The following is a 72,089-nucleotide window of genomic DNA, read 5'->3' as shown; positions in this document are numbered from 1 at the left end:
GGTATTGGGTTGCTTGCGGCCTCAGACGAGGTTCCATTTTGCTTTAAATGCAACTGACAACTTAAACCCACTCCATTTTTAATTTTTTTTTGTTACAAGTTTCAGTTTAAATAGTTGGGTGTGTAAAGGAAAGTCATCTGGATTAGCCACCGAAAGTTTATTTGCAAATAATGCAGAACATGATTCAAAATATTTTGCTGTCTAACAGTTTCTGTAGGCCTCCCACTCTTTAGGTGGCTCCACTAATACAACTCTTGTGAATTTCATTGATGCTTTGAGGATAAGTCTATTATAAATTATGCCTGCTACCAGTAAGTATCATTGTTTTCAGTAAATCCCATTGGACTCAATGGGCCTTACTTCTGAGTAGGCATGCATAGGATTGCATTGTTGACTGATAATATATTTTGAACTTTACAGATTGGAATAACTGCATTCTATATCCTTATTCCATTTATTTATTATTTGTTTTTGTAGCCATGTGCAAATTTGATGAGTCCACTTCCTTGTATACATTATCTGCATCATTTTATGGTTGCTTGTAGCTCAGGTTTCGTGAGTAAATATTGTGCTGTGTATATTATTTAGAGTATGTTATTTATTCGACCTTACTGAGTATGTTACTTATTATTCATACATCATTGTCACTGTCTATGGCATTGTGCAAAGCAATATAAAGGACAAGGCAGGAAACTACAGATTAAAATTAGATATGTGTGAGTTAAGGAAATCAAGGAAAGGACTTTGCTTATTATGGGAGGGCAGGGATAGGATTCACACAGCCCTCCAGAGGTTTGTTGGACTCCAACTCCCATCAGTCCCTAGCAGGATGGGCAATGGTCAGGAATGATGGGAGCTGTAGTCCAGCAACATATGCAGGGTCCCGGGCTCCTCAACCATACAGTGCATAGTATTATTATTACCACACTGCATAGTACACTTAACACCTCAATTAATGTTCCTTCTAAGGAAAATTAGCTGGGTGCCTCTTATTTCCCTTTCCAGGCCAAGTCCCGCCTGTTATTTGATACTGAAGTAGAGTTATTTGGAGTAGCACCCACCTCTGAACTGTCCAGGACATACTGGAATTACAGAAGTCACCCCAGCTTCTGATTGGATCCCACGATGTCCCGTTTTGGGTCCCCCAAGAGTGCAGCCCCCAAAGATTCCTGTTTTTAGGGGCCATGCTCTCGCACAACTCACCTGGCTTCCACAAAAGCATGGCTCCCCAAAAACACCCATTTGAGGGTGACCATGCTCTAGCGGAAGTCACCTGGCTCCCTCAAGAATGTGGCCCCCCAAAACACCCATTTGGGGAGGCTGTATTCTCACACAAATCACATGGCTTGCATGGGAGCACAACCCCGAAAGATGGGAGTCCCGATTTTGCTCTGTTGAATGTTGTAAGTTAACATAACCTCTGAGTAAATACAGATGGTTATTCTAGGTATGATATGTTAAAGTTATAAATTAAATGTACATAATCTGTACATTAAGAAGCCTATTGCAAAAGCCTGGCATTTTTTTCCCAATTAGGCAAGCAGTCTCATGACTTACCTTGTGACTTTCTGCTGTTGCAATTTAAGAAGCTGTATATGTTTACTTAGGGACGCGGGTAGCACTGTGGGCAAAACCTCAGCGCCTAGGACTTGCCGATTGCATGGTCGGCGGTTCGAATCCCCGCGGAGGATGGAGCTCCCGTCGTTAGGTCCCAGCTCCTGCCCACCTAGCAGTTCGAAAGCACCCTTAAGTGCAAGTAGATAAATAGGTACCGCTTTATAGTGGGAAGTTAAATGGCGTTTCCGTGTGCTGCTCTGGTGCCGGTTCACAGCTTCGTCACGCTGGCCACGTGACCCGGAAGTGTCTGCGGACAGCACTGGCTCCCGGCCTCTAGAGTGAGTTGAGCGCACAACCCTAGAGTCTGTCAAGACTGGCCCGTACGGGCAGGGGTACCTTTACCTTTTATATGTTTACTTAAGACCTACTGTGCCTGCCTATGTGAGATGCTGACACACTAAGGAATGAAGCAGATGCAATTTGATTTTAGCACTGAAACTACATTTTAGTGGAGATGCTTAATATCTCTCTCTGGGACCAGAGGCAGGGGAAAGTTTAAGAACTTAAACTCATTGCCAACAATATGTTACTTTGTTGTTTCGTAACATTTGTATTTTTCTACTTAGTATTTAAGACTGTGCAGTAAAGCTTTAAAACTTGTTCTTCTGGTGAAGAGAATTCATTTCTGCACAGGAGTCCAGATCCCAGATCAGGAATCTTGTTGTACAACTCTAACATAGTATAAATAGACAGAGCGCGTTCTTTTCTGTGAAAGCAAACGCTTCAGAATGCAGCAACTTTGTGTTCAAACACTTCCATCACTCTTAAACTTTAGAACATGGGAATACATAACCATGATCACCACCCAGCATGGTTAAAGGCTAGGGACAGTGGGAGTTGTAGTAGAGCCACATTGATTATCCATGTTTTAGAATGTCTCAAGAACTTGGACTACATAAGGCCTTAAATCTTTTGAAGTGTCTTGTAAATGTGAGCTAATGGGCCAAAAATGGAAAGAAGAGGAAGGGGGGGGGAATGAACACAGGTGGATGAAGAAGTGATAAGAATGAAAACAAAGCTGTTCATTTGACATGGCATTGACTGTGCTTGTGGAACCTGCTTAGAAAGGCCTTGCCTCGGGGGTATTGCTCTGTAACAAAGTACATGATTTGTAAGTTTGCAAGTCGAAGGGCCCATCTTTGATCCCTGTTAACTCTGGTTAACAGATGTAGCCAAGACCTATGCACCACACTTTGAAGAGCTTCTGATAGTTAGGATTGATGGGCTAGGGCAGGGGTGGGGAATCTATGGGTCTCCAGATTTTGTTGGACTATGACTGCATCATCCCTGATCATTGACAATGCTAGCTGGGGATGACGGGAGTCTTACAGTATTTGGGAAGGTCGTGGGTTCTCTAATAGCTTGACTAAGTAAAAGGCAATCTCATAAGGAAACAGGATAAAAGTGGTCTAGAGCAGGCTCATCTCTGTCATTCAGGTGCGGAACAATATTCAAAACCATAATCTTGTATTAGGTGATATCATCTAGTCACCCTTGCAATTAGTGATTATCTTATACTCTGATGCACAGAGGCTGATATCATGCATGTTTTCATCCTAGCTAATGCAACCATGGTGGGGGCAGCGGGTATTCTTATTCATAATTTCCAGCCCTTTCATGAATCAGAGGAAAATATAATTGGGTTACTAACCACATGGACTCAATAAGAACATGTGATGGAGAGGTTGAACCTGATACCTTTAGATAATGAAATGTCTCACTACCTTAGTTCACAGTCTAAGGATAAATGCATTAAATAAATGTGATCTTCCATATTATAATTTCGAATAAACATTGATGCAGAATATAGAATAACATACTCATTTACTTCTAGTTTGGGACCCCCCCCCCCAAGAATGAGGAACTTGCTGCTTTAAAAAAAACCTGAGATTGTCCTGATTTGCCATGCATTTGAAGCCATGTTCTGCAACATGCAACCTCAGGCTCATGGGTTTCTCTTACACCATTGATTTTATTTGAAATATTTGACCACAACTGACCTATAAGACACTGTAGGAAAATGACCCAGCTGGTTATTCTCCTCATCCTGGCTGAAATTTGCTTTGTCCACTCTCTTTAGCAAGATCAGCAAAGTGCTTTGCACACATGCTTAGACAAGAGGTACAAGGAAGATTTATACATAAAGGTGTCAGACAGTCAGAAACAGACCATTGAGAAATGAGTGTTTGAGAACCTGTGTCTTTCTTAGAAACCACAGTGTATGATGATGGTTTTGTAAACCCCAGTGCCTTAGTGTTAAAAGTAAGAATTATGACAACCTTGCAGAGAACTATTGCTAACCATGGCATTTACTTAGTATAAAGATCACATATTGAGTCAAACAGCAGGATAATTAATGATCCTACATTTTTTTCAGATCCCGCAGTCCCCAATCCTAATTCCTTGTCTGTGCCATGTACACTCCAATCCTGATCATGTTTATTTGGAAGCTAACTACTCTATTGATTCCAAAGGAACTTTCAGATTAGAAACATTGGATAGCAATCCATTGTACTTTCCTTTAATTAGTTACTTCCCATTTTAATAGCTAAATTTTAGTGCCTTCTTTAAAAAACAACAACAAGCAGGCGATCAATATTAAAACTGCTCTCAGAGCTCTCAATCAAAATAAAATTAAGCACTCGGGTCCTCTTGAAATATAATGTGACTTAAGTGCTTAACCTTGTTTTTAAGTTCTAGTGATTTAATGTTTTTGCATATTCTGTTCACTTTGTCCCATCCAGCAGTCTGTTCTGGATGGAAAAGCTCAGTTGCAGATTTATTGTACACAGCAGTTACCATTTATTTCAATGGAGAGACTTGATCCATATCTTTGCAGATAGGACGAAATATTGGATGATACATCTCCCCTGAGCTGACCCATCACATGGAGGAAATTGAGTTCAGCCAACACCTCCATGTTCACCTGATGTGCCAGCCCAATGTTCAAGTGTGTAAAATAACAACAACAACATCTTCTTTTGTGCTTTAACAGATCCTAAGTTTTAATTGTCCTTGTTGTCTTTGTTCTTTTATCATAGCTGGTATTCATCTTCTGTGAGTTGTTTTGAATATTGTTTTCATAGAAAAGCACCCTATATATGTTCTAAATACATACTTTGTTTGGATTTATGTCATGTTCTTCATTGACTCTTTCTGTCCCATCAAGAAATTAACCTAAATAACAATTTCATTAGCTTTCTGCTTTGGAACAATGACTTAGGCTCTGCATAGCTGTGTAATGTGATCTGATACTTTATTATGTTTTTAACACCACCATTATCTACAGGAAATGCATATTTTTAAACATTTGCCAAACTCTTGGCAGTGCATCCTAGCTGGGGGAAAATGATATTCCTTGTATTCTTTAGTGATTGTGGTGGAAGGTATTTGGAAAACTGGCACACCTTGTTTTTAAGAATGCCAATAAAGGCCAACCTGAAAAAGTGTCCAGAATAAATCAGTCCAAAATTAAACAATTGAACCCAGTTAATAAGTTCTCTTAACAGTTGAAGATCCAAGTGAAAAAAACACCATACATTTGGGTGCCTTACTAGACAGCTGTTGATGTCCACAGCCTAGAGTGATGGGTGCTGATTTGGGAGATTTCACATTCCAGCCCTGTCTTGGTTGTGGGTGGTTGTGAACAACTTACTGTATCTCAGCCTCAGTTTCTCATCTGCAAAATGGGAATATTACTCAACAGGGCCAGACTAGGGAGAAAACGGCTTTTGCATAGCAGTTGTTAAAATAACTTTGTGGGGAGGGTATGAGCAGAGCTTTTCCTTAGACTAAATTATTGTTACATCTCATACAGCCTAAAAGCAGAACTTATGGTTTCACAAAAAAAAAATGGCCTTTCCTGTTTGGTGAAAGTACCGAGAATTCCTATTTACCCTCCCCAACATGGACATTGTCAAAGAGCAAAATAATAATGGCGAAACCTGTCTTGTATTTCTTTGCAGGCCCCCCTCCCACCATTGTGAAAGAGTCTTCTCTTGTTCTGCCTCTTTCTCAACCCATGTCAGAATTTCTGTAGGGTTGTCTAGTTGAGTTAATTTATCTGTTTATCTTTTAATTTTTTAATTGATTTTAACATATAAATTATAAAATGTACCACAAAACTTATCACTTATACAATCTTTTTAGACTTCCCTCAGCACCTCTGATGATCCACCGTTTTAACCACTTATGCATTTCTTAACTTTATATTGCCTTTACATCTCTTAACAAATCATCCTTCCTCTTCTCATTTTTGCAATACTTCCAATAATACTCCTCACAAAACTTCTTGCAAACCTACAAATGTCGTCTGATCATCACAAATACTTTTCAGATAGTCCCTGAATTTACTCCAGTCTTCCGTGAATTTGTGGTCCCGCCGGTTTCAAATCCTTCCTGTCAGTTTATCTAGTTCTGCATAGTCCATTAACTTCACCCTCCATTCTTCAATCGTCGGTAATTATTCTTGCTTCCATTTTTGGGCCAGTAATATTCTTGCTGCTGTTATTGCATATAAAAAGAGCTTAATTTATCTGTTTATGGTGGCCATGTGAAAGGTGTGTAATTTTCTTCCCATTCAACATTTCCTCAGCACTCTGCAGCCTCCTCAGCTGCCAGCACTTCCTTGATCCAAAAGAGCCCCATAGGAGAAGTTCCTCATTATATTTTCCCCTGAGCACTGACTGAAACACTGAAACAGTCAGAAAGGTTGGCTACCAAGCACCTGAAGCAGATTGGGTTGCCGATTTTCTTTTTAAAGTCCTTCCTGAATCTTAAAAAAAGGATTTCCACACTGATTTCTTTCAAAGTAAACGATTCCAGTAAAAACAACAACTAACTGCATGGTACACAGCTTTGCCACATTCCTATGCTTACAGTAAAGACCAGCTGAGTACATCATGGGGTTTTCAAGAAATAAAGGCACCCAGGAAGGCTGGGGAGTGAAAGCCAGTGGAGAAATTATTTGTAAACCTAATGAAAGGACACTCACAAACACCCCTTGGCCACCTTGAAAGTAAGGTAATAACAAGAACCATGCACCCAATTCATAAGAATTTAACTCAATTTTTCTCTTCTATGATTTTTCAGTTGCAATTTCATATTGTCATCAATTGATGGAAAATGGTTTTTAATATTTTTTTTTTGTTAGGAAAGCAGGAGGAATTTTTGGGCACCACACAAGGGGAAAGTGTTGCACCAGTTTGTGTCGAAAGTGTACAAATAGCTACTGGATTAGATGTTAACAGGAAATAAAGAGACAATTTCCCCCTTCAATAGTAGCTCTTCCCTTACAAAACTTTTTAAAGTATTCTTTGTAATATATATGTGTGCGCACTCGTGTGATCTGGTGAATACTTGAAAGCAGAGTTTTGTAGTTACCCTTTGCAGTTAAATGTAGAGCCACAGGAGACTTGAATGAAATTCGAACAATACAGCAGGCAGACCAGCCATTCCTGTGGTTTCTCCCCTTCTTATTTGCTTAATTTGATTTTTGTCAAGCACTCACTAACATTATAAATCTCTCAAGTGAAATAACAATAATTTGCATGTGTTAACACCTTTGATTAAAAAGGGGGAGGGAGAAGGGAGAACATATTCTTTCCTAGTTTTATGGTTTCTTAATCATAAAAACCTGTTTCATCTCAGCACAACTGCATCGCCCTGTTTGTAATTATGGAGACATCACTGTAGAATTTAAACATTAGTGGAGGGAAAACACTTCTGCGATATGTCCTGGTTATTTTGCATCATTTGAAGTTGCATCGTTCAAGTATTCCCCAAGCCTAATGACAACTTATTTATTCATGCTTACCTCTGCTTTGGATAACTTGAGAAGGGATTTCTAGTTGTCTTGCAAACAGGTGAGGGACATTTTTGCTGACACCTTTTAGTTAGCATTATAGGAGGGAGCCCTGATTTATTGCAGAGATCAACTTAGCTTTATGATATACAACCTCGTATTACAACCATGCTTCCAATCTCCCAATTTCCAAAAAGTCAAAGAGGATAAGACAGTATGCAGGTGCAGGACAAAATAAATAAATAAATAATACTCATGTGGTTTTTAATCAAGAGGACCTGACCCCTAATGACTGGTGAAAAATCACTTTTCATTACTTGTGATTTGCAGATGGTGGAAACTCATTCAAACTAATTTGATTTCCTTTTTTAAAAAATAAAAAATTCCAGCCTCCGCCCCTCTGAGCCTTGTGGGCGAGTGTGATTTAAATAGCTGATGAAAAACTTCATTGCAATAAAGCATGCTCAGCTGCTCAGGATTTTCCTATCTTTATAAAAGAATCTGATTGCAAATCTGATGCATTCTGAATGGATCAGAAGAGTTTGAAAAGGAGCAAGATAAAATCAGACAGATGTGTAGGTCTGTGGACTGGGGTGCACATCTCCCTCTCCTTTCCCCCTGCTAAACAGATGTTTGACAGGGGGGCAGAGCTGGCCTGCACTCCCCCTCTCCAATAGGGGGGCTGATGTCAGGAGGGCTCAGTAACCTTTCCCCTAACATGTGGGTTTTGTGCCTGCATGGAAATTTCAGCATGGGTGCATTTAAATGTTGTTTTCCATCTGCAGTATATAAAGTGGTATAGTTTCACAATGATTGTACCATGTGCCTTTGCTTGAAGATCTTCACAAACTGCAGAGAACGTCCTCTTTCATTGATTTCTTTTTATATAGGAAGTATGTGCCAATGATGTTATGGGTTCAAAATGGAATTTGGTCCAAGAGATCTGTGAGTGGAGGCCTTCTCCTGGAGAATGGGGGTCTTGGCTCTGCTCCCACAAATGGAAGAAGCAGGAGGGAAGATTATTTTCATGAACTAACCCTGATGTTCCTTGAATGTCAAAACTCAGTTCTGGAGTACTGGGGGCCTGAAGGATACAGAGATGCTGGAATGTGAGCAGAGGAAGGTGACTAATATGAAAAGGCAACTAACATGAAAATATTATGAGGAACAGTTGATGGTTTGTTGGGTATGCTTATCCTGGAGAAGATAAGATTGAGAGGAGATATGATAGCTATTCTCAAATATTTGAAGGGCTGTCACATGGCCCTTCAAATACAAGAAGGGATATTGCAACTAAACATTAGGAAGAACTTTCTGGTGGTTAGGAGCTGTTCAGCAATGGACAGACTACTTCAGAAGGTGGTGCATTTTAAAAGTGGCTAGATGGCTATCTGTCAGGGATTCTTTAGTTGTGGTTCGAGGACCCGACCCCCGCGAAGTGAAATGAAGACACAAGGACACGTGATATAAGGTTGATGGGCTAGTAAAGGCCACAACTTTATTGATTACAGCAATGAAAAGGTATTGGCTTAGGCATTGGATCGAAACAAGTGGGTTTATTCACCAGTAGGAGGAGCCTGTTGATGCTAATCCAACTATAGGCTCACCCCTGCTGTCACCGAGGGTCGTGCCATGGCCTCCCGCCAAGCAGGCATCGGACGGAATACACGACCCCCAGATTCCTTTAACGGAATACCCCTAAAAATTGAAGGCATAGGCAGTGCCAGCCAGGTGAGCTGGAGGCAGGGAGCCACGTCCCCTGCTGGGCGGTGCTCGGGCTCCCGCCCACAACCACTCCCCTCTCTTTCAGGGAGGAGAGTCTTTGTGTTCATGCACTGCAAAGGGTTGGACTAGGTGACCCTGGAGTCCCTTCCACTTCATATTTCTGTGAAGATCAGCATTTGAGGTGGTGAAGGGGGCTTCAGGGAGAAGTGGGGAACTGGTATAAACAAGACAAACACAAAAACACTTTTCACCCACCAAATCCTTTGCAGGACTGTAGCTCCTTACATCAACAAAAGTGGATCTCTGGATCCAACCCGTGGAATTTATTGAGAAGGAAAGAGGGAAATGTGAGACTATGTGAAAAGGGTCTTGAAACCTGAAGCTGCGATGGCTGTTCAGCTAGAAATGAGGGAGATGAGGATAAATTAACAGGAAGGATTAGAAACCTGTGGGACCAGAGATTCTTAGAAGACTGGAGTAAATATACGAATTATTTGAAAAGTAATTGTAATGAACAGATTATGCTAGTAGGACTGCAAGAAGTTTTGTAAGGAGGACTATCTGAAATATTGCCAGAAAGGCTATGAGTAGAATTATTAGTTAATGATAATTAAGAGTAATAGAGAAATTAAGAAATGCAGAATAAGTGATAAAGAACGGAAAATCATCAGAGGTGTTGATGGAAGTCTAAAACATTGTATAAGCTAAGAAATTATGTTATATGATTGTTGGAAATGATATGTTAAAAAATCAATAAAAATGTTTATAAAAAAAGAAGAAGAAAGAAATGAGGGAGATGAACATAGGCCAGCCCTGAATAGGCTTTTACACATACATACACACACACACACACACACACACACACACACACACACACACCCTTTCCTGTATTGTTATTCCCACAGGTCCCATATCCTTTGGCATACATGCCATACATACATTTAAAGAACACTTAAGCACATCCCCCCTTTCAAAGAATCATGGGAAGTGAGTTTGTATGGGTGCTGGGAATTTTAGTTCTGTAAAAGGTAAACTGCAGTTCACAAGATTCTTGGGAGGTCAGTCAGACATGTGCTTAAACATGGTTTAAATGCATGGGGTGTCAAATCATATTGTGCTGTCTAATTTCTTCCCGTGTTTGAAATGGGGTGTGTGTGGAATTTCCCCACATATCAAATTGTCCAGTTCCCTTTTTTTGTTGTTTCTTCTCTTTCCTGTTTTGTTTTCTGCCTGGAATCTTTGGAAGAAAATGTGCAGCCTCCTTCTCGCTAATGAACATGTGGAGCTGCATCACACGCAGGGGAACAGACGTGCATCAGTTTTGCCACTGAGTAATCTGTATTATAATTTGTTGTGACATGATGTGGCCAGACATAAAGACTACACTTAATTTATGTTTATTCATTTTACATCTTGACATCGCACCCAGAAGCCTGCTGTATTATCAGCTAATCTTGGTGGAGCACTTTAATTGCTCGGCTGCTTTTCATGTTTGAAGTAGCCTGTGCATTTCAGGCATAGCCAGCACAGACCCCAGGAATCTGATTTTAATTTATGGAATGAAGAACGTTTTTTTAAGTATGCTTATATGCTAACTCCTAAGGCCTCACAAGCCACATGCTATACTCACATTGGAGCAAAAATAACAGAATGGTCCAAAGTAGCATTGCCATTAAATACTGTAAGAGGCAGCATACACACACATTCTAGTTATTGGTATTGCAAGGCAGAGGTTGCCAATGGGGTGCCTGTGGGCATATAGGCATATCCAGAGGTATTCCAGGATGCCCACAGAATCCCTTTCAACTTACAGAAGAAGAGGGGAATCTAAAAATCTACAATTTTTTCTTAAAAAACCAAATGTCCTCATCCCTCTGTGTTCAGCCTGGGGGTTATTTCCCCCTCTCCTCTTAAAGGAAAGAAGATCAAGGGGACAGAAGTGAAGGAAAGGAGGCTCAATGGCTGCTTTATGTTTCCTGTAAGACCTATTGCAATCGTTAAGAGTCGTCAACAGGCTCATCTCAGCCATCTGCCAATCTCCCATTCCCACCACCCTTCTGAGTAATACCCCTCCCCACCTTCTCACTATATAGAAGGATCTGGCAACTTCTGTTTCAGTGTATCTGAAGAAGTGTGCATGCACACGAAAGCTCATACCAAGAACTAACTTAGTTGGTCTTTAAGGTGCTACTGGAAGGAATTTTTTTATTTTGACTATGGCAGACCAACACGGCTACCTATCTGTAACTGCTTTATGTGGCAGTTGCTGCTTCTTCTCCCTCAGCATTATTTGGAGCAACAGCAGTCTGGCCCACGGCACATTGCAACCTGAAGTGAAAGCAAGATGGCACCAACTTGCCTGGCTGTTGAATTTTACCTCAATACTGGCTGACTACGAACACTGCAACCAATAGTTGACCTCAGCTAGATCATTGCATTGTTTGCGTGTTTCCTAGGTGTCTAGCTCTTTGTGTACAATTGTGTTGTTGTTTTGTATATTTATGGTTCCAACTAAAGACCATTGTTCAATTTAAATATTTGTGAGCTTCATTCCACCTAAGCCCTGTAGGATGCAGAGGCAGAGGTTCCCCTTGCTTTTGCAAACACCTTTTCATGCATACTTTGCATCACCTCTAATAACAAGCAATCAATTTATGTTTAACATAACACAGGAGAGACTGCCGTTCGCCTCATTTAAATTCCGTGGGGGGGGGGTCGGCTTTAAACAATTAAACAAGTGTATGGCAGCCACCCACACCTTCCTCCTTCCCACTAGGCAATTCCCCACCCAGGTTTAGCCATAAAAGTTCAATGATGTGTAAAGTGAGCCTTGAGCAACATTATTAGATGCTATCAGCCTCTGAAAGTGTGTGTGACAAGATCTGATAATATGTTGAGGATCAATGCTTCTTTCTTGCTTTTCGGCTCCCTTGAAGAAAAAGCAACTGTCAGACCTAGTGAAGAGATCACAGTTGCTGAGCAACAAGAGCAACATAAATATGCTTTTGCATCAACTTGGAAAAAGGAAAATATATGCTTTAAAAAAAAAGCCTGGCAGAAATGAGACCCATTGATTGGAGGGCAGGAGGAGAGTGGGAAAATATTTGAACCTGAGCGCTGTTAACACAAAGATATTAGTGACACCTTTCAGCAGAAACATAAGATGGGCTGCACAGCTGTAGCATTCCCTCCACTTCTCTGCTGTTTATTGTGGCACAGCAAGTGGAAAATAACCGTGTTGCCCATACAGTTTCTATGACCCATAAGAGCAGACCCTGTTTTTTGTATTTGAATGTCCTGGATTCTTGTTTCATGTGCTTTTATTTGGCTGTTTTTTTAGTTGCGTGTTGAGTCCCACAAAGCCACCCCCCACCAAGAAATTCACACTTCACGCATCATTTTTGTTTAAGGTTTTTGGCATAATTTTGGCCACAACTTTATTCAAATACAAAATATGTGAGTGGTTGCTTAGGCATTGGTTATGACTATCTGTCCATGCCCAGGGACAGTGCTGACTTCCGGATTCCAGCGGAAGCCAGCGTGGGAAACAAGTATTGGGTGAGAAAATATGAAGCTGGGTATCAGTCCCTCACTTCTCACCCTCATGTTCCTGTGGGGCTTACCCGGCCCAAGTCCGACTCCGGGGACAAGGACGAAAGGATGGTAAGCCCCTGGATTCCTTTAACGGAATTCCCTTTCCGCACCACCATTGGAGGGGTAGGCACTTACCCCTCCATCCACCATTTTTAACCAATGCCTAACCGCCAACCTTACAAGTTGTGACGATTTGCTACGCAGTAGGCGAAACCCAAATGGCACCAGCCAATCCGCCATATGGTAAATTCCTACCAGGCCCCCGCACCAAGGCGGACGACCCCTAGACAGGCATAGCAAGGTCAAGCGAACCAACAGAAACCCCCCCTTCATTAAAGGGAGGGTGGGCGGGTGATCCGTTGCAGAAGCCGAGAGGACGCTCTAGCTTAGGCATCCTGTATTTATACCCTCGGCTCCCTCCTCCAAGATTTGCAACATCCAAAACTCCCCAGTAACCAGATTAACCCCTTATGGGCTTGGTTTCCCAAATCTGCCCAGCAACGACAGGGTGGCTTATATTTCCCCAACCGCAACACGTGCTCTCATTTTCAAGGAGAACACGATTTGCGTGTTGAGTCCCACAAAGCCACCCCCCACCAAGAAATTCACACTTCACGCATCATTTTTGTTTAAGGTTTTTGGCATAATTTTGGCCACAACTTTATTCAAATACAAAATATGTGAGTGGTTGCTTAGGCATTGGTTATGACTATCTGTCCATGCCCAGGGACAGTGCTGACTTCCGGATTCCAGCGGAAGCCAGCGTGGGAAACAAGTATTGGGTGAGAAAATATGAAGCTGGGTATCAGTCCCTCACTTCTCACCCTCATGTTCCTGTGGGGCTTACCCGGCCCAAGTCCGACTCCGGGGACAAGGACGAAAGGATGGTAAGCCCCTGGATTCCTTTAACGGAATTCCCTTTCCGCACCACCATTGGAGGGGTAGGCACTTACCCCTCCATCCACCATTTTTAACCAATGCCTAACCGCCATGGAGCCCTAAGCTCTCCGCCAAACCACTCACAAACCCAGCCAAGACTTTAGCTTGGCTATCACTGCACCCAGCCACACCTTATTTCCCAAGGCCGAAAGGTGCACCCCATCATCCCTAAACAGAGATGCCTCCTGAAAGCGAATCTCCGGATGTGCAATCACATCACCTCCCAGCTCAAAAACCTTTTTTGAGACAGCAGAATTAATCCGCTTTCTGACCCTTTCAGTGGCATCCGGGCAACGACTGCCCCTCCAAACACGGCGTTGCAAAAACTTTGACCAGAATATCTTTGCTGCCGGCACCATTGCTCGCAGCACCTCCAGGTCACTTAAAATCGCAGCACGCAAGGAAAAACAGTCCATGGAGACCAGGTCGTTCTCACCCAGCTGAATCACAATGGCCGCGGGCGGCCGTTCCACGCCCAACTGCCTCCTCACCAGTGGCAGAAACTCTGGCCAAGACATTCCCCTTCTGGTCAGCCAAGAGACGTGCACGTGTGGAGGAAGACCGAGACCTGGTCCCAATCCAAATCGCTGGGCCTCAACGCCGGCCCAATGCACGATGCTGTGCCCCACCATCCAGATGCGGACAGCCGCTAAACCTGAGGTGAATAAACAAAACAAATGTAAGAATATGAAATATTAACGAACATAGACCCTGAACGCGTCGGATTTCCAGCGGCCCAAATCCTTTATTCTGCTGGCTGACAATCCCCAGTGCGCCGCTGTTGTGGCAGCACCAATCCTAAAAGAGTGGGGGGCAAAACCATGCGCAGCGCCACCGCAAGCCTTAATGGCCTTCCGCATCACCAACGCAAACTGGCGTCTGGACAGAGGCAAACCATTCTCGTGCCTCAACAGGGGGCCATCCCCTGGAGCCCGGACAGCCAGGTACCTCCTTACGTCCTTGACCGGGCAAGGACCCGCCTCCCCTGTAGCCGGAAGCCGAATAAGGGCTCCCCTACCCTTTTGATCAGTTTTTGAATTCCTAATCACAAGTCTCAGCTCCATTGGGGATAGCTGTACATCTTGTAGCAATAAACCCCTGGAACGGCCGTCCCTGTGAGCCTCCAACACAAGTTCACCAACCCTTAGGGCCCCAAAAAAGGCGATGGAAAAGGCTGCGGAAAAAAGGCGAGCCTCATACCCAGACCAGCAAAGCTTCCTCAATTCCTTGCGCATCTTACGCAGCAGGTCGAAGGATATCGGGTGCCGTGCGGCTGGTTGGGGAGGACAAAGCCTACCCCACCCTTCAAGGGCCTTGCGCACCACAAACTTCGCGCAAGGATCTTTGTCAAATAAAGATTTACAGAAAAAGGCAATGGCGGCTGCCTGGATCCTTATCGTCTTGACTGCACGTCCCAACTGAAACAAGTGCGTCAAATATCTTAGCACTTGAGAAGATGAGGGAGAAGCCCTCATCTCCTCCCCTACCAACTGATATGTAAAGGCCAGAAAATCAGTCCAAGCTTTTGTGTATGATCTGAGGGTAGAAGAGGAAACAGAAGCAGCTACTCCCTGAAAAACTAATTCCTGCCAAGGCTCCAGAGATGATCCGGGAAATATTCCGGACGTAACCGAGCCTCTGGAACCAGAAGTCTGAACCGCTCCATCTGAAAACGGGACAGAGCATCAGCAATTTCATTAGACACTCCAGGGACGAAACGTGCAAAAAACACGATATTATAGCGTAAGCAATGTAATACAAAAACGCGCAAAAGGGCCGACACCCTAGGAGAGCGGGACGACAGCTTGGCCAGCACGTTCACCACCGCCAGGTTATCGGTCCAGAAGCAAACACGTCGGTCCCTGAACTCATCGACCCACAAGTGCACTGCCACTGCAATGGGAAAGAACTCAAGAAAAGTTAGGTCCCGCGTAATGTCTGTCCCTTGCCACTCCAGTGGCCAACGCATGGCACACCATCTTCCTTTCCAATAAAGACCAAAACCTAGGGAACCTGCGGCATCCGAATGCACCTGAAAGTCATTATGCAAGTTCAACGTGTCTTGCCATAACGACACCCCATTGAATTCCTCCAAGAATTCAAGCCAAATGCTGAGATCGGCCCGCACTTCTCTAGATAAACGAACCCGATGATGTGGGGCCTTCAAACCCACGGTAAGCCGGGCCAGGCGTGAACAAAAGGGGCGTCCAGGGGCCACCACCCTGCATGCGAAATTCAGGTGACCCAGCAGCGATTGAATCTGCCTAAGGGACACTTTCTCCAAAGGGAACAATTCCTCAATGACCGTCTTCAAAGCCACCAGCTTATCCTTTGGCAAGCTGGAAGTTTGGGACACTGTATCCAATAGGATACCCAGGTAAGTAAGTTGGGTCGCGGGACCCTCTGTCTTGTCCGCTGCCAGCGGAACCCCCAGTTCCTGCGTAAGGTCAGCGAAGGCATGCAGCAACACCGAGCAATTGCCGGAGTCACAATCTGAGGCCAATAAAAAATCATCCAAATAATGAGTGACCCCGCCCAGCCCAGTTTTCTGCTTGATGGCCCACTCCAAGAAGGTGCTGAACGACTCAAAGGCGGCACATGCTATCGAGCAGCCCATAGGCATGGCCTTGTCAAAATAAAATTTGCCCTCGAACCGAAAGCCTAGGAGCCAAAAATCCTCCGGGTGAATAGGCAATAATCGAAAAGCCGATTCAATATCGCATTTTGCCAATAAAGCAGCCCGTCCAAATTTCCGAATCATCTTGATCGCATGATCAAGGGAGGCATACTTTACTGAGCAAAGTTCCGGAGGGATCACATCATTGACCGAAGTGCCCCTCGGATGCGATAGATTGTGAATTAGACGAAATTCGCCGGGGGCCTTCTTTGGCACAACACCCAAAGGGGATATGTGCAAATTATGAAAAGGCGGGGCACAAAAGGGGCCCGCCATCCGATGCATGGACACCTCCTTTGCAATCTTTTTCCGGGCGATTTCAGGTAATTCACGAACTGACTTTTGGTTAGGAGGATTCCGTGCCACGGGAGGCATGGCTACCGGGATCCGAAAACCTACAGAAAAACCATCACTTAAGAAACGTGCAGCAGCCCTATTGGGGTAAGATTGCAGCCAAATATTAAGAGCCGGCAATCGCACCGGGGTATGGGCCAACGATGTCAATGTACTATTTCCCTGCTCCTGAGGTTGAAGGGAGGGGAGGGGCCGCTTTGGGGGGTTGCTGAGAACCCCCTCTACCTCCACGAAAGGGCCGCCTCCCACCAAAGCAAGAGGAGGCAGGATGCGATCCATTACACTTCTCGCAATTGTGCATGAACCTACAGGCTGGACGCTGACAAGAACCCTTATTAAAGTCCCAGCATAGCAGGCGACGGCCAGATCTAAAAGCAGAAAACTTTGACTTCTGCTGTTCCGGCACTTTCTTATCAATAAGTGGGGCTACGTGGGTAGTCCACACATCGAGATCTTTTCGATCCCAGCGGGCTGAGGGGATCTTAGCAGCGCGGCGCCTGAAATTCTCATCATACTTTATCGCTGCCTTCTCTCCAGCCTTGGAGAATGCGGAGCGCACAATGGATAGATAAACAAACAGATGTAGAGACCTCCGTGGATAGGCTGCCACAACCACGCCAGCGAAGACCTGGAAACAGTCGAGCCAGTGCTCGAACGTCCTATCTACTGTAGAGGCCCCTGTGCGTTTTTTGGATGAAGAACTTTCCTTTTCCGGCTCCTCTGAAGGTGGGAGCAACCTGAACATATCTACGTAGCGACCATTTAAGATTCTGGACCGCAATTTTGACGACAAATGAGAACCTGGAATGATGTCTCTGGCAGAATTGGTTGAGACTTTAACGTCAGGAACCAACATGCCATCCTTACACTCCTGGACCGCTCCATACTGTGCTCTATGCGTATTGGACCTTCGTTCCCAAGCCCACCTTGGAAGCCCAGAAGCCGATTCGCCAAAACCCCAGTAAAGTTGCATATTACTACCTTCATCATCGGAACTGGACGAAGACGTACCAGAGTGCGAGGAAGAAGTGTCGTCCCTCTTCCTCTTAGCGCGCTTCCGAGATGACCTCTTCTGGCGACGCTTCCCTCCCAATGACTTCCTGGCCGGAACTGGGAGACTGTCTTCAATAGACGACTCAGAGTCAGGCTCCAGCTGGGACGGAACTGAAATAGACTGCACAGAGACAGCACGTGAGATGCCAGAACTCGAGGCCACCGCAGCCGTATACCGAGCAGACGAACGCCTGCGAGACGACTCCACCAAAGGGGCACCTCTGCCTGCCGCCCTCCCCGTGGAACGGCCTGACCTCCGAGGCTGACCCCGGCCTACAGGTAAGACCGGGGACTGGGATGACTGGGGGTTCGTGATCAAACCACCAGATGATGAGCCTTCTTCCCCATCTTCACTAGACGACGGTGAAGCCGGAGACGACGCCAACGCCACAGGAGGCTGCCTCCCAGACGTGGACGGCTGGGTGGAGCAGCGCTGGAGAAAACCGTCCATGTCGGCTGCAAAGCGAGACAGTGCTGTAGGGTCACCCGCCATACTTGCCACCAATGATTGTACCCGTCCCACTGGCTGGCTTGCAGGGGGTGAGCGGAGCGCCTGGGATGGGCCTCTAATCGGCCGTTTTGAAGTGGCAGCTGAGCAAGAACGATTGGCGACTTTCTTGGGAGCCATACCTGCTAGCCAGAAACACAATCACAAGCAGTTAAATTTCGGAATCACTGGAACCAATCCGAATCAATAAAGAACTACTTAAGCAAAGTATAATTTATTTATCTAGTCTACCTGTGTTATTTATTTTATTCTGAAAAATTAACCAGGACCCCCAATTCCTGGGCCAGGCTATGCAGGACGCGGCTGGCCCAGCCCAGAAACCAGGCACAATATCAGGCAACTGCAATAAATCAGCCTATCTCAGCCTAAATATTAGTTAAATTAAGGGTGCAGTAGCCAATTTTGGCCAGCAGGGGGAGGCGGACCAGGCCAATCCACTCAGCAGAGTAGATGCAGAACAAGGCCAGACCACCGGAGGGAGCTCCCGCCGCCAAGGCGCAATAACCGACCACAGCCACAAGAGGGCCAGTCGAAGCCAAGGCAGACAGCAAGCACCCTACCCGCCCACTACGCGCGGCCAAAATGGCGAGCGTGAATTATACAGCAAAAATTTTCTTTTTCTGCCCCGTCGAGAAGGCCCCAGCCGCGCAGGGAGATTCCCTTCGTCTGCGCCGGCCTGCACCCGCTGCCGCCAGGCAGGCAGGCCGTGCAGGCACCCAGTCGGGCCTGCCGCAGCCCAAGCGGCAGGCGGCCTGCGTCGGCTCCGCGCCTCCGCGGACTAGGCCGCAAAGGAGGAAAGCACCGGAGCCACAGCCCTCCAATTAAACTGGGGCCCGAGGAGACCACCAACCGCCCCCGGAGCCAGGTACGCGCCGCCGTTACCGGCGGGAAGGAAGGGGCCCTCCGCCGGCTATCCGCGGCTTCGGCGCCGCCGAGTATTATTTAAAGAGGGGAGGGGGCCGCCGCGGCCCAAGCAGAGGGGCAGGCCTCCCCAACGCGGTATCGGGGCCTCCGGCCCAACCGCGAGTCGCAGGCCCCGGACCCAGGCTCGCTCGTGAGGAGGGGGGGGACGGTCTCAACAGTCGCGGGCGGGCGGGTTAAACGGGAGCGGAGCCGCCCCGGCTCACCAGGTGAGCAGCGGCCTGGGTTGGACCGGGGAAGCTAGGCCTCCCCGGGCTGGGGGGGGGTCCCCACCCTCAGCCGAACTTTATTTTAAATTAAGAGCAAAAGTCTACCTAAGGAAAGAAGAAATGAATCAGTTGGGAAGGAGAACGAGAAAGGGAAAAAAGAGGGATGGGGGTAAATAGAGGAGGGTAAAGGGAGGAGGCTCAGGAAAGAAGGAAAATGAGGCTTAGAATTAATTAATAGCTGAAATACAACCGACTCCCGACTTGAACTGCTCCGTGATCCGTTGCAGAAGCCGAGAGGACGCTCTAGCTTAGGCATCCTGTATTTATACCCTCGGCTCCCTCCTCCAAGATTTGCAACATCCAAAACTCCCCAGTAACCAGATTAACCCCTTATGGGCTTGGTTTCCCAAATCTGCCCAGCAACGACAGGGTGGCTTATATTTCCCCAACCGCAACACGTGCTCTCATTTTCAAGGAGAACACGATTTTTAGGTTGTACTTTTGTTTTAACAATACTGTTTGTTTCTATGTTGTACAACACAAAATATTAAGCAGTTTATAGATGCTTGTAAACAAACAAACAAATCATAGCCTCACATTCTTGGTCCATCTAGGATAACACTTAACCAAGTTAACATGCAGGAATACAGAAATGGGCTGGCTTCACTGGCTTCTGTACATAGAAAGAAGTGAGAAAAAGAGTGGAGATGAAAGTCCTTGAAATAGACACAAACTCCCTTTGTCCCTTTCTGATTTGTATACCACTTCATATTTCAACAGGAATCTTGAAGCAGTTTACAGCCCCAGCCAGCCTAGTGAATGTACAGGGATATTGGGAGTTGTAGTCCAGAACATCTGGAAGGCCACATGGTCATTACTCTGGATTTAATTAATACTATTCACTTGCTTTGCACTGAGTAATTGCCTCTTTTCTGCCTAATTCATGAAAGAAGAATGAAGAGCGTTTTGCAGAGAGAAGTGAATGAATTCAATGACCAAAACCTATTTATTTATGGAGACGTATCCACAGCGGGTGGCGCTGTGGTTTAAACCACTGTGCCACTTGGGCTTGCCAATCGGAAGGTCGGCGGTTTGAATGGGGTGAACTCCCGTTGTTCGATCCCTGCTCCTGCCCACCTAGCAGTTCGAAAGCACGTCAAATTGCAAGTAGATAAATATGTACCGCTCCAGCGGGAAGGTAAACGGCGTTTCTGTGCACCGCTCTCGTTCGCCAGAAGCAGCTTAGTCATGCTGGCCACATGGCCAAGAAGCTGTCTGCAGACAAATGCCGGCTTCCTTGGCCTATAAAGCAAGCTGAGCGCTGCAACCCCAGAGTCGTTCGCGACTGGACCTAACGGTCAGGGGTACCTTTACCTTTATCTTTAACCAAAAATAAAGCATGGAAACTGAGTGCTTTGATGTAATAAAAGAAAAAAATTCTGAAACAATTTCCGGAATGATTCTCTTCATTTTTATATATCACAATAATATTTTGGGTAAACATAAAGCAAACGTCATAATGATATACCTTTTAAATTTAGTAATTAGTGTCTATTGCTGCTTTGCTACTGCTATGAATGTCTTAATATAACATTTACCAGCTTCAGCAGCTTCTAGCATGCTTACTGAAGGAAGAGGCCTAAATGACGTTGATGCGACTTGAAGCCCCACCTTAAATGCCGCTTTAGTGGGAAGTTTTGCAACGAATCCTTAAAAGCATAAACAAGGGGGGAAATAGTGGTGGGAGGTTAAGGGGAGGGGAAAAAAATCAAACAGCTCCATCTTGCACCTAATTCAATCCATTTAGAAGCTCTCTGCCTAAGCCAAGGATTACTGGTGATACCATCTACTTCAGGTTGCAGTGCCTAAAGAAAGCATCCCTCTTATTAAAAAATGGAAAAAGACAAAGTTTAAAGCCAAATAATTCAGGCTTGCATAAATCTTTAATAGGACCTGCCCTCTCAGGATTGGCTGTGTGTTCTTTTCTCTGCCCAAGGGAAACACAATATGTCTTAGAAGAGAATAATAGTAACTCCATCTTGTGTGTTATATGATATCTTCAGGTAATCCAGAGGATTTTGCCTTTGTCTGCCATAAACACAAGGCCACCCGTGCATACAGTGTCCAGGCTTTTCCAGACTCCTCACCTTAGCAGGTGACACCCCAGAAGATGGACGTGGAAGAGTTAGGTAGCTCATTGCTAGAGGCAAGTTTCCTCTCAAGGCTTTGGGGAAATATGAAACAAATCAGGCAAATTCTGCCTTTGCAAGAACAAAGTGTGACAAGCTGTCCTTCCAGTTTGCCAGAGCTTTGCAGACATGATTCCTTGCCATTGTTTCTTATAGTAAATTAACGAAGTCTGTTGCATATAAAAAGTAGAGCGTGTTGGAAGTAGCAAACAGGCCAGTGTTAATATATTGAAATTGGCACAGCCCTGAATTTTTAAACTGGGAAAGTGTGATTAAGGCTGGAATCCAAATTTACATCTACTGAAAGTAAGTCCCATTGAATTCAATAGGGCTTACTCCCAGGTGAGTGGGGTTAGGAATGCAGGCTAAAATTCTAATTCCAATAATAATGCTAATGACAATTTCTGTTCTAAAATCTCATAAAAGATTTCATGTACTGAAATTTTTAGATGTATATCACCAAGGCAAACTGGCTTGAAATTCCTACTCAGCCACAAAGCTCTTAGGATGACCTTGGGCCTGTCATAATTTATTGGCCTTACCAATCTTACTAGGTTGTTGTAAGAATGAAACTAGACAATCCATTCATGTTTTCTAGAAGTTTTTTTCTCCCCTTCAATGGGATGGTAATAAATAAATGAATGCCATAAACAAATGCAAACAAATTAAAAGGGAGGGGGGAACTCAACTCAGTACATCGCTACAGAGGAATTTGGCCTCAGAATCAAATAGCAATTTCTGTTTTCTTTTCTGAATAGTTTCAAACATCCTTCTGTGATTTTTTTTTGGGGGGAGAAATAAAAATGCTATTCAGTCACAATCTCACCTGTTGATATTCGCCACAGAAAACATGCCTTGGGGTTCTTCGGCATTTGCTTCCAAGTTACGCACCTATTGATGGCGGGGAAATGCAAAACATGCCCGTGGCTTTGAGATTTGGAGGCTAATTCTCGAGTTTGTTCACAAATCTGGTTTAGAGATTTGTGTCTTTCTGGCTTCTCGTAGATGATTTCTGTGACCTTCTGTCAAGGCTGAGCTGTGGGCAGCTGTCAGAGCCAAGCCAACAGCTGGGAGCCAGGAGCCAGGAGCTGAGCCAGGAGGTCAGCGCTGAGTAATAAGCCAGAACGTACATCAGACCACATCAGACCTTGTTGGTTAGGGAAAGTCCCAGCCAAACCAGTGCTGTGCTGAACATGTCTGCTGCATTTTTATTTCTTATCATTCTCCATCAATAAATGGGAAAAACAAACTGCATTCAGAAATTATTTGGGAGGGAGAGGAAATTTCAGTGAAAAGTCTCACAGGTAGGGAGTAGGGTTAAGATAATGAGAAAGCCTGCTGGATCAGGCCAGTGGCGCATCTAATGCAACATCCTGTTGTCACAGGGGCCAGCCAGATGCCTATGGAAAGCTCACAAGCAGGATCTGACGGCAGGAGCACTCTCCCTTGTATCCATGTATCCCTCATGAACAGAGGCCTTGACAGGTGACATTTTCCCCTACTCAGTCTTTCTTGGGGATCCATTGTCTTCCCCTATCTACCCTCCTTGATGCAAGCCCATGGAGATTGAGCTCTCTCCCAGGGAGAAAATGTTGAAGCCTCCAAAATCTGTTGGCAGGGAGAAAAAACCCACCCCACCCCCAGTAATGACCCTTGGGGTAACAGGATCATTGCTGGGGAGTGACATTTAACACACCCCAGTTTTTTTCTGGGGAGTTTTCACTACCCCTTTAACCTCTGCAAGTCAGTGGATAGATCCCTCTTACAGGGATTCACCCCCCCCCCAAAAAAAAACCAGGAGAGGGGAGAAGCCCAACTCTGGGGGTGACATTTTTACCACCACAGCCCACAGTCTTTCCTGGGGGTCTTTGCTCTCCCCCCCCCATCTGCCCTTCTATGATTACTATTGTAAAATGATCAAGTCAGCCCTTGTGGGAGAACCATTGAAACTACCGTTCTAAATTTTGGAAGGATTCATCCCATCAGAAGTGGTGACCATTCCTGAAAAAATGAATCCAATTATAGCAGAAAATGAAAATGCTATATACTTCGTTTTCTTCTTTAGAACAGAACTTTAAAGATGCCTTGCATGAAAATGCCTAGATACATTTACCTATGATTTGATAGGTTTAATCAACCCTGGAAGGACTTCTGTGCCTGTAAATATCGTCCACTTTGGCCAAAAGAGGGAAAGGTTAAATGTTCATTATAGTGAATGGGAAACACAGAACTTCATTTTATTCATAGCAGGTTGGAATTCACACTACAGAATGAAGCAGAGAGAGTACAGAGTGACTCAGAAACAGACTGGAATTTTTAAAAACCAAAGTGAATCTTGGGCCATGTGCATAACACTAGGACCAAAGTTCCCTTCTTCTGGTGACAGGACTTAGTCTGTTAATGTTCAGAGTCCTTCTGATGGTGGAAGGTCCTTCAATCAGTGGCAGGGAGTCTTTGGTTCCAGTCCATCCCGATGAGGGTTATCCCAAAACATTATGCTGTCTGAATTGGAGGACAAGGTCGGCCCCTTCCACTATGCCAGAAGCCAATGAACTAGCAGCTGAATTGTACTTTCACACTGGTGATGAGAAAGCATCAACCACAACATCCACCACTGATGGACAAACAGCTCTGCACCTCAACAGAGATGAATGGCCATGGCCCTCCACATCTCCAAGGATCTGGTTCCCATGAACCAATTCACAAATCTTCTAAAACTGTGTACTTGCTATAGTGCAAGATAAACTACCTTCTTTTAATAGAAAAGGGGCTATTAATTAATTAATGTGTCACTGCTGTATGAGACACCCATAGTAATAACTGCATGGCAGCTGATTCCTAAATGAGTCAAGTCTTAAAAATAAGATCCTTATGTTTGTGGTGACACAATCAATAAAACAACAATGGTGACCCACTTTATGATATATTAATTTTATGATTTATTTATTGACCACTGGCAATTCATCTTTGTGTGTGTGTGTGTGTGTGTGTGATTTTTCTTTTTTCTTTTAATTTTAAAGAAGCCTTCAGCTTCAGTTCAGCTGCACCAGGCAAGCTGAGGAAACTGTGATCCTGAGTCACTAAAGCGTTAATGGAGCTCATTATCTCTGAGAATATTCACCATTCTCTGCTTTGAAGCAGACAACTCTATCATTCGTTTAATAGAACTCTGCTGGAAATCAAACACATTTTTTATTCAGGGGAATGATTACTGTGTCTTGTTTAATTCTCGCCTAACAAATGTCAACACTAATGTATTACAGATTATTCAGTCAATTTGATGGTTCCAGGTGAAAGAAAGGAACACAAATCTCTTTCTTTAGTGTAAAAAGGGTCAGCTGGATGACTTTCCACTGCATGAGCTGAGATGAGGCTTGACATGAATCAATCAATCAGGCTCAGTTTTACAGTTATAGTGCCTAATGCCTAAACATGAGCATATGGGTGGAAATTAGCACCCGATTATGGGCATACATGATCTTCCCCTGGAAGACAATAATATTGGCATTAAGCTCCTCAAGAGAGAAGATGCTGCTGGTTTTTAATATGTCTTAAATTATGTCAGGAAAAACACTGGAACATCACACAAAAGCCACAGTCGGTGTATATTGCTATCTCATAGAGCTGGAGATCTTTACAACAATATTGACACAAGAGCAGGCAAGCAAATGTCAGCCAATATAACATATGAAATACTTAACGTAACCAATTTTCAGCTGTCAATCAGCAGGGAATAATGACTGATGCAAGGAATCAATACACCACAATTGAATTCCAGCTCACAAACTTGTTTCGTTCGGCGCTATAAAAGACTGTCAAATGTCACACCCCAAGAGATGCAACAGGATTCCAAAGATTTATTTATTTCAAGCTCCGAAGTCTATTAGCAATAGTGCTCCTCGTGCAAGTGGAAAAGGAGTTTTTGATGGCACTACGTTTTTAGCAATGACAATTCATTCTTTCTGGAGCCAGTTAATAATGATGCCAGCACTAAGTTCTATTTTCCTTAGCCATTTGCTGCAATGAGAAATCATATGCAATCACATGTGATTAAATATGGATTTCAAAACCTAACTGATTACCTACTTAGCATTAAGTAATCTTCTCGGAATTTTTAAAATGTAAACACTGATAGAAATGAATGGGCCACAGAAGCAGGTGTCATTTATGAAATAATATTGCTTGCTTAGCAATTCTGTCTAATACAATATTACTCCCATTCGTACTATAGGACAAATTTGGGGTGGAAGGGGAGAGAGAAGAAACTAAAACAGGCAAACTAGATAGATGGGTTATTCCCTGCAAAGAGACCTCCCACCTTCACCACACCCTACCCAGAATGAAGGACTAATTTTTAAAAAGAGATTTTCATTCCAAATGCTGAAAATCCACCTCTGGAAGTCTGTTCTTTCCCCCTCAAACTCCACTTTAGCCAGAAAGAAATACATGTATTTCAACAGTGCTGCTTTTGTTTTGTTGCATTCAATATGTTCATCAGAGAGGAGTCCTGATAATAGCCCATAGGATTGTTCCTATACTAACATTTGCTTCACAAGGAGATATATGCTTAAAGTAGAATGGGAGACACTTCCTGCTCAGCTGGAGTGTGATTAAACTAATATCACATGAATGGTGGTCGGAGGTGTAATATCCATCTCATATGTAGTTCTGATGATGCAAAAGCTTAGGATATCGGCATGAATGTGGTCAAATCGGGGTCCTTTATCATAAGAGGGATGTGGATTGGCTCATTTTCTGAAAATATAAGCTGCATACAAATGTTGTATAGATCCCTCCCCCAATCCTTGCTTATTACTGTGTAATGTTTTATTTCATAAGTCTTCCCAGTAATATCAGTGAAAAAAGAGGCTGCTCAATAAGCTTAAGGATATGACCAGTGCTGGATTTAGGGTGGTGCAGGCAGTTCCCCCGAAGAGGGTGTTGAGCTGAGGGGGTGCTTGAGTTGCTGCAACTATGATGTAGTGCAAATATTATTATTATTATTTATTATTATTATTATTATTATTATTATTATTATTATTATTATTATTATTAATACCCCGCCCATCTGGCTGGGTTTCCCCAGCCACTCTGGGTGGCTCCCAACAGAATATTATAATTAATAATAAGAGCACTTGAGAACATGCGCAGAACAGAAGGCAAGATGGGTGCCAAATTTTGTCCTTGCTCAGGGTGCCGTATTACCAAAGTCTGCCCCGATATGACTCACACTTATTGTTATGTAAGGCAAGTTGAATTAGCAAATAATTGGGGTGAAATTTACTATACAGAAGGTGACTGTGGCAATATTTTTTTTTCCTTTTAAAAAATAATGCCTATTAAACAATCTAAGAGGGACTTGTTCCTATTGTTAAGGGTGCTTTTTAAAGGCAAGCAAGGAAGGGTGGGGGGAGAGACAGAAGCCAAACTATTGTCCTTCTCCTAGATTCTCTTCACCAGGAGCGAAATAGGCAAACCACAAAAGTTTATATAGGAAGACCACTAGTGTGTTGTCTAATTTCAACCACTGAAACGGCTGTGCACTCTGTGACTTTATGAGGGAATAGGATTACAGGTCACTAGAGCGTCTTTATTTCCCACCTGTAGCTTCTGACAACATTTTATTAAGGATTTTCCCATCTTCAGTCTCTGACCTACAGGGACAACATTCTAACAGCTGTTGCCGGACCCTTCCCCAAATGGCATAATGACAGATTAGCAGGTTCGGAAAAGCAGTATCATTTCATAAGGACTATCATTTATGACAGCCCACTAATATTTTTACAAGGCCTGTAAGATAAGCACAGTGCATCATTTGCTAAACAGAAGAAAGGAGCCTTAATGCACTTAAACATTTAATATATCTTAGCTGTTACCTTTTTAAAACAACAACAACAACTTGATGCACTCTTGGTCCTCTAATGCTTTCTTGTTCTACAAAATAAATCCCTTCATCCTCAGCATTCATAGTATATTGTAGTAGTATTGCTGGTACTGTTGATAGTAGTAGTAGTTGCATTTAAATACATGAATTGCCATCATCATATATTAAAGTCAGGTGGATGCAGAAAATATAAAAATGCAAGTAACTTTTTAAGCATAAAAATTGCAATTGCAATTAAATTAAAATTTTAAAGTCTGCTGTAAAAAGACACCCGTGAATAGGGAAAGTGTTTAGGAAATAGGTAATAATACTATGGGGATATTGTTTTACTGTATTTTTGTCTTACTATATTGCAAACCACACTGTGATCTTTGGGTGAAGGGCAGTATAGAAATTTAACACATGATAATAAATAAAATAATGAATGAAATTAGGTCTAATGCCCTCATTACAGAACAAAGTGAATTGAATGAATTGAATGAATTGAATGCAATGGCTCCCTATTATTCACAGAAGGGCATCTGATCTAGTGGCCCCTCTACTTGATGGAAGGGGAGAAGAGGGGTGATGTTCTCTGTTCTGGGGAACCTCCAGAACAGCATGGAAGGGAACACAGGGAGTTGCAGGCAGGGGCAGAACAGAATCTGCAAAAAAATCCCTCTTCTTTCCCCATGTTGTAGACCTTTTTGGTGACTGTGGAAGAGTACCAACTTTTCCCAGAGTCTTTTGAATTAGTGTTGCCAACTGCATTGTCTCCTCTTTTTTTGATCATTCTGCATCATAATGAGAAAAGAAATTGCATTAGAAAATTATCAAAGGAGACAAAGGCTGGATCTACATCAATCTTTTAAATGTTATTCGATATAACGTTCTATAACATTTAACACAGTTTCCCTTTGCTGGTGGATCACTGCAGTGCCCTCTGGTGTCACATTTTAATAACACATTTTAACGTTATAAACCACAAGTGTAGATCCGCCCAGAAACTGTTGTTGAAACTCTCATGGGTGCGGTGCAGAGTTTCTACTGTGATTATCATACATCTGAGCTGTCCGAGGAGTGTTTGTGAGTATCCTTTATATTATTCTATAAATCATTGCTTCAGTAGTCTAGCCTTCCAGAGGCAGCCCATCCCATTTTGCCCCTTGAGGCAAAATGCGAATGTGCCATCTCCTGCCCTCCCCACTCAGCTGCCTCTGCATCCTTCCGACCCCACCACTTCTGCTGCCACTGGAATGCCCTCCTGTTGCAGAAAGTCAATGAGAAGTAGATGTTCTGCAATGCCTTGCCACTTGCTGCCCAGGAATAGGGAAGATGACCAGCAATTCCGAGCACCAGAAGTGCTGGGGCAAGCAGGATGTGACCTTTTGTCCTTCCACGATTTGAGGCCACTGCTTCACTGTACCTAATGGTTGGGTTGGCTCTGTACTCTACACGCTGAAGCCTTCCTAGGTGCCCAGGGAAATAATAGTTGAGGTAAACAATAGGATGAATAAAGACTGGTGATTTTGAAAAGTCTTTACATGGGCTTTGATGGCTAATGTTTCAAGTGCTCTGGCTGGAGGGCTCACCTGATAATTTTCCTTGTTACCTTCATGGATTTCACACACACATGATCTATATTTTGTGATGTTCTTGTAATTAGACTGCTGTTGTCTTGTTCTTTGTTTTGTTTTTGTTTTTTAATTATAAAAGCTATATAAGTCTTTCCTTACCACAATGTGCATTGGCGCCAAATGGTGACATCATATAAATCTTTTAAAACAAGTAAATTATCTTTCCAATATCTCCATTCAGTTGTGTTTCTGAGACTCTGGAAGTGAAAACTGTGGAGGACTCATAGAAACTTGGTGGTGGGATATGGATTGGGGGCATAGCACAGGGGAACGGGCAAGTATTAGGCACCCTCTTCATCTGGGACTCATGGTGCTTTTTCAGAAATAAAAATGTCAGGAGCCTCAACACAAAACCCCTATGTCATGTCTAATTTCACCCTTAAATATCTCCCCCCGCCCCACTAATGAATAAGACAAAATCTCCTAAGGTAAAATCTGATTTCCAGTTCTTTGCTTTCTATATTTTTTCAGTTGAAGAGACAAAGAAAAAAAGAGAGAGAGAGAGATCATGGCCCTGAAGCCTAGGTGGGCCTAAGCTTAATAATACCATGCATTGCCAATGTCACCGTCATGTCATCATTGTTATGTGCATATTATGTGACAGATCTGTAATGGAAGATTATGGATAACTCCAAAAAAATAGTAGTTAATACAACAGTTTTATGCACTTACTGTGGATAAAGGCAAGGACTGTATCACTTTATTATTTGTGGGGTGGTGGTAAGGATATGTTCTTAAAGTCTGAAATTCAGATGATCTGCTTTCTATTGCCGTAACTGTGGTTTTCATTATAATAAGAGGTTCTTGAAATTATGTCATCATAATTGTAGCACAGCAGACACTGTTATGTCAACAGCTTTAATATTGTTCCATTCAGTTTAAACCAGTCACAGTATTATTTTCAGTGTAGGTAAAGTACAATTACACACACACACACACACACACACACACACACACTTAACCTGAAACCATTTGTTGTTGGGCTTAATGTGTTTAAGGACACTTCTTAATAGGAAGGGACACTAGAAGCTGCCTTATACCAAGTTAGATCATTTATACCAAGTTAGGTCCGTTTAGTTCAATGTTGTCTGTAGCCACTGGCAAGTTCAGGCAGGGTTGTATTCCAGCCCTGTCTGGAGACTAAATCCATGGACTTTCATATAAAAAGAATGTGTTCTGCTATTAAACTACATCTGCTTGATCTCAGTACCTCAAAATACTGGTACTTTTAAAAAAGTATTATTTTAAACAACTATTGAATTATCGCTCTTTTTCCCCACTACACATTTGATCTTTCCTAAAGTTAAATATTTCATGCAATGTGCAATATCTAAGCCATGTTGTCCACTGTCTGAAATTCATTTATGTTATTTCATCTATTTAATAAAATTTACATATTACTTTATTACATATTACTGCTCATGGCAGTTTTAGAAATTCAGAGATTGATATATTTTATTTATTTACTGCATGTTTTTCTAGAGATGGTTCAGCAGTCTCTGAGCTCCAGCTTTATATGTCCGTAATCTGGAGAACCGGGTTCGTGTCACCACTCCTCCACATGCAGCTGCTGGGTGACCTTGGGCTAGTCACACTTCTTTGAAGTCTCTCGGCCTCACTCACCTCACAGAGTGTTTGTTGTGGGGGAGGAAGGGAAAGGAGGCTGTTAGCCACTTTGAGACTCCTTAGGGTAGTGATAAAGCGGGATATCAAATCCAAACTACTACTACTACTACTACTACTACTACTACTACTCTTCTTCTTCTTCTTCTTCTTCTTCTTCTTCTTCTTCTTCTTCCATTTTGCAAGAATCTATGTGATGGAACCAGACTGAGGTCACATTCACATTTAAAGCTCCGTTATACCACTTTAAACAGGCATGGCTTTCCTCTAAGAATTATGGGAGATGTAGTTTGTTAAGGGTGTTGAGAGTTGTTAGAAGAACCCAATTCCCCTCAGAGCCTACATTTGCCAGAATAGGGATTGATGAACCACTCTTGGAATTGTAACTTAATGAGGGGAATAGAGGGTCTCTCGGGATGCTTAACAAGCTACAGCTCCCAGAATTCTCTGGGGAAACCACAACTGTAGGACTTCAATTAATCATAAGTCAGATTGTTTTCATGAGCCTACTCTAAGCACCCTACACCCAATGTAATTTGAAAAATGCTGAACTGTTAGGATATTTCCGTTCTACCTTAAAAGGGAGCAGGCTTTGTGAGTCACAGAGTCTGCGTATTTCCTGTACACAGGATGTTTATGTTTTCTATTGCTTTCGTTTTTCTCTCTCTGTGTCAGAGACACTGAAGCAGGCAGTCATGTTTTCTTTGTTCTGACTAACGCTGAATAAACTTGTAAATATGCTCTCCTGCGTGCATCTTTCACTGTGCATTATCTGCTGATAGAGTGTGCATTAGTTCTGGAATGTGGCAAGCTATTTCTGGAGCTCGTGTCACTAATTGCTGATACTGCGTGTCTACGGGAGATCGATGGACGTCCGGAGATGACGTGGGGCCATGATGGACTTTGTCTCCCTGGCAGTATCCCAACTGCGTTCTCAATAGCAGGATTTCTTTGTTAGTAATAAGTGGAGCAGAAAAGTACTGTTTTCATAATGCACCTAAAATATAATGTACACAAACATTTTAAAACCAATGCTTGAATGAAATATAATATTGAATATGATGAAGAACATGACAACACTGTTAGAAGACTGAAATCAGAAATCTCAGAAATCTGTCCTTTTCTATGCAGACACAATCTTGTGAAAAATATATGTATAACATCATCCCCAAAGGCCTACCATATACTCTCCAACATTCCTCAGATGAAAATAGGGACATTGCCCCCCCACAACTGACCCTCCTTGACCCCTCCCCCATTTTTTGTCCCCTGACTGCAGAGCATTTCCTGTCAGAAGAAGGGGGAGTGCTACCATCACTACAGCAAAGGGGCACAACAAACACATTCTTCACCATCCTGAGGAAAACCCCTTAATCCCAATTTTATTTTATTTTCCTCCTTGGTAGATTTACAAAAAGAAAAAAAACCCACACCTAAATAAATTACAGAAAGGGGTAAGATCAGACACAGAAACACAAAGCATTTTTTAAAATAAAAAATGTAGAGGAGAAATATACCAGCAGAAGTGTCCATAATGATATGTGGTTATTTGTGTGAGCAAATCATCGCTAGCAATCAACACCCATTTCCAAGAATGTGCAAGATGAGACATCATCTATTTCACATGGCAGAATCCATAAAATGACCTCCTGTGGAAGAGCTTGAGATGTCTGAACTTATCCTCTATTCCTTCACGTGCCACTGTGTCACCAAGCCTAATTGTAGCCACAAACTTACCTCATCTCCTATAATGTCTTCAGTTTCTCTCACTTAATATGCCCAACAAATCACCTAGAATGGATGAGCAAGTGCCAGACAAGCTCTTGCTGAGGGTCATGTCTGTGGTGTCCACTTACAGTATGAAGAGTTCATCCTATTCTATGAGATGGCTTTTGTTAGGAGAGCTTGCAGCTTGGGTGAGTTACTCTGAATCACTTACAATTGGGTGAGTTACTCTGATCACTTACAATTTCTGGAGTTCAAAGGCTTTATTCATGCAGGAGCAGATTTATCTTGGCAGGAAGTATTATAGGATGAGGAGACTTAAGAAAGAGAGAGAAAATAGCAGATAACATATCTCAACCTGTTGTGAGAGAACAACAAAATGGCTCAGCTTTTAGGAATTAACTTAGACAAAGAAGCTACAGAAGCAGTGCTCTCATGTGGTTTAAAGTAACACATGCATTAGCTAGAAGTTCAGTGAAAAGTAAATGTATTTGCTTTTCTCCAACAGTTTTGCCCAGTCCTGTATCAGAAGCAAGTCGCCATTCCATGGCATGATGACTGAATAATCTTTGCCCTGAAGTGCTGTCCTGAAGTAGCACCATTAAGCAATCTGGCAGTGGTAGTATATGTCAAAAAGCACAACAATGTTCTCTTTGTGTGCATTGGGAACTCTGTGAATTGTGGCTCATGTGTGTGCAAGTATTTGGAAGGGCTCAGCCACCCACATTTCAGATTATCATGAGTACTCTGCTACCATTTAGGCACCAAAGTGAGTGGCAAGATCAATTCCGCATGTTGTGCTCATTTAAGCAAAGAATATGGACATAAATAATGATGGGGCTTATGAGAACATTTGAAAATCTGGCTCTCTGCATGCATTTTGAAAAGAAAAAGAAAGCACAAAGTTATGTGGCCAGATTTGGCTAACAGAAATAGCATGCTGAACTGAAGCAGCATTACAAATGACTTTAACGTGAAGAGATAAGAAGTTATTTGCTCTTAAATAATTAACCACACCTCCCTCTCTCCCTTCACATCTCTGTTCAGCTGTCAGGCAACCTGGAGGCCATGTTGCTGAAAGAACTTGTTTCACTAACAGCATCTGGATGCTTGGCAGATGCTACAGCCAGGGCTGAGGGTTTCTTTGGATTCATTTCCACACATCTGTCAGCGGTCAGACAATTTCTGATAGACTGTCTAGTCTGGTTTGTCCTCTTCAGTGCAATTTCCCTGTCAATCACCTACTGTTTATGCTCTTCATTTCACTTATAAAAGTTGCATGGCATCAAATGTCTTCACAATGAGTGGTTGTTGTAGCAAAACAAAACAGATAAACCTGTATTTTTCTTCATGTGCTTTATCCATTCTTGCCTGCTTCTCCACTATCACCTGAAATATCATTCTAAGAGCTTGAGTTGTGTGCCCAATTTCAAATCCCTGCTCATTTATGAAACTCTTTGGTGGCTTTGAATGACACCATGGAAATTACCAGAAATGGAAGGAGCTGGAACTCCAGAGGAAGGCTTTACTTAGTCCATTCATGCCAGGACTGCCCATTGCTTAAGATGATGGTTCTCCCAGACATGAACTGTGAATAGGAGTACCAGACTGAAGTAACCGTCATTTGCACCTGCATGACTGTAGCCAATAAAGCATTCTTTTTAGAAATCTGAGTTTTGTGGCCTGTATGAGAACATGAGAATATGGATCCCCGTGATGTAGATCTCTCCCCAGCCAGCCACATTCTGATAATGGGTGCAGGTGTGTGTGTGATAAATGAATTTGAATTAAAGGTCCTGACCTGTGTTGCTTTCCTGTTTTAGATATATGCAAAAACCTTTGAAGGAATTGCATGTTTCCAGTTCCAGTTCCTGATCTTCAGCAGCAAAGTTGTTCAGAATGCAAGTTTTATTTGCTTATGTTTGTGCTGATATTCCCATGAGAATATCCAGATGAGAAAAATTAATCTGGATGTTATCACTCACAGTCAGATTGCCTTATGGGTTTTGTAGTTTAAGGTCACATAAACAGTAAGTTACTTGTGAATTTGTTTTAATTATAGACCGCTGCATCATGGGCTTTGCAGTACTTTGACTACATAAATTGATACAAACTATGTTTTGCTTCAAGTCATACAGCATCAGATTTCATAGTCTTGTATGTGAATAAGCACACTGTCATTTTCTCAGATGAAATGAGAAATTGGCAATAAAAATAAAAATAAAATAAAATACCCCCAAAATAGCTACCCCCTTCCACCAGTGGTAGGTAGAGTTTCATGGGCAGAATTCCACCCATAGGGTCCAATTCTTAGAATACATACATTTTAGGTTTGAACTACACCCTGTTGTTTCTGTTTTTTGTTTTGCTGAAAGCACTCTCCCACCCAATATGGATGGTTTTATTCACGCATCTTCAACAGCACATTGAATGTGCTTCTCAGATCTAGGTGCCCTGGGTGAAGCCGTAAATTGATTCCACATTGACAGCCAGTATAAAAGCAATGGGGCTTTTTCTTGTGCCACAGTTATGCGAGATTATTCTTTTCCTGAACCACATCCAGAATTCAATAGAATGTGTTAGGTATTATTTCTGAGCATATTTTGAAAGAAGCAAGTAGTGGCTTCTCTAACACTCTTCACTAATCTGTTTTAGAAAGGCAAAATGACGTGGAATGCATTTATGATCGATTATGCTTTCAAAGTGAGGTATTTATTCAGCTATTTGTTTTTCCAGACTCTGCATGCCAGTTTGAACTGTGTGGTGCTCATGGAAGCCATGTAGCTAGGAGCTCAATGCACTACGAGGAGCAAGAAAACTCATTTTAAGAATATCACTACAATTCATTCTTTCCTCTATTGATCAAATCAAAGCGTGAGTGCAATTTGCTGTTTTGTATTTTGATTACTGTAATGCTCTTTTTGGCTGCAATCCTTTCTACATTTACCTGGGGATAAATCCCATCGAACCCTCAATTTCCCTCTTGTTTTTTGTAGCCTTTTTTTATCAGTTGCAAGGGATTGTAGACAGCAAGTGAATTGCGTTGCCTACCTCCCCAGTCACCTCACATTCCCCATGCTCACTATGAAAGCCTAAATCCCTTCTCCACTGCCACCTTCACTTCTCCCACACTTATGAGGCAGCAGCAAAGTTTATCTTTGCCCCATCCTTCTTCTCTCACTCCATGCCTCCCTCATATTCTTAACTCCTCAATGTAAATCTCACCTCCATCACAAATAGGGATATAAGAAAGCATCGATTTCCAGTCTGGCATGTGTTCACTGCATACAGCAATGTTTCCATTTTGCTGCAGTTCAGCTCCTGGCAAAAATACAATGCAAAGGGGGAGATGGGAACAGAGTTGACTGGGCTGATTTCCATTCCTGAAATGGTACAAATAAACAAACACCCACTGTCAGGGAACTGACATAGGAGCGAGAGGCGAAGGGGAGGCTCCCAGATGATGCTGGCGAAGGACCCAGCAGCAGGGGGAGAAACAGCTCAGTAGAGGGGGAAGCCAATCAGTGCAACACCAGGGATAAAGGGGGGCAGATGGGGGAATTGGAGAGAGGGCTCCAGGACTCTTCACTGGACATCAGTGAGGAGAGCCCAGGTCCTCCGCTACCCACGCCTTCCCTGCGCAGAAGACTCCCGCGCAGTGAGAGGAGGAGGAGACTGGGTGTCAAACAACTTTTATGCTAGAAGAGGTTCAAGAAACGCCCACTGACGGACTCTGCCAGTGACTGAGGCAGCCACGATGAGAAGGGGCTGTGCAGTCAGAAAGGTTTAACAAGGCAAATTAACCGAGAAAGGCACCAGTTTACGCACGAGTAACTCATACCTATACCTATTACACCCACAATTTATGCTTCCATTCCCATTTCATGGAATTCTCCAACATTCCCTAATCATCCACACACGGCCCTTTTGTGACTTTTCTTCTCTCTGATCTCATCAACTTCTTTCACCATCTTGCTTTAAGAGCGCAATCATATGTGCATTTACTCAGAAGTCAATCCACTGGTTTCAATAGGGCTTCATGCCAGTCACTTCAGCATGCATGGGATTCCAGCCTTTGCCTTTCTTCTCACCCTTCTTTGCCTTTTCAGCAAACTGCACCTACTGAACTGCAGTGCCCTTCAACCTCTGTAGTGGCTCTGCTTATTTCTGTAAGTTACTCTTGGCTGGTGGATTGTGTTATGAGAGCCGCGCACCTACATTCACTTTTGTGATGACAATAAATGAGATACACAGAGACTTTTCTGTTTATTTCTCCAGCTGTTCGTTTATAGCAAATTTCTACTCAAACTTGTGAAATAGGGTTCATTTCATTCTATATGCCAAGAGAGTGAGGGAGCGCATTGAGGAGCTTTGACACAAAGAGAGAAAGGAAGAACAATAACGTGCCAAAAATGTGTTGTTATGATCTTTCGCATGGGGCACTGTCACTGGGAGGGGTCTGCACTTCAGAGTCAGCCTGAACATGATAAAGTACAAAAAGTACAGCTGCAGAGTCCCTTTGGATAGTGTGGCAAGACATATGGAAAACGTTTCCTGACTTATGAAAAATAATATTGGGGCAGAGCGTAGAAAAGAATTTGGGTCAAGAAGGTGGGGGGAAAAATGGCATTTGAGCAAGCTCTTATACACAATCTTCCTGATAAGATGTAGGGGTATAAATCTAGTGCCTCCATGTAGAATCACACAATAATTAATATATATTCAGAATTAGATGGAGTAAGAACCGTGGATTTGGTTGTTCCACAAGCTCCATCCCAAGTAGATTGTATCTATAATGTTCGTAGGAACAATGGATGGAGGAGAGCAGCCTTGCTTGGGGCAGAAAACACACCATCCATTTCAAAAGAGGAACAAAACTGTCAACCGGCAAGCCACCTGCACAACAAAATACAAATACATAGATCAATAACAAGCATAGGTTCCAAAAATGGATGTGAGAAAGGACAATCTTGCTAGCATTGGGCCTTTTGAACATTAAGGACCATCTTCAGGTGGTATAGCAGGGGAATATGTTCATCCCTAAGCAACTAGAACTGGGGGACAAATTCAATTCAGTTTTCATTTAAAGACCTACTTAATTATAAGTTTCTGAAATAACACGAAAACTGAAACACACCCATCCTTTGAAATCTGCTCTTCTCTGAATTTTGCAAAGCAGTTCTCCAGCCGAGCAATGTGTAAAAATTGTGCACTATACTAGCATTAAAAAAATTACTGATTATATATATTTTTAAGAAACTTGTTTTTAATGAATATTTTAGACAATTTTGTCAACTTCTTAGAGATCTTTTGTTTTAGTAAGCTCTATATAAATTAGATTAAATAAAATAAAGTGCCCATAAAAATGCACGTATTAGTGAAAAGAATGCTTTATTCTAGGGCAGGCATCCCCAAACTCAGCCCTCCAGATGTTTTGGGACTAGAATTCCCATCATCCCTGACCACTGGTCCTGTTAGCTAATGATGATGGGAGTTGTAGTCCCAAAACATCTGGGGGCCGAGTTTGGCGGTGCCTGTTTAAGGGGAAATTGATTTGTGAAAATGTGATTAGGCCAAATTAGCTACAAATGTGTATATTAGGAGAAATTCTCACTAAAATGCTGGTTAATTTTAAGCACTTAAAAAAAAATATCGCAAACTGATGTGGAAACAGAAAACTAAACTTAAGATTTGAAAGAAATGAGAAACTGGGAGAAATGGGAATTGACGGATTTACCCATCCCTACCTGCAACACAAGTGTTTGTTTTGGGAAAGGTATGTGACAGAAAAAAATAATCTGTCTCTAAGAAATTAAAAGAACTAAAAAAGGGAAAAGGGTTACAAGAGAGTACTAAGAACAAGGCATCTTTTTAAAATCAGAAAACAACACCAATTTAAATGACAGTATATTTTGTCATAGAAAGGAGAATCCTCTTATTCCATTAACTGAACAATCGCAGTCATCTAATGGTCAACTGTTGTAACCAGTTTTGACACTGTATAATTACATGTGGAAAACAGTGATTGATTCAACTTGCTAATTTAATGACTCAAATGGAGCATTTCAGAGTAAGCTGCAACTTTATGCTAGTTAATCTTTGTGGTGTGAATACTAGTGGGCAGCACCTAATTGCTGGCTACACAAGGGAGCCTGCTAGACTATTCATTAGATATTTGCTAGAAAAAACATTGTTGTTCAGACACAAGCAGCCATTTCCCTTGGAACACCATTTCAATTGTGTTGCTGTTCCCCCATATACTAAACTGAACGATGGCGGTGATGCTTTGTTCCTAGTCTGCCTACAACTACGGGTGATAGTCAATTAAGTTTTACACAGAGTAGACTCATTGAAATTAATGCAGACAACTTAGTCATATTCATTAATTGAAATGGGATGACTCTGAGTAAAGTGTAGTTGAATGCCACCATATGCTCTTTCTCGATCACATGTAACTTAACTGCTAAATTCCATCCACAATATATGAGTTTGCATCATGGAATGCCATCGCAGATACATGGCTTGTGATCTCACATAGGAAGAGGTCATTCCAGAGACTTGTGGTAACAGTGATGAAAGCCCCACCCTTACTGTACTTTTCCGTGTACAGTAGTACCTCAGGTTAAGAACTTAATTCAATCTGGAGGTCCATTGTTAACATGAAACTGTTCTTAACCTGAAGCACCAATTTAGCTAATGGGGCCTCCCACTGCTGCTGCGCCACCAGAGCACGATTTCTGTTCTCATCCTGAAGCAAAGTTATTAACCCAAGGTACTATTTCTGGGTTAGTGGAGTCTGTAACCTGCAGTGTCTGTAACCTGAAGCGTATGTAACCCGAGGTACCACTGTATAAGATGAGGACTTTTCCCATTAAAATAATGTTAAAAACTTGGAGTCGTCTTATGCATGGGTAGTTCAGAGTGGGAACGGGTGATTGGTTGCTGCCGCGAGTAGGAGATTGTCAGTAGCAATTGTTCTGGTGATTGTTGGCTGTGTCAAGGGCTGCTGTTGATTGGCTGCTGTTGCATTAATTGGGTGGGCGACTGGCGGCTTCTGTGATGTGTGCTACTGGCAGCGTTGGCCATGCAGGTGAGTGAGCTCAACAGCTATGGGCAATCTCCCCCCATTTTTTAAAAATTTGAGTCCCCCCAAATAGGGGACGTCTTATACACAGGGGCATGTTATACACGAAAAAGCAAGGTATATAGATTCTGTGGCACAGGTGAAATTGAGCCTATTTGAGGTTTGGACGACCTGCTACTACATTTTGAACTTTCCTTGGTCCTGAACTATATCTTGTTGGGTTTCTATTCCTCTCACTGTGCAGAAATGTGGGATTGGTTCATCACATGTCTATGCATTCCAGCACCGACTGTTGGAATCACGGGAGCGGATGTTTACTGTACTCTGTTTCCATTTGTTTTTGCTTTCACTTCTGATTCCTCTCCGAGGAAGACCAGAGAAAGGAGACATGTTTTGTTTTGCCTTATTCTTAATAAAGTACAGTGGTGCCTCGCAAGACGAAAAGAATCCGTTCTGTGATTCTCTTCGTCTAGCGGTTTTATCGTCTTGTGAAGCAAGTCCATTGACGGATTAGCGGATTAGCGCTATTAGCGGCTTTTAGCGGCTTTTAGCGGCTTATCTGCTGATCGGATCAGCTGATAAGCGGCTTAGCGGCTTAGAAAAAGGGGGGGGGGAGGAAAAAAACCAGCAGGAACTTGCAAGACATTGTCGTCTTGCGAAGCAAGCCCATAGGAAATTCGTTTTGCGAAGCACCTCCAAAACGGAAAACTCTTTCGTCTAGCGAGTTTTCCGTCTTGCGAGGCATTCGTCTTGCGGGGCACCACTGTAGTTTAGTGCTTACAACCCCGCCTAGCTCTGACTACGTTTATCTCTGCTGGACTCTGAATGTGTGCTCAAGGTCTCCAAGGCATGAGTCCCTATAAATTATTGGGGAAGGTGGTTTGGAACTCCCTAGACCTGCACGCTGATGGGAGACACAGGCTGTAAACGTTCCTGTCGTATGCCTGAGCGGTTGTCCTAGCCCCCGGCCGACCCGACATATCTATGAATGTGTCACAATTGATGTGGTCCATGAGTGTGGCCCATGTTGGTCACAGGCAGTGCTTTTTTCAGGGGGTGCACAGTACCGGCACCTCTTTTTTCTTGTTGTTGTTAAAAAGTGTGGCACTTACTGTAACAACCTCATGGTGAGTACCAGCACCTATTTTTCTAGAGAACAAAGCAGGGGTAACAGTAAAATCTGCCAACAAAGGTCCATATAGTTAAAGCCATGGTTTTCCCAGTAGTGATGTATGGAAGTGAGAGCTGGACCATAAAGCAGGCTGATTGCCGAAGAATTAATGCTTTTGAATTATGGTGCTGGAGGAGACTCTTGAGAGTCCCATGGACTGCAAGAAGATCAAATGCATCCATTCTTAAGGAAATCAGCCCTGAGTGCTCACTGGAAGGACAGATCGTGAAGCTGAGGCTCCCATACTTTGGCCACCTCATGAGAAGAGAAGACTCCCTGGAAAAGACCCTGATGCTGGGAAAGATTGAGGGCACAAGGCGAAGGGGATGACAGAGGACGAGATGGTTGGACAGTGTTCTTGAAGCTACAAACATGAGTCTGACCAAACTGCGGGAGGGAGTGGAAGACAGGAGTGCCTGGCGTGCTCTGGTCCATGGGGTCACGAAGAGTCGGACATGACTAAATGACTAAACAACAACAACAACAGCAAAATCATATGGGATAGGCAAATTATACCTCCTTGGGGACAGCAGCATTGGCAGATGAATGATATGTGACCCCTCACAGTAGGAATGGGATCTGGTAATAGAAAAGCAAGAAGCATATTGCACAGTAACATATGAACTGGCTTTGTTTTCTGAAGCTCCTTTTTCCTCTGAAGGTGGGAAGGATGGCATTTGTGAGACATGCATCATAATCCTATGCATTTTTACTCTGAAGTGAATCCCACTGATATCCATGGAGTTTAGCCTCAAATAAACATGCATAGGATTGCAGTGTAAGGGGATGTCTCTTTTCTCCTCTGCCCATTTATGCTTTTATGGAGGCTGATGGCTGTCCAATGCCATGTGCTCACAATCAGAATGCAAGGATTTGCATTTAAAATGAGAATCTGCAGATTTCTGCTCCTTAATCTAGGCAACCAAATGCAAGTATATCACTGTATATATTGCACTGTGCCTACTCACTGCGAAACACCCGAGAAGGGATAGAATGGTGAGTTTCTCCTGATAGCTGTGATGAGATAGACTGATGTTAATCTGGACTGACAGTAATTTATGAATTCAGCATCACTTGTATATTGCCTGGTGTCAAGTATGTGGCCATGCATTTGGAATATGTGCACCCTAGCCACCGAACAGCTGGCTCTCTGCTTTCATCACTGAAGGCACACATGCTGCCTGTAACGACAGCCTGTTCTGTGATACCTGTATTGTGCAAAGTTTGGAGAAGGACCAGCTGTTTGCCTGTAGACTGTATGCATTTGGGGGCATTGTTAGCATGGTAACACTTTTGGCTCTTCATCAAAAGTCATTTGGTCTTGTTAATAATATGCAGGCCGCAAAGCTGACAACTAAACTGGTGCTAGTGAATCCAATACATCTTTCTTAAGTAGAAAAGGAAAGATTGCATTAGAAGGTCTTAGATGCTGATGAGTAGAGAAGAGGCTATTCCTATCACACCAAAAAGTGGAAGAGGAAGCTGTGCAAGGATGTTAAATGAAAACAACAACAACAGAGTTCCGTTTCATTATCTGCCTTGCGGATGGAAGTGTTAGCTTTTACATATTTCATACATTTAATTTTATACCACCAACACCACACAAACAGAAATGCTTGCTGCTTCTATACTTACCACCCTAAACTGAGAAAATCTGGTACAATACCTAGTGTCAGGGCAACAGCAGCTGTGTAACAAGCTCATAGAATCATATAATTGTTGTATTGGAAGGGACCACACGGGTGGCCGTTTTTAGTTAGTTAGTTTATTACTTTGACAACAAATTAGTCCCAAAATGATTTACAGCAAAAAATAAAATATGGGAATAAAAATACTTAAGGATAATTACACAAATCAGAGTAAAAACACAGAATCACTGGTGTTTCCAAAATTCCATCAGCAAGCAAAAAGTCTTTGCCTGGCACTGAAACAATGACATAGGTGGTAGCAGGTGGGCCTCGCTGGGAAGAGCTTTTCCTAGGTGCGGAGCAAATACAGAAAAACCCTGTTCTCTCATTACCACCCTCTAGACCTCTCCTATACACACAGAGGGTCTCAGATGATGCTCTCACAACCTGGGAAAGTTCGTACAGAGAGAGGCAGTCCTTTAGGTATAGGAGTCCCTGGCTGTATAATGCTTTAAATGTCAACATCAGCTTTCTGTATTATTACCATTATTCCCCCACCAGAGTTAACAGTTTCTTACCTGCTGTTCACCACAAGGTCCCAGGGTGACTTACAGCAATTTTTTTAAAAAAACAAATAGCCAGCATGTGAGCAGTTCTAAAAATATTCACATCAAGTCTCAAAGGGTTAGCGCAAAGGGGTGTGACTTCAGAATGTGATGAAAACTACACAATGAAAGTGTCAGGTGCACCTCTGTAGGGATGGACTTTCACAATTTGGTGTCATGCTTCAGGGGATTGGCTTCCTCCCCCCCCCCGGCAGTAGATATGAGATCAAACGAAAGGAAAGCCTTACTAGTTAGAATCTTTAATAATCACAGTGAGAGAACGAAGAACACATCTCCTAGAAATGGTGGTGCTCCCGATTAAGGCTTACCCCCTCCACTTCCATCCCTATTAATCTACGTCACTTCTACATCTTGCAATCTGAGCTTGTATCCTCTGTGCTTTCTGTTCTGACACTTTCTGAGCTCTCTGTGACTTTGGAGAAGGGGGTGGATGCTATCCAGAGACTGTGAATCTGTTAACTTTCTTCTAGTGTTTCTTCTGCTAGTATTTCCCAGCTTCTGCCTTCTGGACTATGCCCCTCTGCAAACCATTCTTCTAAATCTGTGCTGTCTTACTGCTCCTGGGAAGATTCAGGATCAGGATCAGGATTGGGGGAGGGGGAGGGGGTGTCTCCAATCATTCTTCCTCAGTGCAGCCCTCCTCAGCACGGTCCCTGACATTTGGGGGCTGCCACAGAAAATGCCCTCTACCAGCCCACCAACCCTGAATTTCTGTGTGCTGGCACTACCAAGAGCTGCTCTTAACAATCAAGAGGGTCTGTAGTGGTCCTGATAGTGGAAGTATGCACAGGAACTTTTGATAGTGTGACAGGGATCCCCTGTTCTCCTCCCCCTGATCCCTCACAAAATTATTGGGGGGGGGGGAGAACCCCCAGAACAACATTCAGGGGAGGAAGAGGGGAGAGTTCTCCATCAGGCAAGCAAAACTGAGGTCTCCTCCCTATATGATCAGGAAATATATAGGAATGTCTCATTTTTGTTTTTTCCTGTTCTGAAAAACCAATCCCACATTTTAACAATACAGTGGTGCCTCGGGTTAAGTACTTAATTCGTTCTGGAGGTCCATTTTTAACCTGAAACTGTTCTTAACCTGAAGCACTTTAGCTAACGGGGCCTCCTGCTGCTGCCGCGCCGCCGGAGCACGATTTCTGTTCTTATCCTGAAGCAAAGTTCTTTACCTGAAGCACTATTTCTGGGTTAGCAGAGTCTGTAACCTGAAGCGTATGTAACCTGAAGCGTATGTAACCCGAGGTACCACTGTACTTGTGCAAAATGTGTGTGCACATGGGGGTGAGCTATTCTCTGAACATCCTCTGCCTGTTAACTCTGGTGGCACATTTATTTGCTCTAACAAATGAACATTATGCTCCGATATGCCAGAGCAGAAGCCTGGCTAATACTCACCTTGCCAATCCCATTTGCTGATTTGCCACACGGCAGAGACTTCTACCCACCTAACGAATTCTCCTTGCTCCTTTCCAGAGATGGATTGCTTTATCCAAAGAAGGCGTGAAGCCATTTGCTGTGAAATATTTCTGTTCAGCACTGCCTAGACTCTTTAAAAAAAACAACCCCTGCATAAATGATAATTGTACTAGTAACATGTTCTTCATTGTTCTCTTCCTGCTTATATTTCAGTTAAGGAAACTCAGAGACAGATGCAACAGCTGCTGCAACTGCTGGAAACTAAGCCTTTTTCATTTTTTAAAAGAACCCCACTCCGACCGACCATCCATGCGCTCTCCTACAGTTACAACACGTTCAGAGAGCACCGAGTTCAAAGGCATACTGAAAGGTCCAACGTTAAGGAGAGGATATTTGAGTCCTTGCGTCCAGACTTTGTGCCTTTGCAGAACTCAGGTCAACTGTACGCTTCAAATAACAATCAGAAATAGCACCTAAAAGCATTCTTTAGACACTTTCTTTGCTTGTTCTTTGCTTTTTCTCCAGGGTTGCGCACCTGCCATGGAAAATGTCAGCTATGAACCCTGCATTGAGCTTTCAAAAAATTATTTCCCACAAATAAACAGCGGTGCATATGCCTGACACCAGGAGGAAGAGGGAAATAAAGGTATTTTCCCTCTTTTGGGGAGGATTCTTTATTTGCTTGATGTGCAAATAGCTGAAGAATAACAAAAAGTTATATAAAAGTTCCCTGGGGAAAGTTGCATTTCTCAGGTGCAGATATATCTATATCTATCTGTCTATCTATCTACCCATCTATCTATCATAATATATAATATGAAGGCCAACATTTTGTATCTATAGCTATGTAGAGATTATCTACAGCTATATTTCTGATCTAGACAAGACAGAGCAGGGTTGGGCAAGATTCAATTTTTAAAGGTCTCTCTGTGCTGAAGGCTGGATTAATTTTTCTATCTTATATGTGGCACAGCCACATGCTATTACATTGTGCATGCAATTTATATATGCATTTATGCCTCCCTAAATAAATAAATAAATGAGAGTGTGATTTCTCCCTGTCCCAGTGTCCATACTTTTCTCAGAAACCAATATGGGAGGGACGTCAGCCTCTTAGTGCTATCGCATTATGATCTAGTGACCCTGAAAATAGGGTCAGAAGGAGGTCTACCTGCTAACTGGAAAACTAATCAATATAATTCCACCACGGAGTTGGCACACACAGAGCGACGTAAACCTTCACTCCCCCCCTCCTTCTCCAGCCCAGTCTATGTGCCTCCTTCAACTGAATATAAATGTTAAATTTCAGTACTCAAATAAAATATTGTTATTTTTCCTGCACAAGGAGCTGAAGTTAAGTTTTGTATTTCGAATGGCGATTATTCTTTCAGTAGATGATCTGGATTTGAGATGGCTTAGCCAAGTACTAGGACTTGACTTTTTCGTTTGTAAAAGGCATACAAACATTTTTTTTTAAAAAACAACAACACTTTAATGCTGAAAATGGGAGCAGCATTACAATGGTGAGTCTAACTGCGTAAACTAGAGAAACTCCATCAAATAAACCTGGAGCTTCATTTGCATTTACTGTGGGGGGAGAGCAAGACAAAGGGTAAAAGGTCACTGGTGACTAATTTTCTGAAAACTAGCAGCTTGTGTAAGTAATAGAACATTTATTGCATTTCTCTGTCATCCTAGCAATGAGCTAGAAAATCCATAAGAATTCCCAGCTCTAGCCTTTATTAAGGTATAGCCCTGGATTAGTTTAATGTCCAATTTAAAGTCACTACTTTGCTTACTTCTCTATACATGAATCATTTTCTCGTCCTGTTATTTCCCACAGTAAAAGTTACTAAAAATAAGTGTTTAAAAATTTAAAAGACAGTTGCTTTTTTTTAAAAAAAGTGTTCTCTCTGTGGGTGTAGAGTGTGTCCTCTACTGAGATGTAAAAAAAGCAGCATAAAAATATTTTGTTGTTAAAAAAAGAAATCAAAACAGAAGAATGTGTTTTCCCTGGTGTGCATAACTCCTTCCGCTTGGCTTTGGCAAATATTATAATTGGAGTGTGGTCAGTAAAAACCAGGCAGAAGTGATTCTTGAATATTCAGTGCAGGAATCCTTGGACTAGCAATTTGTCCACCTTCAGAGACTTGGCATCAGGGCAAATAATTAGACTTTCGGCAACTGCAAACTCTTATTTATTTGCTTGACAGGATGAAGGATGCTGAGGAAAAATGAAACGAGGAAGGGCAGAATCATATAAATTCCTAATCTGACACTCCTCTCCCTAAGCCCTCAAGCTCACTCCCCTCCCCCACATGTGGGTCACTTGGAAATTGCTGGGCATCTTGCAAGACAATATAATAAACTTTTTATCTTCAACACCAGTCTCACTGGTCACATTCACAGCATGCATTTAAAACACTATGGTACCACTTTAAGCAGTCATGGCTTCCCCCAAAGAATTCTGGGAGTTGTAGTTTATTCCATATGCTGAGATGTGATAGGAGACCCTTATTCCCCAGAGTGCTTTAGCATTCAATCTCTATTCACTGGGAACTCTGAGAATTGTAGCTCTGTACGGAAGTCTCCTACAATTCTCATCACCTTTAACAAACTTCAGCTCCCATAATTCATGACTGTTCAAAGTGGTATGATAGTGCTTAAAGTTTATGGTATGAATGTAGCCATTGTCAAAGCTAGTACTGTTATGAAAATCCCAGGCTCTAGGCCAGGCTGCTGCCAAGGGCCATTTTAGACCATCCCAGCACCATATTATGAAAACCATGGACCCTGGAATAGGGCCTTGTGTTAGACAGTCAAAATGGCCTTGATCTCCATTGTTGGTTGGTGGACTCTCTCTCTCAAGTGCAGGGCAAAATACAGAGTTTCTTGACTATTCCACAACCTCTTTGTGGACCACCTAAATGGAGGTTGATGTTTATTGTTTGAAAACCTCCAGGGTCTCAAAGGCTGCTGTTGCTTGCACATCAAATGCCATATATGAATCCTGGAGACAGGGAAGGACTTTGGTCTTCCAAATTTCAGTGCTGCCCTGTGTGAGGCCCAAATTTTCTTTCCATTCTGCTCAATTCAATATGTCGTACTTGTGGCACCCCTCAGCTCAGTGCCCAGTGTGGTGGAATCAGTCACACTGCCCTAAATCTGCCTTTGCTAGAGATCATTTTAATATTTCCTAAAACCTGCACTGTAGCTGACTGTAGCTCAGCTCCTCTTTTTTCCTAGCATCATACACAGAAGGAAAAGACAATAAACCTGTGAGAAAATCAATTCATCTTATTAATATTCACCAAACACTTCAAGCTTCACCATCTAGGCTAGCCCCCAGGAGAAAGTTCTGCATGGAACATATAGCTCCTACTGGCTTCTTTTCTTTTACTAATCTCTTCCCCCACCTCCATTTTTGCTTCTTTTTTTCATTTTTCATCCTCCTCCTTCTGCTTTCAAAGAGTAGTTCACCCTACAGATGACATCAGAACCAAGACTCAAACTCTTTGTTCTCTGGAAACATTAAGTGGCATGTGAAAATAGGAATACTTTCCCTGTACTGCTTGTAAGTTAATTAGATAGAATACTTGTATTACAGTTATTAACTGCATCTAAAATAAACATTCGGATTTGTAATTCACCGACTTCTGAGTTAGTGAAATTGTGTGACTGCAGATAACCTGTAATTTCTCCTGCCCATGAAGTCAATTCAAGTTTTTATATAGATTGATTTTCTTCCTTTGCTTTTTTTATTTTTTATTTTGAAGAAGCAGATCAGCAGCAGGGATGCCAACTTGAATAAAAAATTGTGGGGCCCAGGTAAGCCCCACCATCTGTAATAAATCACATGATGCGGTGCACACAAACTATGGGAATGGGAGTGCCCATCAACTTTGCGGGGGCCCGTTCCCCTCAAATATTTTATTCTGAAGTCCCCACAGTCCCTAGGAATTGGCTCCTATGCCTAATGTGCTCTTATTGCAAACCACAACAGACAAGGTCCTTGCGATAATCTGGCCAGCAACATGTCTCCTTGCCCCTTGCCCCACTCAGATTATAAAAATTTGCAGAGGGGCTACGAACAAGCAGATTCAGGGGGTGTTCAATGCATCCTTGTAGAAGGGAGTGATCCTGGCTCTCTTGAAGGATGTACACCACCATTTGCCAGCAATGATGATGCAAGACAGCAGGGTGCAGGTGAACGCACATGCTGCTGTCATCTTCTGCGACTACTAAGTAATGTGTTCGCACCTTGCTGGGCAGAAATGTCTTTCTGTGAAGTGCATTGACTAAAAGAGATGGAAGCTAGGATTTCCAGACTCCAGGAAACATGCCTATATATTCAGGGGGAAATGTTGATGTTGGCCTGCATACCTGAATTGGGTTATTTTTGGATTTCGGCAGCATTCCCAGCATTCCGAACAACAGCATTCCGAACATTGTCCAGCAGCTATGGGAGAAAGGAAACCACAGTCATCAGGCATGCAGCTACTGGAGGATGAATAGGCTTTGCTAATTTGCAGCACAAAATAGAGAGCACATTCATTTACTCTGTGTCCTTAATGGCTGAGGCTGCTATCGTAACCATGTTTACTCAGAAGTTGTGCAATAATTTTTAGGTTGTTATTAATGTTTCTAGTTCAGCAGCATGTTTTGAGGAAGCTCTCTCAAACCATTCATGAGCTATGCAACAATATCACTGCTAAGAAATATAGCTTATTTCAGCTGGGGATGCGGGGAGAAAGCATACCGTATCCTGAACACTGGACCTTCTTTTTGCAAAGCAAATGAAAAGAAGTCGTCTCGGATTAAGAAGTGTTGAGTATCAACACCTCCATTTGAACTCAATAGCAGCTACAGTTGCCCAGCATCTCTGAAAACTAAACCAATATTATTTAAAACAACCATTGATTTTGGATGGCCTTCTTAAAATGCTGTTACAGAGCTTGTTTTCTCAGATTGTAAGCACTCAGCAGTTTTTGAAAGACAGACCCTAATTCAGTGTCTCAGGCTTGGCAGCCAGAAACAGAGCAGTTACTTTTCCAAAGGTTGACCCATCCGCCACCAATTGCAAAGTTTGAGCTGGCACTCAGCAGAGTTTAATTTTGGTTTACTGTCTGCGTAAATTGAGCATTCTGATTTTAGTGCATCTTTGTCCTTAAACTGGTGGCACTGAGGGTGCAATTGAGATCCATTGCTCCATGGTGGAGTCTCCTTCTTTAGAGGTCTTTAAGCAAGGCTTGACAACCCTATGTCAGGAGTGCTCTGATGGTGTTTCCTGCTTGGCAGGGGGTTGGACTCGATGGCCCTTGTGATCTCTTCCAACTCTATGATTCTATGATTCTATGATTCTATGAGATTGGATACCCTGTGGGTTTTAAAGGGTCAATACAGAACCAATCCAGATCTCTCCTGGAGCTGTTATAGGCATCATGGGTACCAATATGTTTTGCCATGGGGCAAACTGCAACTCATCGGGATCCAGAGATGCTCAGCCTTGTTGCAGGTTCTCTGTGCAATTGCGGGTCGGGGGCAGAATCTGCAGTGGTTGTTCCTGACATTGGGCAATTGGGACAGACTAGGTTTGCTGCCTGCCTCACTGCCCAGCAGTCTCTCTGCCTGAGCTGAGAGAGCTGGTCTCAGAGGCTGCGTTGAGCTTCCTGCAGGGCGTGTTGACATCACTGGCATATGCCATGGGGCGTGCTGATGTGTCGTGCAGATGCTCCACAGCTAGTGCATGTTCAATCATTCATTTCCAGAAATGCCGTCTGCTTCTGTGCACAGAGAGCTAAGATTCTGCTGCTTGTTTCTTGAAGGTGGACTTTTGCTCAGAAACTTGAAGCTCATTAACCAGGAATATAACTGGAAGCTGGGTATTAGGAAGGAAAAATGTTCTCTAAAAATGTTTGGGAATTGTATCCTAAATATAAACATCCTACATTAACCAGACTACTCAAAATAAAACGTGAGGATGAGATTAATATCATACCCTAATTGGAGCTGGGGTCTAAATACAGCGTTTTCAAATGCATTACCTTGCACTAAGTTGTCCCAGCATGAAAGACAAAAATAGAAGTTATTCAAAATAAGTCTTCATTGGCTGATACTATGATGTGGTCATCAGCGTCATTTGATGTCAAACCATAATTTACTATGAAATATGGGGTCTAATCCCCTCCCTCATGATTCCACAAGATTTGTCAAAGGACTAAATAAGAAAGCCAATGTACTATGGTGGATTGAATTGGATTTGGCCAGGACCATGTGGATTTAAACTTCCCTCCATCAGTGAAGCACCCTGGATAATTTTGGACAAATCACCCATCTCCCAGCATAACTTCCCTCCTGGGATGGCTTGAGAATAAGTGAAGCAACCTCATCAATTTCATAAGAATGCAAAATGGCACCCAAACCTTTAAAAGTTAAACCACAAATCTAAATGCATGCATTAGAATCAACCTTAATCCATACTGTTTGACAAAATACATTTCTGATTTCTCTCTTTTTTTAAAAAAAGAAGGATTAAAATATTAAAATGATGTTTTAATTATGCCTTTTGTCGAGGGTCATGCTTGTTTTACCCAATACTTATTGTTAAAAATTCTTTTATTCCTAAATCCCCCAGGATGCAGTCACCAAGTGGCAGTGTTATGAACTCCTGACCAGAAGAACAAAGGCAATCACACAGTGCCTGCGTATTTATGATCTGTTTTCACAGCATGGAACTTATTTCAAAACCACCTCTCTCGTTGAGTTGTGCAGTGAAGTTTTCCTTCCCCTGGGCACAAGTCTTCTGTCTCACTGGCTTCAATAAGTAACTTTTTATTGTGTCTAATCATGTGCAAATGTGTTAAAATTGGTAGTTTTTAGCAAACAGTTATGGAACATATTACCGTAAGGCATTTGTTCATGGCGTGACAATTATTGGCCCCCGGCCATTTAAATGTTTTATTTAATAATGTGGGAATTTCAGTGTGTTTTCCTTTCATTATTTTTAACTTGAAAACAGAAACAGAAAGCTCCTTCTTTAAAGTTAAAACTTTACCGCCGAGAGTCTGTCAAAAGCAATATAAGCATCTGGATTTTAAAAAGGGAGCTTTTTGCAGGATGTTAATTTAATATACTGGCATATTTCATGCATACTTTTTATATTTTGTATGCTTGAAGCTACCTCGACAGTGACCACCCAGAAATAAGAGACGTCTTTTCAAGATCCCGAACTTAGGAGCACAAAAAAGCTGTCCATGAAATGTCGTGACTCTAATCTAAGGTGATACTTGCCAACCTAAGGGGCTGAATTACAGTATAATGTTTCAGCTGACCCCACAACGTATCTATGTATACCATAAAAACAGAAGAGAGAGAGAGAGACAGACAGACAGACAGACAGACGGGGGGGGGGGCAGGCATGACAAACACTCTAAGCTTAGATTTCCTATGAAATAGACTTCCATGACAATCCCATTTTCAATAGGCAACTTGGGCTTCTGTCTTGAATTGCATACAACTCTGTGGAACAATTTCTAGTTGTTGGGTTTTGTTTTGTTTTTTGAAGCGAAGGGACCCGTTTTATCCAAAAAGAGCCTCCAGCTCCACTTTGTATACCGTGGGTCACATTGCCATGAAAACTCTAATGGACTTGGATTATATCACATATTTACACTGCATTTTGCAGATTTGGACCAACATTTCTCCCAATGTAATTTTGATTTACCCTTCTTGTATGTTGCCAGACAGAATGAAGGTCATTCTCCTTCCCTTATCAAGATCTTTATTCACTACTGCCAGGTTTGCAGATGCTCTCAGCTGCACCACTATGGGGTGGCCACCACAGGAGGCCCAGCTGACAGCATTCTCAAACCTGGCAGTAGTGAATAAAGATCTTGATAAGAAATAGTATAAAATATAATGGGAATGCTGCTTTACCTCAAAGCATCTGTTCAACGAAGGCACTAGTCACACTTTTTTGTCAAAATGTTAAATAAATGGTGTCCTTACCTTTGCGAACATTCATTTTGTTTGTTTTTTCAAAAAGCTGAAGAGTTTAAGGGATATTCCCAGCAAAATGTGATGTGTTTGATATGACACACAGACACACACACAAAGTTGAGGCATAGCTAGAAAGATGCAAGCAAATTAGATCAAAGCAACAATAATCCTAACAGCAAAATAAAAAGATATATTTCTTCTGGGCAGCTTTGTGTCAGTGGGATCTGTGACTTCCTGTCCTTGAGAACATTGGCTGCTTTGAAAGATCTGCCTGTCTTTCTGCCATTTTTATGGACTGAGAAGGGAGAGAAAGAACATTTCCCCCTTTCCCATTTCACGCAATCAGGTGCCAGCCCACCCATGAGACGGGGTGAAGCAGCTATTTCGGGTGCCTTGTCTGCTATGTCACCTCAACTGCTGGTGGCGAAAAAGCACCAGTGGAGAAGCAGCACTGACATAAGCACCAAATTCTGGCAAGATCTGCTTGAGATCTTGTTGGAACCTGCACCACCACATAACCTAGATATGGGAGTCTTCGGTGGGGCTGGTAATAATAATAATTTAATAATTTATTATTTATACCCCACCCATCTGGCTAGGTTTCCCCAGCCACTCTGGGCGGCTTCCAACTGAATATTAAAAACAATACAGCGTCAGACATTAAAAACTTCTCTAAACAGGGCCGCCTTCTGTTGTCTTTTAAAAGTAAAATAGTTTATTTCCTTGACATCTGATGGGAGGGCGTTCCACAGGGCAGGTGCCACTACCGAGAAGGCCCTTTGCCTGGTTCCCTGTAACCTCACTTCTCACAGCAAGGGAACTGCCAGAAGGTCTTCGGCACTGGACCTCATGGTCTGAGCTGGATGATGGAGGTGGAGACGCTCCTTCAGGTATAGAGGACTGAGGCCGTTTAGGGCTTTAAAGGTCAGCACCAACACTTTGAATTGGTGTGGCATGGCAGTGGCGCGGGGGGGGGGAACAGTACTTCCTGATTCACCTCAGGTGACAAAAGACGAAGCACTACCCCTGTGCCCAGTTATCACCCAATTGCTGCATCATCACAAATAGATAGATAGATAGATAGATCTTTATTGCCATTGTCCCATGCAATTCTAAGCACACATTTACTGTGTTTCCACTAGCATTTCTTTGTATCCACTCCCATTTTTTCCCCACTTTTCAGGTCACACACACAAAAATTACACCTTAAGGAGAATCAGGCATAAGTAGCCATCCTACTCACTGCTGTAGTGTGGGCATATGAAGGCTAAGTTGGAAGTGAGTCCAAGATGTAGGGAATGTTTAAAGTCTGCACGGCACAAAAGTTAAGATGGGAACCTTAATCTACAATTTCTAGACTTTTCAATGCATGAGCGACTCTTTAAATGCCTTACCCCTTCAATCACACCAAAGGGTTTTTTGATCCTAGAACATACATTCTTCAGAGAGGTACAATGGCCTCACTTGTTCCTACTCCTCCCCGTGCCAAATCTCTCATCTGCAGTGCAACCCACTTCTTATTACGTTACCATGCAAGTTTCAAACAAGGGCTGTTCCAAAATTGAAAATCTTACAGTAGGCCAAAACAGAGAGAAAGGGGATGAATGGGAGAAACTCACATAGTTTGTCTTTCAAAATGCTCCCTGAGTGGTGGGGAAGGACCCTCCATTTATGTTTCTTTTAAATAAACACAGATATAACGAAATATATATTGGCAGCAGTATTTATAGACTCGGGATATCCAATATTTCTGGAGGAACAACTTGCCAGGAGCGCAACAGCTGCATCTAATTTCCATAAAATGGAGCAGATTGTTTCAGCTGCCCTTTAATATGAAGGCAAGGCCCACTGAGTATATCCAGTATTTGATGGTCTCTTCTGATCCAAGTATTTTGTTCTGTGCAAGGTAGCTGGTCCCTCTATCTTGCCATTCTCTCTCACACACACTTCCCATTCCATGGGCTGGAAGCACAAGTGAGCAGCATGGCGAGGTCCAGGGGGCATGGCCAAATTCTGAGGGGATGCAACAAGGTGTCCCCACACAGGTGCTAGCTTCTGCGAGGATCCCCACCCCACCCTGGTGAAGGTCCATTGGTGGGCTGCGTCACGAGTGCGTGCAGGAGCCAGGCTCTGTGACCAGTAGGACCTTGCAGGACTGGGGCCTTCCTAAGTTGAGGAGAGGTGAGGCCAACTGGTAACTCACAGCACCTGGTGGCAAGAGCCAGGAAGGGATATAAGGGATATAAGGTCAGCATTTCCCTTCAGCTCTTTGCCACAGCAATACGTTCCCTGCCTTGCTGTGTTTGGCTCCTTGCTTCTTGATCCTCAGACCCCTGACTTCGTGATTCCTTGCTTCCTGACCCTCGGACCCTTAGCTTCCTGACTCCCGGCTCTCTGACCCTCGGACCCTTGAACTGTGTCCAGTTCTGGGCACCACAATTCAAGAAGGACACTGACAAACTAGAACGTGTCCAGAGGAGGGCAACCAAAATGGTCAAAGGCCTGGAAACGATGCCTTATGAGGAACGGCTAAGGGAGCTGGGCATGTTTAGCCTGGAGAAGAGGAGGTTAAGGGGTGATATGATAGCCATGTTCAAATATATAAAAGGATGTCACATAGAGGAGGGAGAAAGGTTGTTTTCTGCTGCTCCAGAGAAGCGGACACGGAGCAATGGATCCAAACTACAACAGAGAAGATTCCACCTAAACATTAGGAAGAACTTCCTGACAGTAAGAGCTGTTCGACAGTGGAATTTGCTGCCAAGGAGTGTGGTGGAGTCTCCTACTTTGGAGGTCTTTAAGCAGAGGCTTGACAACCATATGTCAGGAGTGCTCTGATGGTGTTTCCTGCTTGGCAGGGGGTTGGACTCGATGGCCCTTGTGGTCTCTTCCAACCCTATGATTCTATGATTCTATGACTCTTGGCCTCCTGACTCCTGGCTTCTGGACTCCCATTCCTGCTCCCACCCTGCCATCTTGCCCCCGGACCCGTCGTCCCCAGCTGGGACTTTGATCGCCTGTGAACCAGACTGTGACAGGCTGCCACTGCCCAGGCACATCCTGGCGGTTCCCATCTTCTGCTCCCCAAACTTGCCTGCCTGCCTGCCTCTGGGGGTCTCTGTGCCCTGGAGCCCAGTGTGGCCTTGCTGCCACTTCCCCAGCAGAGGTTGGAAACTGCGGAGGCTCTGTGCAGGCCAAGCAGAGGGCTCCATCTACCTTCCTTGTGCTCGTAAGGACAAATTATTGAGGCCAGGCTTCTCTTCAGTGTACAGGCTAGTATGACAGTACTCCGGCAGCATTAGTGGCTCCCGCTACAACCTACACTACACTGCTGCAACTGAGACTATTTGGAAAGCAGCAGATCTGAGTATCAGCTGTTTATACACAGAAATATTTTGGAAAGATTCTCTTTGCTATGCATATGCACCAGACACATGGAGAAGCTTTGAAGGATCATAGAATTGTAGAGTTGGAAAGGCACTCAGGGGTCATCTAGTCCAACCCCCTGCAAAGCAGGAAGCTCGTCTAGATGGTACATGACAGATAGCCATCCACAATGTTTCCTGGGGTGGTACCTGATATCAAGGAGCAGGTTTGGCTACAATTAGATACCACAGTGAATCAAAACGATGGCATGAACTTTTCAAAACTGCTCTGATTATTTTTAGCTTCTTAGAATTCCCAAGCAACTCCGGGTACCAGTCACAAATGAAGCTGATCAGCATGCCAAAAACAATACATTAAAAGGGAAGTGACAGAGGTGAGGCAGTCTCTATATGCACACAGACTTTCCCGAGTCCAGGAATTCACCATGATCAGTAATGTGTGGGTGGCCAATGTGATTGGAGCTGTCCTCCATGAGACCTAATGAGACTGGGCCACAAGACCTAAAACTGCATGAAACACATTCCATTTAAAACAAATCTTTCTCCTATCCAACTGAAAACTGATTTCTCAGCTGTCTCTGGATAAAATAGAAGTGCATGCTTGGTTTGCCCTGTTGTTGCAACACCTTTGGTTCTTCACAAAGAACAAATTCCCAAGGCTTCCTTACTCAAAGGCCCACCTTTTCCATGAAGCCTTTGGTACAACTATTTTACCCCACGTGAGTAAGCCCAGGTAAATGGATCTGTCATGAAGTATATTCTTCCCTAGATATTGCTTCCTAGTTCTCCTCCCTCCCATTGCTGTTGTTTCCTCTGGGTCGGGCTTCAGAGGGTAAGTTCCCCAGGCCAGGGGCTATTCCCTTTAACACTCTGTAAAGTGTCATGCATATCAATGGTGTGATATATTTTTTATTTATTTACTGGACTTAGATGCTGCCCTTTTCTCCAAGAAGCTCAAGGTGGCAGGCAGAGTTCTCTTCTCTCTCCATTTAATCCCCACCACAACCCTGGGAGGAAGGTTAGGCTGAGAGACAGTGACAGGCCACCCAGTGATATACATAGAGGTCTGGGCTGTAGCATCTTCTTGCCATGTGCTGCCAGGTCTGGCTGGCCTTCAGTTCCAGGGTTCTACAAGTCATCACTGTTGTTGTGAAAGGCTTGTTGGGTTTCCTTCCTTCCTTCCTTCCTTCCTTCCTTCCTTCCTTCCTTCCTTCCTTCCTTCCTTCCTTGTATAGGGAAGTTTTCAATGTTTGATTTGTGTGTGTGTGTGTGTGTGTGTGTGTGTGGCTTTCTAATTTGTTGGAAGCCACCGAGAGTGGCTGGGGCAACCCAGTTAGATGGAAATCATCATTCATCATCATCCTCTAAATCCCTTCCCCACTGAGTTCAATAAAACTTACCCCCAAGTATGTATGCATATGGTCACACTCAGCAATATAGTTTACCCCTCACAGAGCTACAATTCCAAGCACGCTTAATGAACTACAGTTCCTATGATTGTTTCATGGAAGCAAAGATGGGATAAAGAAAGAACAACAATAACAAAACAACAACAATAATAATTTTATTATTTATACCCTGCCCATCTGGCTGGGTTGCCCCAGCCACTCTGGGCAGCTTACAGCATATCTAAAAACGTAATAAGAACACCAAACATTAAAAACCTCCCAATACAGCACTGCCTTCAGATGTCTTCTAAACGTTGTGTAATTCTTTATCTCCTTGACACCTGAAGGGAGGGCATTCCACAAAGAGGGAGCCACTACCAAGAATGTCCTCCACCTGGTTCCCTGCAACTTCACTTCTCACAGTGAGGGAACCAGCAGAAGACCCTCAGAGGAGGACCTCAGTGTCCAGGCTAAGCAATGGAGGGGGAGATGCTCCTTCAGGTATACTGGGACGAGGGTGTTTAGGGCTTTAAAGATCAGCACCAACACTTTGAATTGTGCTCAGAAACGTACTGAGAGCCAGTGAAGATCCTAAAAGATAGAGTTGTGCTTTCGTTTTGGAGCTCTGTTAAATGCTTTCGTTTTGGAGCTCTGTTATTTGGTTAAAAATAAATAAATCCACTGAAGTGCAAGATTTGCTGCCAAAGATATTAATGGAATGAATCAGGGTGGAAAACCTTTGACCCTCCAGATGTTGCTTGACTACAGCTCCCATCATCCCTGACTGCTGGCCACGCCTATGTTTAACTCTCCTAATAAAACTTGGGTTGTGATCATGCCATAGATAGGTAGATGATAGATAGATAGACAGAGACATTTTATTCTTGGGACAAAAGGGGAGCTAGCTTTTTCTGAGCTTCATCCCAGCCTAGAAGATGAGCTCAACATGTACGCAAGTGTGGTGAACTCAGGGGATTTGCTAAGCATCAATGAAAGCATTTTATTGTGCGCTCCAATGCTGTCATCCAGTTAGCTAACAAATATGATAGGTTTTTAACCTAATCCACCGTGTCCTTGCCAAAGCTCCTTGAGTATTACGTCACCTTGCTTTGGGCCAAGAGTCTGATTCCCCCAGATGGTCATCACAGAGCTGCTGACAGGTCTTCTGACTGAGACACCAGAGAACAGGAACTCTCCCGTTTATCTAGTACTACTGACAAAGGGGGAGAGAACTGCTGATATGCTTATGCAAAAGCACTCTATCAGGCATTACATACTGTCTGTGTTCTCGGAATGTTTGGGGTGTGATAAATCAGAGCACATGCTTTCTGACATCTCCCTGCTTTTTTGCCACAGTGTAGAGTTTCCCTCGGTTGAAACCAGGGTGACAGAAAAAGATGTGGAAAAAGCCAAGTGTGACATCATCAGCCAACTGGTAGCAGTCACGGAACAATAAATAATACTTTGTAGGCTTGTAAAAGTGAATCCCAGATAATATGCGCTCCATAATTCCTCTGATCTGCACATTTGACCTGTTATGCAATCTATGATATTAAATATCAACCTGCTCCATCAAATATTGGGGATGATGGCTGCTTGGAAACATGGAAGGCGGAAGAGGAGAACATCACAGGCTGGCTTGGACATAAAACAATATTGCAATGCAAAGCCCCATTTACTATATGTGTTCATACTATATTATTCATTCATTTATACAATATCTATTTTATTTGCCTTCCACTATGAATGTATCATTTGACCAAACTGCGGGAGGCAGTGGAAGACAGGAGTGCCTGGTGTGCTCTGGTCCATGGGGTCACGAAGAGTCGGACACGACTAAACGACTAAACAACAACAACAACATGAATGTATCAGGAAGTTTTTAATATTTGACATTTTTTATTTTTTTTATTTTACTGGAAGCTGCCCAGTGTGGCTGGGGAAACCCAGCCAGATGGGCGGGGTATAAATAATAAATTTATTATTGAATGAACATGGCCTGTGCAGAAGGACATAAGCAAAAAGAAAGGAAGGAAGGAAGGAAGGAAGGAAGGAAGGAAGGAAGGAAGGAAACCAAACAAGCCTTTCACAACAACAGTGATGACTTGTAGAACCCTGGAACTGAAGGCCAGCCAGACCTGGCAGCACATGGCAAGAAGATGCTACAGCCCAGACCTCTATGTATATCACTGGGTGGCCTGTCACTGTCTCTCAGCCTAACCTTCCTCCCAGGGTTGTGGTGGGGATTAAATGGAGAGAGAAGAGAACTCTGCATGCCACCTTGAGCTTGACATCCGAGCGGAGGGCATTCCACAAGGTTGGGTACAGCTACTGAGAAGACCCTCTGCCTGGTTCCCTGCAATCTCAGTTCTTGCTGAATGATAGGGGTGGAGACGCTTCTTCTGGTACAGTGGTACCTCGGGTTAAGAACTTAATTTGTTCTGGAGGTCTGTTCTTAACCTGAAACTGTTCTTAATCTGAGGTACCACTTTACAAGGCACAAATGGGGAACCTGTAGCTTTCCAGATAGAACAGGACTAAAAACCATCCCTAATCATTGGCCAAGCTGCCTGGGTAAATGGGATTTAGAATTGAACAACCTCTGGATAGCCACGGGGTCCCTATCCCTCTTGCAAGGCAACGTCATAAGTTCCCGTATAAGCCTTGAATCAGCACATAAAGGATCTGGTGGCATGTGCATTTATGTCGTAGCCCTGTTCCTGTAGAGCCAGTGTGGTGTAGTGGTTAAGACCAGTGGACTCGTAATCTGGTGAACCAGGTTCGCATCCCCGCTCCTCCACATGCAGCTGCTGGGTGACCTTGGGCCAGTCACACTTCTTTGAAGTCTCTCAGCCCCACTCACCTCACAGAGTGTTTGTTGTGGGGGAGGAAGGGAAAGGAGAATGTTAGCCGTTTTGAGACTCCTTCAGGTAGTGATAAAGCGGGATATCAAATCCAAACTCTTCTTCTTCTTCTTCATACTGAGAATGCTGTGCAGTGGATCATGGTTAGGCTACTCTCATGCACCATCAGTTTTTGAAACCTCTCCAGTTCCAAAGGGGTTTGCCATGTGGAGTGTGGGATGGGGATGTTATTTGAGAACTACAAGTCCAAAGCCTTCTTGGGATCCTGGCCAGTGTTTGCTTTTGTATTTATTTGTAAGACTTCCTGCCAAGTTGCCACAAGCAGGCAGTTCTCCCAGCTGAGCTCCGTTGCACTCTGCCAACCTCTCTGAAGCTGACACACATCTGCAAGGCTGGCTTGTGTCTTCCCAGCAGAGTAGTGCTACTTTCCAAGCAGTGGAGTATCCTTGCTTCCCTCCACAAACCCAAGACCTGCCTTTTAAAGCAGTCTGGAGCTTTTGACCCAGGAACCGAAGCCAGCCAGACCGGGCAGACCATGGCAAGAAGATGCTACAGCCCAGGCTTCTAATAGCTGAAATGCTATGTCACAAAGACACAGAAATGCCAAGAGGAAAAACAAACAAATAATTTTTAAACATCAGTATTTTTCATCAGAAAATAGATCACATACTTCCTGCCAATATATCAGACAGGAAAAAATATCAAACATCACCAAAAAAAGGATTGACAGGGAGAGAATATATACACACAACACACACACACAAACACACCAAAAAATGTACAAAGCTTAAAACATATAAAAAAGCAATGAATCCAGTACTAAAAGCCTACACACACCATAAAATTAACAAAATATAAATTGGAGTTTACTGTGTGTACAGTTTATATTTACAGTTAACCTAAAACTACATCAAAACTAAATCAAACCAGAACTAATGATCATTACATTAATTAGAAATCTTTTAAACACTGTATATATGTGAATAGTGGAACAGAATTTAGGAAGTAACTTTTTCAGCTAAGCTCACACATTCATAGAAGAATCAGAGAAGGCTGAGAGACCAATAAGCTTCTTGGTAGGTGAAGCCTTTTTGTAAATTACTGGAATACACACATTCCAAGACAGTGTGCAATCTTACACTTTATTTTCACTCTGTAAGCTGCCCAAAGTGGCTGGGGAAACCCAGGAAGATGGGCAGGATATAAATAATAAAAGTACTACTACTACTACTACTACTACTACTACTACTACTACTATGTGCCTCCCCCACCATCCTCTTTCTGCTATACCGGTCTTCATATTCCTCTTGTTTATATATACTGTTTGCCTTGAGGATTATTGTAACTAAGGCTGCATACACTATACATTTAACGCACCCCCCACCCCCCCACACACACCCAGAATCCTGGAAACTAGTTTGTTAGAAGGTGCTTGGAACTGTAGCTCTATGAGGGATAAACTCTGGTTCCCAGGATTCTTGGGGTGGGTGTGCTTTAAATGTATGGTGTGTACAAAGCCTTAGATACGTTAATTATAACACCCCATGACAATAAGGTTATAAGCTTAAGTATGAATAGTTCAGCCAGTACAGCACAAGACTCTTAATCTCAGAGGTTGTGGGTTCAAGCCCCATGTTGGGCAAAAGATTCCTGCATTGCAGTTGGACTAAATGACTTTTGTGGTCCCTTCCAAGTCTACACTTCTATGAATTTTCCAGAGAATAGCATATCACTTGTCTCCCTCCCCATTCTTTATTTCCCCACTTTTCTAAACAAACAAAAATGGGCCGGTGGGGGGGGGGAATCCAGGGGTCAACCCCACCCTCTGTGCCACCCACAACAACATCCCTTCCTCTTCCTTAAGACGAGTGGTGGTATAGCTTCGAGTGGCAAAGGATGGATGCTATAACTGAAAAAAGGTTTGTTCCGTGTAGCCACAAGCTTGTGGCCAGCATTGATGGCTGGGTTGCTCCAAGGATAGCCAGGTTGCAGAGGTTTGTGAGTGCTGAGCAGGACACTAAAAGAGAATCAGATTCAGTTACATTTTCAGCATTGGAAAAAAGCAGAACTCTAAAACACATTCTGAAAAGTTAATTAGAGGCCTTATTTGTTCCACATGCTTGTTAGGTTGTTATTGAAACAGATTTTCTTTTATTTGAACATTTGGGTAAGTATAATTGACTTTAAAAGCAGTCCTGCTGAGCTGCATTTGCATAGCCTAATTAGTTTAACATGTTCAATTTTAGCTAATACATTTTTCAAATACATCCTTGAAAGGGGTGGGTGGAGAGACAAATCTAGAAAAATCTAACATCTGTGGCTTTAAGGTCACCAAAAAAGAGAGGGGAGGATAAGAAGTATTTGTGCATGCTGACTAAGGAGAAAAAATGCAGTTTCAGGGTGTGGTAAAGAATGCATACTTGGTTCCTTCAGTGCAATGGAGAGAGTCAATCAATGTTCAAGGAATTAGGTAGCTTTAGGGTCAGATTGTAAAAATCCATAACCCAAATAATTTGAATGGGAGGGTGAGATGCAAAAAACAAAAAGTTCGAAAAAGTCAATAGCACTACATGAATTCATTAGAACAAACATGGCGGGGGCCGGGCAGGATATGTGATTGGGGGGGGGGAGGCTCCAACTTCTAGGAAAAACAAAGAAAAGTGTGAATATAATTTGTGACTAAACCAAATTTCCCCTTTGGGGAATTTTTTTTTGGGGGGGAGGGGGAATAATGGCTTCTATCCAGCTAAGTTCTACTCAGAGTAGACCCACTGAAAGGAATAAACCAATGTAAATAATGTCCTTTAATTTCATTGAGTCTACTCTGGTGTGTCTAACTCAATTGCTGTAACTAAAGTAGAAATACAATACATCCCACAATATTGGGGAGAACTGTAGCCAGATGACTCGCACATCTGCTTAGTTTGCTGTCCAGATATTAAGTGTTGGTTGGCAGCTTCAAGGTCCCTCCTGTCCCCTAAGAAAATCAGATTTGAAATGGGTGCCCTTTAATCCCAGGGCCCCTTCAAATGGAGAGCTGTCCTTTGTAATGAAACAGAAAAAAATAGTAAGATTAGCACTCATGCTGAGGATAACATGCTTCTAGACACTGAGATACACAGAACAGGACCCAGAAAGCTGCCTTCTACAGAGTTGTACCACTGGTCCATCTCAGTATTGTGGACACAGACAGGGAGTGTCTCTCCAGGGTCTTGGACAAATAATGTTTCCAATCTTATCTGAAGAGTTCCAGGTTTGAAGATGCCAAGATATGAAGCATTCAGATGGCTCTGCCACTGCAGTACAGTCCTTCTCTATTTCCTGAACTAGCTTTTGTGCAATATACAAGCAAAAATCATCCATATTTGGAACACCATTTCTCTGAGCTACTAATCTGAGGATGTAAAGCTTTGCAGAGGCAACCAATATATATGGATATACGTTTAAAATGGACTACGTGGAGTGTCGTGGTGCCCACCAAAATAGACCCTAAGTAGGATGGGCACAAGAGCTGACATTTCCGTAGAAAAGAATTGGCCAGCTGTTGAGTGTGGATTACTCAAGAATAAGTACCAATAAGCAGCGTTAAAGTGGAGAATTCACTGTAGACCTATAAATAATCACACAAAAGCATGTGGAGTCTCCATAAGGCCCTCTGTTATTTACTTAGGGGGTCATCATGCTGAAAAGGGAAAGGGCTTTTGCTCAAAAGCAAACAGGAAAACAAACAAACAAACCCACCAATTCATGGGGCTGTCAAATAAAATGAAATGGAATGTGAAAGTGCAAAAGTCCTTCAGCATTATAATATGGAGACAGTCTTCTAAAGCACCATCGCAGCCTCACCAGGGATTTTGACACCTCCACTTGACTGAAGTTTTAATCACATCTGAATGTCATTAAACACACACACACACACACACACACAACTACTGATCAGGCAATATCAGAATCAGATTTATTCATTCATTTTCAATATGTATATCCCACTCAATAACAAAAGTTCTCTGGGCAGGTTGTAAATGATTTAGATCAGTTCCTAGCATTTCTCCAGTGTTGTGGGAGATGCTGAACCACTCGGGTAATGTAAAAATTGGAAGCCATTTAGGAGGAATAGATGATGTCAAACTTCTCATTCCATCACTAGCTTTTAAGGCTTCGTACATTACCAGGGCAGGTGGGAAGGAGCCAAGCCTTATCAACTTTCGAACGATGCTTTATAAACCTTCCATTGTTGTAGAATTCAGCAGCTCACCAGGCAAGACAGTTTGAGCAAATAATCCTGAGCTGACTGCATTGACTGCCAATTAGTTTCTGGTCCCAATTCAAAGTATTAGTTTTGACCTATAAATCCTTAAATGGCTCAGGACCCCCAGTACCTCAAGGACTCCCTCTCCCCATATGAATCATTCCAGACCCTGCAGTCATCATCTGAGGTTCAGAGAAGAACAACACAAGAATGGGCCTTTTCTGTAGTGGCTCCCCATTTGTGGAATGCTGTCTCCAGGGAGGTTTGCCTGATACCTTCATTACATAGCTTTAAGCACCAGGCAAAAGCTTTCCTCTATAACCAGATATTTGGCCTTTAACTACCTGTGGCTGTTTAGAAGTGGATGGGATGTTGTTTATCTGTTTTTAGTCACTTTGGGTCACCCTGAGCAAGACAAAGTAACTAACATAATAATAATAATAATAATAATAATAATAATAATAATAATAATAGGTCCCTTTCTCTAGGTTCTCTAGTGAAAGGAGTCTGAAGGTTGGTTAAACATTTTCTTCCCAGATTTCAAAAGGACTTCTGTGATTATGCATTTAAATGCTTTGCATTTGAAAGGCAAGATACCAAAAAACTTACTCTGAATATTTGGTGTACACTAAAACCATCACCTAAAGTTTAAGGTTCATTGAGAACCTTATGTTAGATGGAGTTAAGCTGTTATGCAACTGTAGTTGTTCATTTAACTATCACCCAGCCTAAGCTGAAAACTTTCGAGATGCAAATTAGGCTCTGAAGCTTTTCCTCATCATTGATCCCTCCCTCCAGGTGGGAGGGAATGGTAGTAAACAGAGCAGCAGTGTCCCAAAATTAAATTATCATCTCTTAAGGGAAGCTCTCTGAAGATCCTGCATGTGTATTTACATATATGTGCACATCATCTCTTTGCAAACACATTATAGTGGTCTCCCTGCTGTCCATGAAACCAGTGCAGGGTCACTCTGCTATAAGAGGTTAGAGAACTGCAAACCAGAGATTTCTATCTACTTCCCAACATCTGTATATGAAACATGTACAAACCCCTCTACGTGAAATGATAGTACAGCAAATGCAGTTACTAAGATTGAAAGCTGGTCAATTTTTTTATATGCAAGAGTCTTCAGATGAAACAAAAGGCAATTCCAAATAAATACTGTGATTTCTCTAACGTTTGAAAGATGGCCCCTTCCAAGGATTTATATATATATATATAAAATACATGGATTAAAAACATTTCACTAAGTCATTTTCTGCACTTGATGCCAAATTCATAGTATCAGAAGATTACCCTTAAATATTACATTTTTTTATTTTGCAAATTAGGAAGGAATTTTTAAAATTGATGTAAGGTAAAAGAACCAGACTTTTAAATAATGCAGTGAATTATTATGTATTCACCTGTGCCAGTGATATGTGTTTTGCTTTATCTCCATGCTAATGATTAAATGGCATGTAAATACCTTCAATCAAATAAGTAAATAAATAAATAAATAAATTGGATTTCATTTTGCCAATCTCCTTGGTCTCTTTTTAAAGCAACATAAGACTGCAATCTCATATTCCTTTACCTGGGAGTAAACCCCATTGGACTTGCATGGGATTACACTGCAATTGCTTTAGATTTGGGACAGGCATAAAGTGAGCAACAGCAGACATTTCCAGGACTGTTTCCAAGTGCCAAACAGACTGAGGAGTGCAATCCCTAAAATAAAACAGAAGTTTATGTAGATAATTATTCAACACCCAGCCTTGGCCCTGTGAATAAAAAACACTTGGGGCTTAAAATTAATTTGGCCAGGCACACAGTCCATTTAGTTAAAATAATTACTCATTCAGATTAATTGCACACCTGATTCTAAAATAAACCTCACAGCTTAAAACATTATGCAAAGGCTAGGATGTTAAGACACTGGTGGTAAGTACAATCAGAAAGATACAATTATTTGTTCACCATAGACTTGATAGGAATGCTTATAGCAACTATGCCTGGCCTCCAGGGGTTTTGGAAATCAGATGCCATTCATTGCGGGAGAGAGAAACTCTACACCTAGTCTGGCAATCAGTGAAATAAAAGGCTGGAGCTGGAGGGATGGGCGGGAAGGAGATATACAGAAGTATGGCATTCTAAGAGTATGGCAGGATTTCAAATCTTCACTCGATCCCAAGATTTCTGTTGAAGAACATTGTGTGCTTGATGATGCCCTCAGATGATGCCCTCGTGTACCCCTATACATTTCCCTCCTCATGGGAAGGGAGAACTCAGTACAGATACCCCATTTCCCAATCCCACAGATTCTTAATGTTCATATTTATTCCTCTTCTGGACATCTGGGCTGGGATGGCTCTGGTGTTGGTTTTTTTGGCACAGTGAATTAACTGTGCACTGTCCCCTCAAGGGCACTTAAGAGTCTTGCTGGTGAGTTCTACATGACCTTGTTTGATAACCCTGACAGTTATCAGCACATGTGTGGAAACTAAATCTAGTAGTTGAGGTTCAACACACAAGCTTGGGAAGGAATAGTTTATACGAATTGATTAAGCTCTATCTTTAACTTAGAATGTCCCATTTGAGGGGAGGTCTTGTTGTTGTTACTATTTTATGTATTTTTTGTTTTGTATTGTAAACCGCTCTGTGCTCCTCAAATGATGGGTGGTATAGAAATGTAATAAATAATAATAGAAATAATAATGTGCAAACCTTGAAGAGGAACCATGAGTCAGAACAGTCAATCCTACTGAGCTAGATGGACCAATGACCTGACTCAGGTCTGTGTGTTCAGTGCATTTACATTTGATTTCACCAATCTCTTCAATGCCATGCTTCAAATGATATATGCACATTCAACCAAACTACTTTATAAAATGAGATTGGTTCATGTCTGGTGCAAAGCATAGCAGCCATGATGGCTATACTTTGCCTCCACAGCAGAGGCAATATCACTTCTGAATATCAGTTGTTGGTAACTGTAGGAGCAGTTGTGTTTGGATCCCGTTTGTGGGTTTCCTGCAATGTAAGCACAGGGTGCTGGACTAGATGGAACATGGAATTGGTCCCAAAGGAGCTTATGTTCTCTCCTTTGAAAAGAAAGAAAGCACAGAATAGGGGACACTGAGCAAGAATGCCTGAAGATCTGAAGACAATAGGTTAAGCAGAAATCAATATTCAGGGAGTTTACTCTCCTCACCCCCACCCAACTAGAGAGCATATAAAGATGTCTCCCCCATTGAAGCTTGAGGTGGTAAAGTTTTACTGTTTGATTCTGCTGATTGTATAATTTGTTCTTTATCAGGTATAGATAACAGCTCAGTACTGAAGTCAATCTCATTACCATTGCAGAAGGTCAAGGAAGTACAGGATCTTATAGTTGATGAAGTGGTGGTCTGTGTACATGAGCCTAACATTGATCTTTTATCTCATCAATAACCCTTATAGATACCAAATCTGTAAGTATTTTGAATAATAAGTACATCATGATCATAACTGTCAGCGTTTGTCCTTCATTCTTTTAAAACGCTTTAATACGCTACCCATTATCTTGCTGGGGGTGGTGAGTCTCACAAACCCAGATGACCTAATATTATAGCCTGCAAACCACAGAGATGGTAATGTGCTAATTCCAATAATCGAGGCCAAGATGAACTCACTGGTCATGGCATGACTCCCATCAAAAGCCAACCCAGGTTTTCTCAAATTGCCAGGGACCAATTCGGGGGGGGGGGATTGTATTTTTTTTGGTGTGTGTGTTTTTTACTTTGTCAACACCAACTACTTTTCATGAGTTCTGATGCTGATATGCACATGAGGATGGGTTCAGTCTGTACCACATGTCATGTTCTGTCATTATGTTCCACTTCTTGGTTGTTTCAAAAAATGTTATTTATATCACTACAGGATATTGCTGCAAGAGGTGAGGACTTCAAGATTATGTACATTATTCTCCCATTCATCTTTGCAAGATCCCTTTTAGGTGTTGTTGTTTAGTTGTTTAGTCGGGTTTGACTCTTCGTGACCCCCGGACCAGAACACGCCAGGCACTCCTGTCTTCCTCTGCCTCCCACAGTTTGGTCAAACTCATGCTGGTAGCTTCGAGAACACTATCCAACCATCTCATTCTCTGTCGTCCCCTTCTCCTTGTGCTCTCCATCTTTCCCAACATCAGGGTCTTTTCCAGGGAGTCTTCTCTTCTCATGAGGTGGCCAAAGTATTGGAGCCTCAGCATCAGGATCTGTCCTTCCAGTGAGCACTCAGGGCTCATTTCTTAAGAATGGATAGGTTTGATCTTCTTGCAGTCCATGGGATTCTCAAGAGTCTCCTCCAGCACCAGAATTCAAAAGCATCAATTCTTCGGCGATCAGCCTTCTTGATGGTCCAGCTCTCACTTCCATAAATCCTTGTTAGGTAGGCCAGGCTAAATTAATCAGCAGTTCTTGCCAACATATTGCGAGGGAAATGCAGGGCCCCCAATGCACATATAGTACACCTGACCAAGGAATTTCTGCTAGCATTCCTGCAGACCTGTTACTCCGAAGCAAAGCTTTTCCAGCTGACCAAATGATCGATGCTGTCAACTCATGTTTGGGAAAGTTGGGGGAAGGGAGTGTCTGGGTTCAGCCCCACCAAAATGTGATCACAGACATCAAAGAGAAGAGAAGCCCTGTTCCCATGCACAGGTCGCCTTGGGTGGATCAGAAAGCCTGCCTTCAGATTTGATAATGTGCATGTAACATCTTGGGGACAGAGTTAACCATGTGGCTTACATGCAGCCCTCTGCGTAGAGCCCCAAAGACAAATCTCACATATTGAGCAAATCTCTGGTTTATAATTCAGTTGAACAAAAATAAATTACAACTTTATTCTAGCATTAAAGCTGCCAACTTATTTGGGACTTAACCCTTTCTACAATCAGCCCCCATGAAATTGCTATCTCCCTATTACCTTGCTCAAAGCATTTGTCTCTCTATTACTCATAATTATTCCAGCATGCCCCTTCCATGCCCTTTTATTTCCACTAAGTCAGCTATAATTACTAAGCAGTTCTTGTATTAGACATCACTGTATCACAAAGAGCAATAGACTATCATCGGGCTGTATCGTTAATCTTACCCATAATGACAAAACTTATAATAAATATTCTAACATCAAATCCATTTTACAGCTCATTTTACAGCTCCGGGGTTAGTTGTAACACTGACAGCTCCTGTGAGATGAGATTAATATATCTTTAACGAAATATGTAAAACACTTGTTCCACTAAGTTTTACAAGCGATTTGAATAGCACACACTACTTCAGCCAATGTTTTGCCTAAGCTGTGGTCTATATCACATTCATAACATTATAATTAACTATTCAAATTGATAAACCTTATTTTTAAATAAATAAGCAGCTAGATCAACAGATAAATAAATGAAAAAGTGGCTCACGCAGGCTGTTGGCAGATTTAAAAAGTCATTATGCAGGTTTGAGTTTTAATTCTTCCTAAATCTGATCTACAAATGAGAAGAATCCTTATTGATTTCCCGACAACTTAATTGCTTGTTGTGTTTAAAATTATTTCTTTTTCCTTATTAGCCAGGGAGAGAGGGAAACAAAGTACCATCATTAAGGAACCTGGTGAGAAAACACTAAATGGGCATTGCCCTTTTATTTATGTGTACCTTGTTGTGTTCTGAAGGCTCGGAGCATATGACACATCACATATGAAACCTATGTAGGTATTTTTAGTAACTGCCTACCTCCATATAGCTTGCCATTAAAAGCCAGCTGAAGATCTGACATTTTTGCTGAAGAATGTTGGACCTGGCCAGGACAGTTTTATCAGTATGGGCTGGTATGCTAACTGTAGCCCTTTTTCAAGATGGCAGACTTAGTTACAGTAATGCAGACTCTGGTGGTGTTAGCCAGACTAGACTACTGCAATGCATTCTACATGGGGCTGCCTTTAAAGACAGTCCAGAAACTTCACCTGGTTCAAAATGCAACCACCAGTGTCCTGAAGGTTTCAATAACTTCTGTTTTAAACAACCTTCACTGGCTTCCACTGCATTTCTGAAGTGCTGATTTGAACCTTGAAAGTTTTAAGTGGGTTTATACCTGTACCAATACCACCCCGCCAGTACACTGAGATCTCAATCAGAGGACCTCTTGTTGTGTCCACTTCCTTGGTCTATGAAATGGGCAACCTCAAAAGAGAGAGAAAGAGAGACTATACTGTGCTGGCTCCACATTTTTGAAACTCCCTTCCAGTAACATTGCAATGTCCAGTCACACTTCAGGATTTTTAGAAGGTGTTAAAGACTCACCTGTTTCAAGTGGCCTTCCCGGAGTAATTTTTTTGCCCCTGTTTGCTAGATAGAAGCTGCGATCATATTAATTCTGAGCTTGTTTTTAACTTTGTGAATTTGTTTTATTATCAGCATTCGTCGTTTAGTCGTGTCCAACTCTTCGTGACCCCATGGACCAGAGCACGCCAGGCACTCCTGTCTTCCACTGCCTCCTGCAGTTTGGTCAGACTCATGTTTGTAGCTTTGAGAACACTGTCCAACCATCTCTTCCTCTGTCGTCCCCTTCTCCTAGTGCCCTCCATCTTTCCCAACATCAGGGTCTTTTCCAGGGAGTCTTCTCTTCTCATGAGGTGGCCAAAGTACTGGAGCCTCAGCTTCACGATCTGTCCTTCCAGTGAGCACTCAGGGCTGATTTCCTTCAGAATGGATAGGTTTGATCTTCTTGCAGTCCATGGGACTCTCAAGAGTCTCCTCCAGCACCAGAATTCAAAAGCATCAATTCTTCGGCAATCAGCCTTCTTTATGGTCCAGCTCTCACTTCCATTCATCATTACTGGGAAAACCATGGCTTTAACTGTACGGGCCTTTGTTGGCAAGGTGATATCTCTGCTTTTTAAGATGCTGTTTAGGTTTGCTATCGCCTTTCTCCCAAGGAACAGGCGTCTTTTAATTTCGTGACTGCTGTCACCATCTGCAGTGATCATGGAGCCCAAGAAAGTAAAATCTCTCACTGCCTCCATTTCTTCCCCTTCTATTTGGCAGGAGGTGATGGGCCCAGTGGCCATGATCTTCGTTTTTTTGATGTTAAGCTTCAGACCATATTTTGTGCTCTCCTCTTTCACACTCATTAAAAGGTTTTTTAATTCCTCCTCACTTTCTGCCATCAAGGATGTGTCATCTGCATATCTGAGGTTGTTGAGATTTCTTCATGGATCACTGCCTTGCCGTGGCGAAGGGGCTTGAATAACTCAGAGAAGCTATGAGCTATGCCGTGCAGGGCCACCCAAGATGGACAGGCCATAGTGGAGAGTTTTGACCTAACGTGATCCACCTGGAGCAGGAACCGGCAAGCCACTCCAGTATCCCTGCCAAGAAAACTCCATGGACAAAGGCAACAGGCATTATCGGCATTAGTAATAGCATACCTGCTAAGTGCCCTGGGAAAAAATGGGACATCCTGTTTGTTCACGTGAGATTGTGGCAGCCATTTTGGGTGCTACAAGCTCTCTTGCTGTGCTCTCTTGCTGCTCTCCCACCCTGAAAAAAGAGCCGTCCAAACATAAAGAAAAAAACAAACAGGTAAAGGTACAGACAAACCACCTTCCAAAATATATAGTGGATTTTTTTTTTAATAAAAATCTTTGGAATGCAGCCATGTTAGAGTTAGCACTGAATAGATATGAGTCTGAGATATTTATATTTAGCTTATTACTACTGAAAAAGGCTGGAGCTTTTACAGGAAGAAGGAACTAAACAAACAAACTTGCAGCAGAAAAGTGATGTTCTTTAGCTATCAATAAGATGGAAGAAACACTTTTCT

The sequence above is a fragment of the Podarcis vaucheri genome (genome assembly GCF_965113315.1).
Source record: "Podarcis vaucheri genome assembly, chromosome: 9".
Taxonomy (NCBI): domain Eukaryota; kingdom Metazoa; phylum Chordata; class Lepidosauria; order Squamata; family Lacertidae; genus Podarcis; species Podarcis vaucheri.
Note: the sequence above shows the minus strand (reverse complement) of the source record.